Consider the following 71,919-nt stretch of genomic DNA (forward strand, 5'->3'; position numbering starts at 1 on the left):
CAAATAGTCAACTGTTTGCTAACAAGTCCTCCATATCAAGTTAAAAGGTGATAATATCTTAGTGTTGGGTTGAGAGCTTGTTTCTGCTGCCCCCAAGTGGCCAAAAATAGTACTTATTGTAGGTTTAACTAAAGTAAGGAAAACGCATAGATGCCTTTTAATTATTCCGCGTTGTGCTGTATAAACTTTTGTAATTTTATTAAAGAAAAGCTGCTAAGCTAACATGTACAAAGTATTAAACCCTGAAATGCGGAGATAATGTATTTCATAACCTTTGAAAAAAAACTGATAATGTGGCTGGGTTGGCTCAATGGTTAGAGCAGACGCACATATACTGTACTTAATAATAATAATAAATTGAATTTATATAGTGCTTTTCATGGACTCAAAGGTTTATACCTCGACGCAGAGGTCCAGGGTTTGAATCCAACCTGTGACGATTTCCTGCATGTCTTCCCTCCCCTTTCTCACCTAGCTGTCCTGTCAAATGAAGGCGGAAAAGTCCTAAAAATAATCTTAAAAAAAATAAAAATACTGATACTTAATCCCAAAGACCTCCAGTAACTGGGTTATACCTTCGGAATGCCTGCAGAGATAGAAAGGGAAATAGCAATGACTGAACTGTCAACTTCAAGCCATTCTCTGGCATACAGGCTCCTTCCTCTTTCTTTGACTTCTTATCTTACTCTTTCTTCTGCTCTGAGGCTCTTCATCCATTTCCCTGTCACTTTTTGTGTCTTGTCTGTGATGATGCTTGCAGAGGTGTAATTGGAATGTGTGCACGTGTTTGTGTGTGCGTGCATGTGTTAACGCAAGTGTGTGTTTGTAATTGGTGTTAAGGTGATGGACGGCGGGTGGAGGAAGGGGGGGTTGTGCCTCTGCTCCGCGGATGTCATAATTAGGAACTGGAATTCTGGGAATTCCTGCTAAGGTTGGACGGTCCTAGAACTTTTCATCTGCTGCAGCAGCCCAGCCCCCTCTCAGCCGCTGGCCTTACGGAAAAATACAACATGTTCCAACACACACCATCACAGCAATCAATTACCCCTAACTGCAGAACACACATCGTAAACAACAAATAGCCCAAAACATCCTAGAATTGTAACCTCATGGCACTGAGGTTCACAAGCATCTGTGACATGTTGGTTTGATCTGGACCCAACCACTAATTCAAGTGCTGGCTAATTAACCTCAACTATTCTAAATATATCATGTGCTTTATTTATATCGCTATCAAAAAGTAGTCCCTTCCAAACAATGGAAAAAAGCTAAATGCACTCCTCATCAGTACAATAAAACGCTTTATTCTTTACAGACAGTTTACATACTTATATAAGGCTGCTAAATTATCCATTATAACCAATGGTGTTTTCTGTAGACACCGGCGCCAGTATAGAAACTGCTCTCCAATCAAGACATGTCAAATAACACTTTTCTAATGAGCTGCCTTAAAGGGTTATTATTGCTCACTAATGCATAGTCTTACAGGGTCCAACGTGTGTTTGAGGAGTGCTGGATAATCACAGACACAAATAAGAGTTTGGATATTTCCCCTTCAGAATCTGATTTGTTATAACTCCAACATGAAACCAAGTTGGTGAAATGAAAATTTAATATTGTTTTAATGTAGGTATTGGTGCTAAAACATAGTAATTTTACTAATTTCTTTGCAGCTGGTTCACAATTTCAAAGTTCATGATGCTTTTTCAAAGCTTTTTCAATTCCCACTACAGGCCCTCACCTGCAAGGACTGGTTGTATTTTTTTTACAGTCAGTCCTTTGAGTCCTACGTTTTAGGCTTCATCAGGCTGTTAACTTCTTGCTTTGAAAAACTAAAGGGTTGTGTCTGCTTCCAACTTTACTCACGAGGTCTACCTTCTTCAGACCTGGATTCACATAGCGTAGCCGAGACCTCACAGTACCTTATGTGACAGAAATTTGAGAGCACTGCCAAATTCATTGGCAGCCTCAGTGATGTTGGGGGCATGCCACCTTATTAGTTTTTCACAGGTTGGTCTAGCATTAGCTTTTATTGCTTGTGTGGTGGCCAGTGTTGCTTTGTGGAGATAATCGCACAATAAACACACTGAATAGCATAAGCAGATTTGCAAAACCATATTCATACATTCATTAAAAGGCTGCAGCCAATGAACGGTGGGGGGGCTAACTTTTTGTATGATGATAGTGTGTGTGTGTGCATGTGTGTGTGTGTGGTTTACAGAGGCAGTCAGTCACTTGTTTCCGTCATGGTAGGAGTCCTGCCAGGAGAAGTGTTGTACTCACTTGGACAGGTGAAATGGGTGGAGCTGAAGAGCCATGTGGTCCAAAAATGCTTCAGAGGCTATATCGGGTCAAATGAGCTCACCTTGAAGGCATATATACACAGTGAGTTTATTCATTCATTTTCCATATTACCAGCAAAGTGAATAAATGAATGCATAGATGGATGAATAAGGCTGCCATATGCCCTCTCAAACACATTTACACACCAGAGCCCACATTTTGGTCTTACAGTGGAAAGAGGTATTGTTCCACTGCAAGAATACTGTGAGCCAGCTTGTCTTCTAACACAGTCTAATGAGGCAGGAACAAATGACTATCCACTCTAACACTCTTTCTCTACGTGCACTTCCCTGAATATTGTCAATTATCCCCCATGTCTTGGCTGACCTGACTCTGAATGTGGGTCACGGGCTACACAATCACCTGGTAATTACCACAGAGTAAACAAGCCAAGCCAGGGTAGAAGTTTTAATGATTGTCAGGCTGCCACAAAGGACCCTTCATCTCTAATGAGGGGTAAGTGTGTCATATTATGTTGCACAAATCGTTGGACCTGACCATAATGATAAATATAGCCTCCTTGGAGCCAATATTATGGGATAAAGACATTTTGGCAGATCAGTGTGATCAAATAGAAGTGTAACCCAGAAAGGCTCCCTGTCGATGCTGTCTAAACTGACCTTACATAATAAGCCCTTTGCTCAGTTTTTGAATCAGATGATTAATTGCTCACCGGTCTTTTCAGCAGCTATGACACCATGTGCCACCCACGGAGTCCGCTCTGGCCTCATGTCTCACTCTCAATAAATGGGGCCTTTGTGTCCCAGCTGCTCTCTTTTGTCCCAGCATGCCCACCTATCAGAGGGGTCGGCCCCTGTGTCTCTAGCCACGATGACATCACCTCTGCCCTCATCGAGGCTAGAACAGCCAAGGTGAGGGCTCTCATGGGCATCTACGGGCCATCTCTTTCCCCTTATCACTCAATCACTCCTTTGTGCTGGCGAGGACTGCAGGCTTATATGGACAGTAATGAGACGGAGCACTTTGTAATCTGCCAGCGCTCTAGCAGTATAACCCATACAGAGAAAACTCTATAATAGCACATTGTTTGAGGCAAGTTAAGTGAGGGTCTGAGATGTGGCGCTTTCACACCGGTTGGAATCAGAGCCCAGAGTTTGCCTGCTGAGCTGGGCCAATAAAACCTCTCTTTTCACGAGTCAGGTGAGCTAACACACCAAAGAGTGCATTAATGGGGGAGAGAGAGAGAGAGAGAGAGAGAGAAAGATTTAGCAGCTCAATGTTACGAAATTACGTGTTTTTCTGTTGTGGTACGCTCACAGGCAGTGCAAAACTTCAAGTCAACATGCTCCCTAATGACTTAGTTGAGACAGTTTTTCAACTCCTTGGACTCATAAAACTCTGTTGGATGAGGCCAAACATGCACTGTCATCCTGCTAAAAACAAGCATGTTTTTCTTAAATGCGGCTTCCACAAAGTCAACTTTGAGGAGATACAAGGTTTTCAACTGAAACCATCAACATGCACACACACAGACACACACACACACACAAATGCACGCAGTCGTAAACTGAGCCAAATATAGAAAGTAAGATATCATCTTCAGGTTCCTCGAAAACTCTGGTATTTGATATTTCACTGCTTCCTTCTCATGCACACTGCGGGACTGCTCAGCTTTGATTTACTGCTGTTCACATGATGTTTTTATGGCTATGTCCTGTATCAGCTTGAACTAAACCTTGAATGCCAAATAACAATATTAAAATAACAGTCGAGCTCAGTGCAAAACTGGCACATATATTGAAGTTGCATAAATGCTAGTTTTAAAGGAATAATTCAACAGGAAATGAAGAAACAATTGATGCCCCTCTCATGTCTGTACGATAAATATGAAGCTACAGCTAACAGCCGGTTAGCTTAGCACAAGACTGTGGTAAAACCACGACCTGTTGTTTTTAAACTTTTTGTACAAATTAAAATAAAATACAAAATAATTAGTGAGCTTTTAGTAGGCTAGAATGTGGATTCTGTTACCTTTGGACAGAGCCAGGCTAGCTGTTTCTCCGTGTTTTCAGCATGGACATATTTCCTTTGCGCCAAGCTAAGCTAAGCTAAGCTAACCAGCTTCTGGCTTCATTTAACGGCAGACATGAAAGTGGTATCAATCGTCTCATCTTACTCTCAGCAAAAAAAGCAAATAAGCCTTTCTTATTTTTTCCCAAAATATCCAGTTGGTAGAGCGGGCGCCCATATATAGAGGTTTACTCCTCGACGCAGCGGGCCCAGGTTCGACTCTGACCTGTGGCCCTTTGCTGCATGTCATTCCCTCTCTCTCTCTCTCTCTCTCTCTCTCTCTCTCTCTCTCTCTCTCTCTCTCTCTCGCCGCTTTCATGTCTTCATCTGTCCTGTCAACACAGTCTCACAGCAGCTCGTGAAATTGTCACGTTATTTTTAATATATTGATTCGTGTACAACAACACTTTAATCTCGTTTTTTTCGTGGTGGCCAGCACGAAATGGTCTATACGGAGATTAACGGGGAAAGCAAACGTCACTCGCCAGGACATGGCCGCAGGGGAGGACGCCTCACACGCCGGGACATAGCCGCGGGGACACGCGACAATAACGGGACGGTTAATCGGGAAAGAAAACGCCACACGCGGGACGCAATCCCCGGCCTCTGGGGTGAAAGTCCTGAATTTTTTGACCCACCCGGATTTTCGGCATTTCATACTACTCACTATCGTAGTCTTGCTGTGATCACGACATATGCTTCCCATTTAAATACATTAGTTTACATTTTCGTGCTGGCCACCACAAAAAAACCCGAGAAAAACATCCCCGTGAACACGAATCAATAGATTAAATAACGTGACCATTTCACGAACTGCCATGAGACTGGGTTGGTCCTGTCAATAAAGGCCTAAAAATGCCCCCAAAAATAATAATAATTATGCAGTCAAACGCCTCCATTACAGCTCTACCAGAGTCACAATTTCCACCTATAAGGTATGTATCAGATCAAGGACCACAAAGAGAGATGTATGGAAATGTAAAATCAAGTTAGTTTCTGTTCACGCTGAAAGGATTTGAGGGGGAAAACACCAGATTGGGGCTGCTTTTACCTTCAGTGTGAACATTGCCCTATTGTCACTCTTTTGACAACAAAAAAGCCAGAACTATACGTTTTTTATGGAAGTCTCTGTGGGGTCACTCAGGAGCTATTGTCCAGCAGCTTTCCACAACTGAGCCTGAACTTTTAGCCGAATTACACACACATGCTTCCCGTAAAGTACTATAAGGAGTCTGTAAACTAGTACCATTAATTGCTGTTACAGAAGCCTCCCCCCAGTGAAGTGACCCCCCTATTCACACACAAATACACATACTCACACACACACACACACACACACACACACACACACACCCCAGCCTGGCCTCTCTGTTGTGGTTTCATTGGTTGATCACTTGCCAGGGCCCCAGGGGTCCCAACTCAGAACACATGTCTGCTTTCTGTATGTTTACAGTACAGCAGTCAAAGAGAATGAACGTTACTCCTGTCAAAGCATACTTGTCTATTTTCTGGACAGTGTCAGCAAAAGGAGACAAATGTTTTTTATGCAACATAAACATGAAACAGATTCTTAATACCTCTGACACAAGACAGATTAAATATAAAAATATAAATAAACATATCACTGTAACTGTCACGCAACCATCCGAGGCAACCAAACCGCGACAGTCCTCACACTTGAGATGCAACATAGTTGTCATTACAGGCAGTGAAAGCTCTGCGTTGTGTTCAAATTTCCAAGTGTCCTCAACACATGACATGACAAGTGTTTGGAGGCTGAAGGTACGGTGGCAGTGGGGCAAAGCGCAATGGCAAAACAGAAAAACACAACATTTCACAAAACACAACATTTCAGCAAAAGAAAAAAACACGACATTTGGTGAAATTCAAACCGTAAAAGGTAGGTACGTATTGGACAGTAATTCCTCCTTGCTGATTGGATGCACTGTCTATCAGTCTGCGACAAACGAAAGTCCTTCTTCTTCTTTTGGATTTCTGACAGATGCCTTGCAGCACATTGCTGCCTCTCACAGGCTGGGATGATAAGATAAGAAATTGCTGTGCAGCAGTTGCAATACAAAGTGGGACAAGTGTAAATACAAAGAGTGCAAATATAAAAGTATGTATATATATATACATATGTAGACATTTCCTGAGGTAAAGCTTTCCGTTTGCTGAGCTGTCATTATAACGTTTAACTGATTGGCACAGCTGTTTCAGAGCTATGAGACCAGTAATGTGACGGAGAGTATTTAATAATGACCACATTCGACCAGCCCTTTTGCACGTTGCGCTGCTGCACATACATGAACCAAAATAGAATGTATGCATGGAGACGCCCACACAGTCCGTGTGCCTAACCACCTTGTGCTGGCATTTATTATTCAAATTTCAACTGAGGGTGCAAAATATTAAACTGATGGTGCAATGCACTTGTAGGAGCCTGTTCCCACTTTGTATTGCAACTGCTGCACAGCATTTTCTGCTTTCCCTCGGGATAGATAACGTTTTATTTAATCTTACCATCACAACCTGTGCGAGGCAGCAGTGTGCTGCAAGGCTTCCAGTCTGCCGTAAATCCAAAAGAAGATGTACTTTTGTTTGTCGCAGATTGACAGACATCTAGTCAACAAGGAGAAATCATTGTCCAATAGGTACCTATCTTTTCTGGTTAGAGTCTCACCAAATGCCGTTTTGTTTTCTCTTTTGCTGTTATGTTTTGTGAAACGGTGTAGTGCTTTCTGAAATGTGTTTTGCAAATTGCTCTTGTGTTTTCTGTTTTCCGTTGTGCTTTTGCCCTTCAGGGCCACCATATAAAAGGTCTTCATATAAAGTGCAACATCACCCTGACACACTAACAGAACCTAAACTCAACTTTTATTGGATGACATGACTTTGCTTCATCTGCTAATGACAATTATTTGATGTGAGTGAAAGCTCCAGAATAGCCACTAACAGGTTATACTAATACCATAAAATCATCTGTTGAGTGTTTGATGGTACCATATACCATACAGTGATATCCATTATGTGGAGGTTGAGGTAAGATTGTATAAACATACATAAAATATATGTTTATAGATATGTTTCAAAATACACAGCTGGCTGCTGCCTGGTCTCGTTGCAAGCTGTTCTGGAAAACGTGATCATTTTAAAACTTGTGAATTTAGTTTTAAATCACGATGTTCATTCGTTTGGTTAGTCAAACCGCTGAATGTTCTTGTTCCCAGTGGCAATGCTTGGCGTTTTGTGTTGCATTCAAGTGAAGTAGTAAATATACATGGTACCACTTTTCTCCACATTTCGCCAATTCACTTAATTTTTCCTACAGTGGTGCAATGTTTAAAAGTGCCATTCACCTGGTGGTTAACTTACTAGACTCTTCTTGGTCCCCATCCTTAAAGGGGCTGTACTCGATATTTAGAACATTAAAGGAACACGCCGACTTATTGGGACTTTAGCTTATTCACTGTATCCCCCAGTGTTAACAAACTGGGAACTATATTCTCAGAAGGCGAAGCAGTGCTACTTCTACTACTTGGGCGGATTGATTTGCACGCAGCACCTGAGAAGCCCCGTGGTGAGGAGCAGAGAGTAACAACGGTGCTTTTCAGGTGTTGTGCTAATCACTCCGCCCAAGTAGCAGTGCTTCGCCTTCTGAGAATATAGTTCCCAGTTTGTATACAGTTAGAAGATGGCTGCGTCTCACGTGACCTTGTTATTTGTACATGCTGTGACTATACAAATCACAACATGTAAATAGGAAAATGTTGCCGTTATTTTGTCACTTATTGGGAGCAGTAGGCTAGTTGGAGCCGGTTACCTCCAGGATCTGTGCTAAGCTAGGCTAGCGGTGGGTTTACGACATGCACGGAGATGAGAAGGGTATATATGGACTTGTCTAACACTGGGGGATACGGTGAAAAAGCTAAAGTCCCAATAAATCGCCGTGCTCCTTTTAATATAGCAGTAAAAAAATATGTGAAGATATAGTAGAGTAATGGCATCTTGAGCAGAGAATGAAGTGTGTGTTGTAATCCAAGCTTCTCTGTTTCTTTGTTTTGATAGCCGGTCTGGCAGTGCGTGCATGTAAAGGCGCTGACACACCAAGCCGATAATCCGAGGGGCCGTCTGTCTTCATTTTGGCCGATTTGACATGTATAATCGGCTGGGCGGGCAATGCCGGCAGTCGGACTCAAATGACCCATCTGATTGGTAGAGTGCTAACCCGGAAACAGGGAGCAGAATGAGCGTGACTTAGAGTCTCAAAATCTGACGAAAATCTTTTAAACTGATCTTTGTTGATCTGAAATGAAGACAGATTCAGCAACTGCATGGCCTATTTCTCGCTTAAAATGTTTTCAGAAACACGTTTCGGTGAACTATTTTAGTACAATATGAGATTGTATTCTGAACAAGCCGCAATGACAGTCTGTCTTTGAATTTCCGGAGAAACCAGACCAACGTGGCGCATTCGTCCAATCAGCTGTCGGTGTTCATTTTTGAACAATACAGCGCTGCCTGCTGTTATGGAGACGTATTACGTCTCGTTGCTTTGGTGGGTTCCGAGCATACCTGCCAACATTTGGTTTTCAAAATCCGAGAGATTTGTGCGGGCAATGGCGGGCGCCGGGGTTACTGTTAAGTGTACTGTAAGTCTGTGCTACCAACATTGCCATCTTGAGTTCAGTTTGCTTCCCGTTTTCTGCAATGGTGCCGCTGTGTTTTAATGTGCTGGGTAAAAACTGTGGAGGTTGTCGACATGACTAGGTAAGATGCATGGCAATTGTTGCGCCCAACACTGTTGAAATTTACAGCTCTATTTCGATTTCTTTGCGGGAACACAAGGTGGCTGCCATTTTTATCTGCTCGCTAAAGGAGTTTGGACCATGCAAATTACGGGAGTTTCCCGGGAGAAATATCAAACCGGGAGGGGTCCGGGGCATAGGGCTAAAAAACGGGAGAAACCAGGTAAAAACGGGAGTGTTGGCAGCTATGGTTCCGAGGCACTTTTTTGACCAACTCTGGGAGACTGATCAGTCCAACTGCCTTTTCTGCCGAGGGTCGGCCGTCTGGTCAGTGTGTCTGCAGCTTTAGTGCATGTGAGTGCCTTGTGTGTCAGTATCTCACGCAGAGGGCTGTCACAAAGCATCAGGATGAGATGGGTTTGTGAGACCCGTGTGGAGGCAATCCCAGACCACCTTTTTTTTTTTTTTTATCGAGTACAGCACCTTTAAAGATGCCCTGTGGAGTTTTCTTGTGAACAAGTAAGATTTTTTTTAATGATGTGATTGGGCCACCATACTGGGGGAAGAGCAGTATTAAAATGGCTTAATAAGCAAACAGGTATCATGCCTTCATGACACATAATTAATACTGCTCTTCCCCCAATACAACGGTCTCTTGGCACATTGGCGCATTGGCACAAACCCACTCATAGAAAAAAAATGCTCTTTAGCACTAGTGGTCAAAAACTACACAGGTTAACTTGAACTGAATTTAAATGTTGTAACAAAGTAAAATATGCTAACTGTAAAGCATGACTGTTCATTCTAGATTTGGGCAACTGTAGCTTGACAAAATAAAACTCAAGGTCCACTTATCAGCTTTTCCTTGGTGGATTGCTCTGTTGTCATGGAGATATGTTGAGACGTGCCCAAGATAAGCTTTCTCCATCCACTGAAGAAGACTGTGAAATATGAATGTGATTCTGAAAAAGCTAGTAAGTGGACCTTGAGTGATTTATTTATGTCAAAAACGCTAATTGAAGTTTAATACAAACAAAACAACTTCTCAGTCCCTCCCCCCTTTCTGCTAAAGCCCAAAACGGTCTCCTAAGCCCCTCCCCCCACGAGGGAGAATGAATGCCTGTGCATGAGCAGTGATTGACATGCAGTTAGACACCCCCGCCTGGCCCTAATTGGTGCATCTGAATAGAAAGTGGTGGATTTTTGCAAATCACACTACAGGCTGTAGGTGGTGCCAGAGGAGGCAGATTTTTTTTTAATTACCTGTTTCATGTAGTTCTACTTGAACATAGGGTCATATGACAGAGAGTTAGTTTTATAAGTCTTACCTACTGCACCTTTAAGTGAAACTCAGAAGTGAAACACTAATAAGTCACTAATGTCTGCTAAGTGCCTTAAAATGCTAGAACAAAAATACTAATAAGAGGAATATTAGAGTCTTTTAATAACTAACTTATGCTTGAATCCCTTCAGGTCGTTAGTCTCGGTTTGAAGACCTCCAGCAGTTTTTCCCATATGACTTAAATGCAGCACCAGAAGGCAGCAATGACGCACTCTGGTCCACTGTAGCACACTGATTGGGCAAAATCGAGGGTGTGTTCACAGCGTGGGCAGCTTTTAACAGACGTGAATTGAGCAGGAGATTCCAGTTTGTGGTATAGGCACAACTGGAAACGCTCCAAGCCCATCTCCAGACGCGCGCGACGGTGCGCTCCTGTTTGAGCCTGCTGGAAATCCAGTGGACTTTAAAAATACTGCTGTATTGCAATTTCCGTTCTGTGCTCAAGCTTAAGCCAATGTGTGGCACACAGACTGGAACAACTTTTTTTATTGAGGAGATTATTGATGCTATATTATATTAAAGTAAGATCAGACCATACTATGAAAACTAATATTTGTATTAGTGTAATATCATGAGGACAGAATACAAAAGTAAGACAATATCATCATAAATCCATGCAGACAAAGTCCACCAAAAGAATATAATGGGAATATTGAAATGTTGCAGTTTCCTACACTGCACCATCTCCTGGCCAAAATACCTCCCATTTCTCAGTTGTGGTGACTTCTCCAAAATTCATTCCACTGACTAAAAACTCAATTAAACTGATAGAGAGAGACACACACACACACACACACACACACACACACACACACACACACACACACACACACACACACACACACACACACACACACACACACACACACAACACACGCCAATCGTTTCCCCATGTTCATTTATGGGGCGCCTGAGCAGTGGCGTATTTGTGTCAGGGTCACCCCCACCAATCCCACTCAGACACTAAACCACATCATCTTTCCTCATTATTAATGCCACACTATGATGAAAGTTGAAGTCTGTTTCAAACCTGACAATTTTAACAATAAACCACCACAGATAAGGAAGACACTGTCTATGTGGGTTTTTTGGAGTTTGCATGTCATCTATATGTCTCCCTGGGTTTCCTCCAGCTGCTCCAGTTTCCTCCCACAATCCAAGGACATGCAGGTTGCGCTATCACAAATCCCACTTTGGCCACGCCAAGACCCGCCCTTCAATAGCATTTATTGGCCAGGCGTCCATGCTTACGCAAGGTAAGGTAACCCCATTTGTTCAGGTCCTATCCCCTGACCAATCGGCTATCCTAACCTTAACCACTCGAGGTCAAATGCTTAACCCCAACCAATCGAGCTGCTTCGTAGGGCGGGTGGCCATAGTGGGAGTCGTAAATTTGCATGCAGGTTAGGTGAAAATTGGCTGAATTGCCTGGATTTGTCTGTACGTGTTAGGCCTATGAGTGCCTGGAAGTTTATGAGGTTGCTCTCCTGCGATGTTGTAATTAAGAAAAGGAAGGAACAATCAGAAGCACTTGGCCCCCTAGAGGCTTGGGACCCAAGTGCAAATGCCCACCCTGCACCCTGATAGTCGTTTCCTGACATCGGTACCATTTCCTGTCCCCCAGTGGCCCTCTGGCATGATGTGCAACGCAGCGACATGCTGACATGCATCGCACCACTGGCTCCTATAGAAGCCTTTACCTGAGAGTAGTAACAGCTAACAGCAGTTAGCTCACTGGAAACATTTCGAAGACAGAGACTTTATGTTCTTGCTTGCACATGGCATCCTCCATCCAAGTGTTGCTCTTGAAAAAAGATTCCTCTAAGGTCTCCAAATGTGCAACACTGCCAATGGTTGGTCCTCTATTCTTAGATCACTCCCTGTGGTTAGCAGACCTCATTGTCACAGACTAAACTGGGCATTGTGTAACAGACCCCTTCATATTCACTTCCCCATAAAAAAAAAGTTATTAAAGGCATTCTATTTTTAGGCGCTTCAAATTGTAAGTATTGCAAGTTAATCAATATAGATCAATATAGACTATCATATAGAGTTCTGACATCCTGTTGTTTGTGTATAATTATTATTAGAACATTGATTGCACAATGGTATAATCCAGTTTTATTGAGTGTTGCTGTTATAGCAGACTTTTCACCTACTTTCTGTCAAAGCAATGGCTACAGACAGCTTTAAAGCTGTACTGAATTTAATTACTACCTTACAACTATTAATGACTTAGCCACACACACACACACACACACAGCCACAAGCTAAGCCTATTTTATGTAGAGTGCTTGGACATCATATGCTTGCATTTTCGCCAGTTTGCTGGCAAGCTTGGTATTTCTTGATCCTATACTGCTCTACTTAGCCTTGTAGCCAAAAAAAGGCAAAAAACAGACTTTCTATTGACTTTTCCACTGCTGCAACAACAACAACAACAACAACCAGGAATTGTAAGTTATCTTGCAATATATGCAAAGCATAAAAGCTGTTGAAAGATTGCCTATGTTGTGTTATTGGAGGTCCACTAGTCATTATGGACGTTATATGATTGACTTGTGTCGATTTTGGTTTGTGAAACGCTGCTTGATCACCCGAAAACTGTCACAGTCAACTTGCTCGCGAATATTGCTTTATAGCGCCAGTTTTATTGCAAAAAAAAAAAAAAAAAAAAATGGGACTTTCAAAAGACTTCCACTGGACACTCCCCTTAAACCTTGGACGTGGATGTCTGCGTCTCTCATTGGTTGTGAAGCCCCAACCGACAACACCTGCTTAACTCCTTCATCCAAATTGACACCCGGGGCTCTGAGAAATATAGGCAGCATCCCTTCCAGCTCATGCATTCAGTCCCACAGCTGCCCCAAAAGACACCACGCTGCAGCTGCGCTGATCACTGATCCAAGGCGAACCCTCTCTCTCTCTCTCTCTCTCTCTCTCTCTCTCTCTCTCTCTCTCTCTCTCTCTCTCACACACACACACACACTCACACTCTCTCTCGCTCTCTCTCTCACACACACACACACACACGTACTCACACACACGCGCGCGCGCGCGCGCACACACTGCCGGATATTTGCTGGGAATCGGAGCACACTGTCGGAGACGCAATGTTGGTCAAACTGGCCGTGGTGCTGCTGGTTTTGTCAGTGCTGGAGCAAGTGGTGGGATCGGATAATATCGATATCCATGACAGCCTCCCCGAGAAGCCAGCGAGCCAGAAAGGACGCCTCTCCCTGCAGAACACAGGTAGGAACCACAAGTGTCAGGAGAGAATAAGAATGTGCAGGTCCTTGGTTGATGCAACTGCTGGCACGTCTCCGCGGGGTTTGTCCGTACACGTGTTTACTGTGGCTGCAAATGGAACCATACTGGGGGGGGGGACTCGTCCGTGCGGTTTGAGCAATCCGCTGCTTTTGAACTTAAATGCCGGCTATGGTGCACGGGAAAGAGTGACCCTTTTCAATTACTCAGAGAGACGATATCTTGTAAATACTCTGACAGAAATCCGATATGTAAGTAAACTATTAATAGAATGGCACAAGGTAATAGGTAATGAATACGGCAGGGCATCTAGGTGTGCGTGCGCGCTGCATGGTGGAGCCTATATACGCGTGTGCCGCGTAACAGTTTCAGGGTTGGTTTTTTTTGGGGGGGGGGATAAATGTGGGGTTTGCAAATGTTGTCCAGGCTATCTCTTCAAATGTTATTAATTAATTTTATATATTATATTTTATAATTAATTAAATATTGAATGATGTGTTCAAGCAGCTTGGTAGAGCGGTAATGGTTGTAGTAGCGTGGTTGGTTGGTCAGCGCTGAAGGCGAGCAGGAGTGTATTCCTTGAACCAATCCTTTCGGGAAATATTGCTTTTAAATACCATACGAAGACAAACGGGTCTTGCCTCATTAAATCAAAGCACTAACAAACACCACATTGGCCTGCTGCCCCATTCTCTCCGAAGCGTCCTTTATAGGCTACTGGCTGATTTGTTCCTCATACTCGGCGTGACTTGCGACCCACCATGTGAACCTGTGTCAAAAATATTACAGGACAATTGTTGTCTTGCCTCCACACTGTAACATTGGGACGAACTCCAGTGAAGGTTTCACAGCAGAGACGCTGGTAACACCACTGTGTAATTCAATGCACGTTGCGGCCAAGCTCGTACGATCCAAGCACATTCCCGTGATGCCAAAACAAGCACTGCTGACAGCGGCTCACTTTTCCTGCGTACTAAAGTTCAACTCAGTGCATACAAACCCCCGCAGAAGCTCTTCCCTTTCCCCCTAATACTGCCCCCCCCCCCCACACAACAGAGGGTCCTTGTTGACAAAGCGTGATTTCTAATAAGTCTCATTCAATCCTTTTATTTGCTGTCTTTTTTTTATTTATTTTTTTTACGCAACTGGTGCGCACTTCCGACTGAAGAAAAAATGTTCTTAACGCCCATCAGTAATCACCTTCAAGGCAAACCACGCGTGTAATTATGTTTTACTTAAGTCAACAGTTGGGCTCTCATAGCCAAGCTGTGTATGGCCTGTTGGCTGCCAACCTAACCTGCAATTTGCCATATTAACTTAAGAGTAAAACAATGTCACATAGGGTATAAGCAGCAGTTTGTCTGTGACAGGTTTCTGTGACAGGTCTCATAATACATGCTCATGGACAGCAATTTGGGGTTAAAAGAGAGAGACCTTCACTTTCACATGGTCATTTCTGTCTTTCATGGCCACAGTAAAGAGAAAGGGACACTTGAGAGCGAGCGAGTGGTGTGCAGGAGCTGATATTATGTATTCACATGACATATACTTTCATATTTCCCAATTTATTAATTTTTTCTTGCCTGCATTGCTGCTTTTGTACCCTCTCCTGTAGCTATTGATGCACCTTTTAAATATTGCCATTTCAGAGCAATCTCAGTTTATACTTGAATGCAATAACGAGAGACTTGTTGATGCACATTTAGTTGACAGACAATAGAAATGACTGCATTTGTGTTTCACCCACAAGTAGTCAAGGTTGTATCTGCAATGCACCATCCCATCTCAATGCTAGGCAGTGCAGATGAATTGTGGTGCAGAATGACACAGTAATATCTGTCACCAAGTGTTCCTCTGCAGGAACCCCTCAGCTTGGGAAATTAGACTCCCCACCCTCCACCCTCCACCCTCCAGCCGCCCTGCATCCTTTCTCTCTCTCTTGGACTCTTGGTCATGAACACACGAGCGACCGCCTGTGTCTGTGGAAATAGTTATACGCCACATCAGCTTTCGTGATTTGTGTAGCAACCTGATTGGAGTTGTGCCTTCAAGCCGTACGGTCTTTGTTGCCAACGCGCCTGTAACAATCTGCTGCTGTCCTTGCTGTGAACAGATGATAAGGTCCCTCCCCCTAACCTGTTCTCTCTTTCCAGCTGAGATCCAGCACTGCCTGGTGAGTGCAGGGGATGTCGGCTGTGGTGTGTTTGAGTGCTTTGAGAATAACTCCTGCGAGATACGAGGGCTACAGGAAATCTGCATGACGTTCCTGCACAACGCTGGCAAATTTGACTCTCAGGTACTAAACTAGTCTGTCTGTGTGTTTTAAAAAAAATAAAATAAAAAAGGTGTAACCAGAGGCAACATTCCTTTTTCCATTTCCCTGGTTCGCTGCTGCACACTCGTCATCTATGGACAGGTTTGTTAACTTTGTGCTTTTTTTTAATTCCCTCTGCATACCTCGAAACATATTACTTTTCCTAGAAGTGCGATCATACTTACATACACTAATCTCATAATCTCTTTCCTCTCTTGGGAAGTTCACTTCCCTCTGAGTGGACTGGTGCATGTACAGTTATAGGACCGAGGGTCATGAGCCAGTTGGCCAGATGCCTAGTTATCTCCCTTTCCATATATACAGAGGCTGAAGCCCTGCCAAGCCAAGCCAGACTTGGGTTTTAACATACAGGGTCACATTTTAGGAATCGTTGGCATATTTCAGCAGCAGAATAACAGAATTTGCTGCTATTCATTCGGAAGTTCATCACCACTTTCTGTATTCAAAGCGTATAGTTACACTTGTTTCAGCGCAACTGCACATCCACTCCTGAACACTGCTGAAAACAGGTGCACAACATCTTCAAAGTACCAAAACTATTAAGTGTAAGTAATATAGAAGTTAAAGTAACAGTCATAGCCAACAGGGGGTGGTGTTCTTTGGCTGATGAGTGAACTCTCAGGTTTCAACAACTTCAAGGGACTTTGTGTTGAGAACAGTCGTGTCTCTGTGTGTAAATAGGGGAAGTCCTTCATCAAGGATGCTCTGAAATGTATGGCGCATGGGCTACGGCACAAGTTCAGCTGTATCAGCAGGAAGTGTGTGTCCATTAAAGAGATGGTGTTTCAGCTCCAGAGAGAGTGCTATATCAAACACAACCTGTGCTCTGCTGCTAAGGAGAATGTGGCCGTCATGGTGGAGATGATCCATTTCCAAGATCTCTTCCCTAAAGGGTGAGTGGCTGCTCTGGACAGCATGCTTGGATATATTTCCTCTAGCCTGTCCCTTCTCTTTTTTTTTTTTTTTAATCTCTGATTGTTTACCTTCCCTGGACTCTTCTGCCAGTTTAATCCAGTTCTGTTCTTCCATTTATAGTAATAGTACCATCCCATTTATTCCTGTCGTTTCCTAGACCTAGATGTTTTGTGCTTCCAAACATGAAATCACGAGCTTCATGTGAGTTCTCTGCCTCTCTCTGCCCAGCCCGTACGTGGAGCTGGTGAACATTCTTCTGAGCTGCGGAGAGGAGGTGAAGGAGGCGTTGACACGGAGCGTCCGGCTACAGTGCGAGCAGAACTGGGGGGCTCTGTGCGACAGCCTGAGCCTCTGCTCCTCCCTCGCCCCGTCTCCCGCCGGCTCCGCCGCCGAACACCACCGCCGCCCGCCGCCCTCCCACCCTGAGCCGGAGCACCCCCGCCCTCCGCGGCAAGGCGACAAGGACAAACCCGCGAAGGCCGGCTTCAACGCTCACCCACGCAGTCGCAGTCAGGGACCCCGGCGCCAGAGCCCAGAGGCCGGAGTCGTGGCTGAGCAGGAAGACCCCGAGGCCACCGGCATCCGGAGGTGAAAGCACAGGAGACTGCCCCGACCTTTGACCCCCCCCCCCCCACACAACATTAAAGAACCACACTTGCAGACTTATGCACACCTCCACACAAGAACACACACTTGCCCCCTCCCCCCCACTCACACACACACACACACACAAACACATATTCCCAGACGGACTGAGCAGAAGGAAACAAGCCCAACTTTTCCTGTCCTTATTCCACCCTCTCTAGTCATTCCAGCAGTCCCACATGGTAAATTTGCAGGGTAATTGTGGTGTAGCTTGTACTGTTATGCCAGACTGTAGGCCATGATTTAAAAAAAAAAAAATTCTATAATAATTGTTATTTTCATGATTATTTCAGCTGTTAGGACTATTTTGGCTCTAATATAGCATTTCTCAAATCATACTTACTGTACGATTTGATTATATTTGTATTATTTATTTTATTCTGTATGCAATGTTGAAGTATCAAAATGTACATAGAAATATACTTATCTATATTTATATAAACATGTATAAATATAGTTTCAATATGCAATACTGATATGCTATACATGACGTAGTATATGGTGTGCTGTCTGTTCCCTTCACAGTATTGCACCCATCACACATTGGTCTGTAGATATGTAACATACACCATTTTTGTTTCAAAGTGGAGATGTGTATTATAATTATAGATACTTGATCAAATACAAATTGTACAGGTTTCAAGTCCAGTTCTGGCACATATGAATTGTAGTGCATGATGGCCACGAAGCCAACAAACTTGTGCATTCTTAAAGTGAAAATCCACTCTAAAGCGGATGCAAATGTAATACTATGAATATGGACAGTTATTTCACACGTGTATGTATTAATAAGTCTCTCATAAAGCTAGAAATAAGAGAGCCAAGACTGATCTCCGATGTCATCAAGCACTGCTGTCTGGGCAGCAATGAATGGGAGACGAACACGGACTCGTTTTGTTTCACGGGCATGAGTGCAACTCTGACGTGATGCAAAAAGTATCACGTTGCTCTCATTCATTGTTGATCAGAAGCTGTGTCTCAGTGACATTACAGATTCATGTCGCGTTTATAGCTTCAGGAGATGTCATTGTTCTTTTAAGAATCAAACTGGCAAATTGTTATACATTCTCTTTGAGTTGGTTTTCCATCTAACTGTTAGATATCGGTGAACTGCAGCAAAGAGAGGATGTTCAATCGAGACCTTTCACATGTAAAATCACACACATCAAGGTGCCTAAACTTGTAATTGTCCACAGTGACCGCTTCTCTGTGATTTAAGTGAATGGATGATACTGTGTCGTCGGGGGAGATTTAATGTTGAGCTATTTTACGATGATGTTGAGCCACAGAAGTCTTAGATTTTGCACTTTGGATGATTTTCAGTTTGTGTTGGACCGCTGCAGTTAGGGAAAAAAAAAAAACGGGTTACCAGAGTTACCCTCTAATCAGACCTTACTGGGATATTTCAGTTCACCAACGCTGGTATGGTAAAACCAAGCCTTTTGCTCCTTAGGACCAGATTGAGCCCCATCTTCAGATCAATGTTACCCCTTTTGTTGTGTCCCAGTGGGCAATGAAGAGGCATGACAGAAACCCTTGAGATCTCTGGCCCCTCTAAATTAGCCCTTATTCCTCTCTGGTCCCTTACCTAGGTCAGGAGAGACATGAAGGCCTGTTATTCTACCCGTTAGAGCCACAGGCAACGCAGCAAGTAACCAGGAACTGGGTTAAGTCCACACACGGGGGCTCTGGTGCTGTTATTCTAAATGTTATATTTACTGAGGCCACCAGAGAATTCCTCTGGGCCACAGCCAAGAGCCAGCAACACAGAGAGGCAGAGAGGAGTGGAGCAAAATGGAGTGAGAAAACTTTTTTTTTTTATGTGAGGATTCACTCCATCTTAACTTCTCCTAGTACTCTTCTTCTTTCTCTCCTTTAGGTCACAAACACAGGCTTTTGACCATTTCAGGCCAGTCGCTCGCTTTTAGCGGTGGAAGTGCAGTTTGTGAGCACACTACACCACATGCTGGGGAACGATTGGTGCAAAAAGAAAAAAACCTGCTCAGATTTTGAGGCTCAATTAATGTTTGTTTTTTTTGTTTTCACTTTTTATTTTTCCTGTTGTATTCACAGTGTTTTTCTCCCAATACCAATCATTCAAAGACTATTTTAAGCTCCGAGGGTTTGAATCATCAGCGAGGCTTTTCAGGCTTTTTTTTTTTTATTCTGTTGTGGAAGTTGGGATTCCTGTGACATCCCAGCATGAGACATAAGCTAATCCTATTGAGAATGTACTGTATGTGTGTAAAGTGACAATCTGTTCAGCTCTCTTGTCATTAGGTTTGATATGGCTTTTTGTAATAATGTAGTGGCTTGAATGGCTTTTCTTTATGTGTTCAGAGGAAAATAAAACTAACCATGTTTCCGGTACTGTTAGTGCTCCATCACCATGTTACGTGTTTTTCTCCGTTCAGCACAAGGACTCTGCTTTCACTGTTGAAATTACAGAACATGGTCTAGAAGTTTGTAACCCACCTGTAAGACATTGAGCATATGATCCTATAAATATCTTAACGACTCATGAAGTCAGATGTATCTTGTTATCATTAAAATATTTTTGTCTGTATTTTCTACATGTTGCGTCCATCAATATATTTTGTATTTACATTGAAGTAGTATAAAAGTGTGACATGTTCTTGTGGCCCAGCATCAGAGGAAGAATTCATACAAGAGGACGAAACATTCAGTGGTAAAACATTCAACGAGCAGGTTAGCAGAGAAGGCCTCATCGTCTCAGGTATACGCACAAGTTAAAAGACACCCTGTTCTCGTTTGACTTGCCGCGTCATTTCTTGACAGTGAAATATGGGCTGTGTTTAAAGTTTCAAGGACTGGAAATATCCTCCCTATTGCAAAGGGCCTAAACATTTACGTCAGCGGGCCCTGGATTGTATGCAATGCTTGGGGTGGTTCAGGGTGTCAGTTTTTATGAGTTGACCCAACAGTGTACGTTGCCTCACTAAACATTTAGACAGTGCTCTGATTTGAAAGATAGACATCCAGACTGTTGTTTTGGAGCTTTAAGTCATTCAAGGGGAAAGTTTAGTGTCCTGAGGTGCTTTTGTGCTAGCTATGTGTGGGAACTGGACACACAAATCTTGCCCTCGTATTCTTTTTTTTTTTACTTTATTTTATTTGGCTGCAGTGTGGCAGGGAAGAAGAAAGGCTTAACATAACCACATAACATATCATACAGCCTCTGTAATATGCATACCTATGTAGTTCAGTGTATTCTGCCACAGTGTCACAGCTCTAAACAAGTCGTCTCAAGTGTGTAGTGATACCAAATGACCACTGGGTGGTGATATCTATCTTTTTATCATACCCAAATGCAGCTGATGGGAGCAGGTGGTCTACTGTAGTATTTGATTTTGAATAGAGGTGAGTTGAGTTACTTGGTTGAAGCTACACATGTTGTGAAAGATGAAATGAATGGTTAGGTATAAAGCATTTGATGTGTCAGATTTTGATTTGAAATGTGAATCCAAAGTCTCCTAACTTCCTATTATTCTCTTGGATTACAGGAACTACACACTTTGTCTACAAACAATCTCATAAGGAACAACGGGTTGAATAAGTTTTATATTAAAGGAGGACTCCACTGAGGATTAGTCATCACGAGGAGTGCTACTCAGCCTGTGAACACAATAATGTCCTCTGTTGCTGTAGTGGACCTTTCCAAAGTTTGAAAAAAATTAACCAGATGATGTCATAAGTGTCATCTCATTCTGCGTGAAAAACACTATCAAGTTGCATTATTCGAAATCCAGCATTTTTTTTTTTTACCCAGATGAGGGTCTAAAAGTCAGGATGTCATATCCTCTTCGATTTTAACCATTCTTTTTAAAGTCTGTCTCTTGTGACTCCCCCATCTTTATACAGTGCCTTGCGAAAGTATTCGGCCCCCTTGAACTTTTCGACCTTTTGCCACATTTCAGGCCTCAAACATAAAGATATAAAACTGTAATTTTTTGTGAAGAATCAACAACAAGTGGGACACAATCATGAAGTGGAACGAAATTCATTGGATATTTCAAACCTTTTAAACAAATAAAAAACTGAAAGTGGGTTTTTATTAGTATTATAATTTTTTTCCTTTTTTTTTTTTTTTTATTTTGTCCCTTTTTTTTTTTTTTTTATTTGTGTATTTTTTTTGGGGTTTTTTTTTTTTTGCACATCGAGAGACTGACATTTTTGCCCATTCCTCCTTGCAAAACAGCGCTCGAGCTCAGTGAGGTTGGATGGAGAGCGTTTGTGAACAGCAGTTTTCAGTTCTTTCCACAGATTCTCGATTGGATTCAGGTCTGGACTTTGACTTGGCCATTCTAACACCTGGATATGTTTATTTGTGAACCATTCCATTGTAGATTTTGCTTTATGTTTTGGATCATTGTCTTGTTGGAAGACAAATCTCCGTCCCAGTCTCAGGTCTTTTGCAGACTCCATCAGGTTTTCTTCCAGAATGGTCCTGTATTTGGCTCCATCCATCTTCCCATCAATTTTAACCATCTTCCCTGTCCCTGCTGAAGAAAAGCAGGCCCAAACCATGATGCTGCCACCACCATGTTTGACAGTGGGGATGGTGTGTTCAGGGTGATGAGCTGTGTTGCTTTTACGCCAATCATAAAGTTTTGCATTGTTGCCAAAAGTTCGATTTTGGTTTCACCTGACCAGAGCACCTTCTTCCATGTTTGGTGTGTCTCCGCCCTGGTGCTTTTGGCAAACTTTAAACGACACTTTTATGGATATCTTTAAGAAATGACTTTCTTCTTGCCACTCTTCCATAAAGGCCAGATTTGTGCAGTATACGACTGATTGTTGTCCTATGGACAGAGTCTCCCACCTCAGCTGTAGATCTCTGCAGTTCATCCAGAGTGATCATGGGCCTCTTGGCTGCATCTCTGATCAGTCTTCTCATTGTATGAGCTGAAAGTTTAGAGGGACGGCCGGGTCTGCGTAGATTTGTAGTGGTCTGATACTCCTTCCATTTCAATATTATCGCTTGCACAGTGCTCCTTGGGATGTTTAAAGCTTGGGAAATCTTTTTGTATCCAAATCCGGCTTTAAACTTCTCCCACAACAGTAATCTCGGACCTGCCTGGTGTGTTCCTTGTTCTTCATGATGCTCTCTGCGCTTTACACGGACCTCTGAGACTATCACAGAGCAGGTGCATTTATACGGAGACTTGATTACACACAGCTGGATTCTATTTATCATCATTAGTCATTTAGGTCAACATTGGATCATTCAGAGATCCTCACTGAACTTCCGGAAAGAGTTTGCTGCACTGAAAGTAAAGGGGCTGAATAATTTTGCACCCCCTTTTCAGTTTTTATTTGTTAAAAAAGTTTGAATTAGCCAATGAATTTCGTTCCACTTCATAATTGGGACCCACTTGTTGTTGATTCTTCACAAAAAATTACAGTTTTATATCTTTATGTTTGAGGCCTGAAATGTGGCAAAAGGTTGAAATGTTCAAGGGGGCCGAATACTTTCGCAAGGCACTGTAGTAGCCTCTTAGGTATAAACCGACTTGCAGAAAGCAAGGGGGTAAGCGAGCATCCGGAAAGCGTACCTCCTATGGAGAGACTCTGAGGCTAACATGCCATCACCTTCTGCTAGCATTCCATTGACTCATTTTAGCATCACTTTGACAGCAAATAACTTTACATCTGAAGCATTTAAAGACTCTATTTGTCCATTGTTTACTTCAAAAAAAAAACCACAACAATGTATAAATGGCTCCATTACCTTGTATCTCACGTTATGGCCCCGTAGCAGCCGTTTTTGTAAAAATAGGCTAACGATTGCGTCATGACCATGCAACTTTCTGTCGCACAGTAGAGAAATTACCGTATAGTCAGGAGACGCTCGCAGGCAATCGGGGGGACGTGGAGGCATACAGTCAAGGGAGAAGTCCATAGAGAGAGTCCATGAAAGCAACGGAACAAAATATTTCAGCAACGTTTTGATGGATTGGAAATACTTCGGTATGTGGCAAGATTTGAAATGATTGAGATTTCTCTTGGCACAGCTACCAGAAGACTTACAACTTTTAGGTTGCTCACGTCACATCTACGTCGTCAAGCTCAGTTTGAGGCTGCGCAGAACGTTCAGCCATCACCGGTGCTTCTAACTGACTTCACTGGTCTCCGTCGAAGTCTACGGCGTCGCTGTGTCCATTTGTTTAACTGTCTATGGCAGAAAGTCACAGAGGGGAGGTTTGGCGGCAAAACAAGCAGTGGAGTAGTAAATTTACAAGAGAGTCAGCTGCTAAATGAGTCAAATTTAACAAATACCGGTAAATGTTTTGTCACAGCGTAGGAAAGCACATCGCTATCACCAAATGTTGTGCCATGTGGGCATGGAGTTAGCAAGCTATCTTACTAACTAGCCAGCCATCCGCTGGTGTGCTGGCAGGCGGGCAGGCTTGCTGGTTCCACCGTGCTTTCGTGCAGCATTGGTTACAGAAAATGAGCCCAACAGCGTGCTGGGTCTAACAGTCCTCTGAACCACTGATGCTGGGTCTAACAGTCCACTAGTCTTGCATTGCCAGACCTTCCTCCACAGCGCTGCGGAGGAGGGTCTGGCTAGTCCACACAGCATTCCTTGATGGGAGAAAAACGTGCTCTGGTTTATTGGCATTTCTTTAAACCAATCACAATTGTCTTGGGCGCCACTAAGGCCGGTTACACGCTGGCTGCGTCGTGTGAGCGTGGCAGCTGCCGAAAACGCGTGCCTGCTAGAAATAGAAACAACGCCTATTTTTCACGCAACATGCAAGCGTGTTGGAAGCGTTTCTAGGCAAAATAGAATAGGAAAATATGTTTATTTGTCATTTAGACACAAATACATATTAATAAATGACATGTTAATGTTTGAAAGTCTGAACGAAATATTCTGTAGCCTATTTTGTTTTTCGTCAATACTGCCGGTGTTGTCTTTGCTGTAATCAAATCAGTATATATTTATGTTTAACATGGTATTTCATTTTATCAATGGGAAACATACATGTGTCCAGACAAGGCAGCAGCAGCACCGCGTCAGACACGTTTCTGGTGTGTAAAGACAGAAAAATCCATGTAGCTGACACGCAACAGAAACGCCACACTCACGCCACGCAGGCAGTGTGTAACCGGCCTAAGCGAAGGACGGAGGCACGGTGCTGCTGCAAAATAGCCTCGGGAAGGAACTTGTTTTGGTGGAACCTTTGTACGTTCTAAAGTTGTTTTAGTCGTGCAAGAGAAAACTCCAAACATTGGACAGATAGTCTAGCTAGCTGTCTGGATTTACCCTACAGAGATCTGAGGAGCCGTTAACCATAGTCTTCATAAATCGATTGGATGTTCTAACACAAAGAAAGCGGAAGGTAATGGGACATCTAGGCCGAAAAGAGGGACATCCTTCGGAATTTCCGGTGGCACCAGAGCAGTCTCGGAAGTGGAACGTAGTGGATATAGACTAGCGGCCCGTTGACCCGTTGCTGCTGGGTCTAATGGTCCCTCCTTCTCACTCCCCACTGCTCCGGAGAACATCTCCCGAGCTGCGCTGGCCCGCTCTCCTCCCAGTGAGCTGTGACACACTTTACAGTGTGTGTTGTCACCATGGCAACTAACGAAAATCGCCATTTTGTTTTGTACTAGTGAAATGACCAAGTCAAACCCTTCAATGTCCTTTCTATCCATTTTATTTCTATGGGCACTGCTTTAATCTGACTCCCTATTATACACATGATACATAGCAACAACAACAAAAAATCTCAAACTACAACTTTGCTTGTTAAGACAGAAAAGACATTGCTGGGAAGATGACTGTATCTTACTCCATTTGTATATATCTTCACATTCCAAATGAATTTCTTTTCTGAATACGTTGGCATCGTTATCAAACGCCAGTTATACTTACTGCAATAAATCAACCTTCGCAGTGTAAGGAGCGAGTGAAATATTTGAATATATATTTTTTTCCCCCTGCTCACAGATGAAAAGGGCAGTGCGAGCTACGTGCCAACACTTAACAGTATGCTGACATCGTCGCCTGCCCACTGTTGGCGTCACGCTATAGTCAGGCAGCTGATAAGTAAGGCCACAGAGTGCAGATACATTCACACATGTGGGAGAAATGATGCTGTGTCACACTCAGCCTGTTGTAACAATGCATTGAGTCTGAGATGGATGACCTCCTGGCCAAACAATGGGATTAGTAATCTCCCAGTTTGCATGGTTGGTATGGAAACGGAGCTCTATCAATATGGAGGCAGTAGAGATCACATCTGAGAGACGAGGCTGAGCAGTAGAGAGAAACTGTGCCTCTGAGCAGAGAAACCTGAGATAGTAGGCCTTGGGTGCTTTGTGAACATCTACCCTGTGCTCCAGTTTAACTAATAAATAAATGACTGGGTGCCTAGGTTCCATAGATGAATCATTAAAGAACCATTCAGGGTGAAAGGGTGCACCCCACTTCTGTCTCCTGTTGGGCCTCAGAAAGATGAATGTCCTATATTTACCTAAAGTTGGTACAACAATAATATGATATACTGTGTTGAATAATCATGCCTAACTGTTTAGCTGCATAAAATGAGTGGAACCTAATCAGCGAGGCTCAGTTTCACTGGGGAATACAGAGCATGTTGCTCTCAAGGAAGAAAAACGCTGACACAACTCACTGTGCTCAAATTACTGTCAGCCTCGAAAGACCTACAGCAGGCAGCAGCATAAGATGGTGGATCGCAACAACACACTTTCAGACACTCAACCATACGCAAGCACACGCTGTACTAACTGGTAATAATTCAACAGAGTGCCATAGCTACCAATGGTTTACTGGGTTAGTAGATACTGGCCTGGGACTATATCAAACCAGTAACACCTGGACCAACAGTTTTGTTTTTTAAGAAACCAAAAGCTGAAGACACATTGGTGTGTGTGTTGTTAAACCACCCCAACAGGCCCTGCTGCACATAGGAGTGGGGTGGGGTGATGTGGCTGCTACTACTACAGGATACAACTGAAGGGTGGGTCTGCCTTGGGGGACAGGAACACTATGTTAACAAGACTAACTCAACAGGCAAGCAGTAAATACTACTCTGACTGGGGTGGAAAGCTGCTGAAACTGAGCAGCTCTTTGTGGTAGTTCAGTTGTTTTAGTACATTGTAAAACCAATAAGTTTGCCTTTATTTATTTTCATTTTGATGGATTGTACAAAGTACTCAAATTGCGCCTTTCCTTAATAAGGCAACAGTCATATTCAGCATTACTGAACTGCACAGGAATTTGTTGTTCAAGTCTTCACGTTAATATGAGACAGGACCCCATATTATGCCCTTTTATAGTGACCACAATTAGCTGTGTGATGTTCTCTTTAGCTTGAGTAGCTTTGACACAAGTAATTTTACTCCCACTTGAGCAACGTATACTGTAGGTCTAGCAGGAGAACTTCTATTGAAAAGGATACTCTTTCCTCTCCTGGTGAAGGATCATTAACGTTTCAATGAACTGGCTGTAGCAAAGGAGAGAGCACATCTATGTGAGGTTCTAGCATGCAAGGAAACATTGGATCAGGGAGACTATTGTATGCCCTAAAGATGGCATCTGTATTAAACTAAGTGACATAGTATAATTTGATGGTATGATCCGAGCACAGCACCGACCAATGTAAAATAAATCGAGCTCTCAAGCTTGATTATGTGCTGAAAATAGCAGCAGCTTATTTTAATGAGATTGCAGTACTTTGCTATGGACTGGGTTATACCATATCCATCCATATCAAATGAAATGATCTATTTATCTATCTATCTATACAACACACTTATCCCGGACAATTATTGCTGTAGGCTTAGGTGGAGGTAAAAAAAATATTTGCTTAGCCAAATTAACTCATCTGGAATAAATGCAAATACCAATACTAAACCTTGCATTTTAACCCTTGGCATTCCATTGGCCTACAATACTCAAAATAGCTTCTTTTTTTGTCTTGGTTAAGGGTTTAGTTAGAAATTTCGTCTGGATATTTAATGAATTTTCCTTACATTACATCAACTCCTCCCATTATTTTCAAGCCATCCTTATTTGGGAGGAGAACGTCTTGAGTGCATGTGCCATTCATTGAGAAGGAGTACTATGGGCGTGACCTCACGACAATAATCCAATCAAATGTCAGATTTCAGGCAAAGTGGGCGGTGCTTCTGAAGGGAAATCCTGACACAGAGTGGCTGGTAGCTGATGGCGGGGGCGGGGCTTGTAGACGGAAGTGTCTCCCGACTGGTCCAGCTGTCATCTAGAAGAGAGAAGAGACCATTTACACCGGCTGCCTAGGAAATGCAGAAAAAGGGAAAACGCTAAAAATATGTCAACATCTAAACGATAAGGTCATGACGCCGAACTGAAGGTAGCTATGCCCGACATATTAGTGAATACACATGTTTGTCGATACATTAGAACAGCTGTCGAGGTTACGTTACGTTATTTCGAGGTGTAAAAATTATGACAAGGTTTGGTAGGCTGTGTGACATTGAACAAACAGGACACGAAACAGACGAGGTCGTCTAAAGAGCCATACACAATTTCTAAACACTCGTGTCCTGGAAAAATTCCGTCGTCCTGTTGTTGAGAAAGCTGTCGTGGACGTTACTGAAATTTCGAGGGTCGTTGTAGCCGTTGAATTCGTTCATTGCTTCCCAGCTGGTTTGCAAATATGCTAACTGTTACGTCTCTGCGGTATCGGCTATTTTCCTAGCCTAGCGGCTCGGTAAAGGGAACTACCCTAGATTCAGAACAGACAAGAGACGTCATCAACATTTTCCTGCATTTAAATGGTCGCGTATGAGGAGGTCATTGCTGAAAAAGGAAGATTATTCGGTAAGTGTCCATGCTACAAGTCACCACAACGCCTGTGTGTTCACGAATGCATTGTAATGCATAAACGTACTTAAAAAAAAAATTAAAAAAAAAAAAATTGACTGCTGGGATCTGCATGATTAATAGGGCACATGGAAGGTGGCGGAGCAGCTGTTAGCTCACTGCTAGCTAAGCAACGACCTTTAGAGACTTAAGCTTCACCAGCCCAGGCTGTTAGCTGCCTACGCTGGTTAGGCTGGGGTGTTTACCGTGGTTGCCTGCCTGCTATGAAAGTGTTATATTTCACCCAGGCCTCCCATGGCCAAGCGAGTCAATTATTGAATCTCATTGATTGCATCACAAGACCAGACAGGGTGCAGCCCGAGCACATTCATTGGGTATGGCGAGGCTTGTTTTATTTTTATTTATTTTTTAATTTATTGTAGAGGCCAAATCAACTTGAAGTCTAACAGCCTTATGCTTTTTGTCACCCATTCCTCCCCCCTCCCCTGACCCTCCTTAACCCACATATTAGAATAAAGAAGACGGTGAAGGCCAAAAGTGAATTGAAGATTTACTGGGTGTCCTAAATGGGGGACTACGGGTTTGGAGTTCTGGTGAAGAACAGCGGCGGTAACAAATCTGCTTTCCCTGTAAGGATCCCTCCTCACCTTCAACCCCAGCACCCTCACCACCCCTCCAACCCCCCCAGCCCCCCTTCCTTCGTAAACAACACCTGCTCCACCAATGGAGGCAGTTCTTGGCTGTTCCCTGCCGTAGCCCAACACAGTAACATGCAAGATGAGATTCTGGAGTCAGACAAGTCCAAGGCCTTGGACCTCCAAGACATGCAGGAGAAGTCTCAGGTCCAGGCCCAGCCCCAGGCCCTGTCCCCGGGCCAACAAGAGGGTGGGGGAGGCCTAGGAGAGCTCGATGGAGCTCTTCCTGAAGACGGCCCATTGGAGAAGGGTTCTTTGGAGAGCAGTGGGGGAAAGGAGAAGCTGAGGATGGAGTCCCCTGTGCTAAGCGGGTTCGACTACCAGGACAGCCTGGGAATGGGTACAAGCTGTGCACAATCCACCTCCTCCTCATCCTCTCTGACCAGTTTTAACAACTGGTCCCCTGCTGTCCCATCCACTCAGTCTCCAGTGGTCGGGGAAGACGTCGGAGGGTTCTTCGGTCCGGCCGGTTCCAACGCCAACGGACCACCCCTGCTGTTCCAGAACTTCTCCCACCATGCCGGGCCTGGCTTTGGAGCGGGAGGTAGTTTCTCCCCGCAGATTGGACCAGTGTCCCAGCACCACCCACCACCCACTCCTCACCCCCAGCACTACCACCCCCATGGTCAGGGGGTCCCACAGCAGCACCGGCGCTCCCCAGCTAGCCCTCATCCACCCCAGCCCTCCTTTCCTCCGCACCCCCATCGCACCGGACCATTCACCCAGCTGCCCCACCTCGCTCCTGCCCAGAGCAAACCCCCTTCACCCTGGGGAAGCTACCAGGGAACCTCCACTCCCACATCCACCTCCTGGAGCCCCGGTGGGTATGGTGGCTGGGGAGGCACGCAGGGGGTCCGAGAGTACAGGCGGGGGGTAGGTGGAGGGATGACGGGTCTCAACTCAATCTCTCCGCTGAAGAAGTCCTTCCCCAACAATCAGGTAGATGAGATTGTCATGACTCATCTCGAACACTAATACATCTTTTGTTATTTATCATTAATTGATATTATGGCCCACATTGCATTTGGTCAGTAGACTTGGATAAAACTCATCCAACTGTCCCTACAGGTTCCTTCTCAGAAGTTCCCCAGAAATAGCTCTGGTTTCAATCACAAGGGCTGGGTGGAGGACAGCATGAGCCGCAGTGACAGTGTCTACCCTTTCCAGGTGAGCATATCACCGGTAATACTCAGGCTGGTGTTTAGATAATTACCTGATGTGATGCCTAATCGAACTAAATTTAGTGCAAGTGTGTCCTCCCAGAGGCAAATTTATATTAATCCTATTAAACACACTCGTGGGTATCAAATGCAACAAATAAGCCATTGAGCAAAACAGGATGCGTGACAGTTAAGCCAGCTAAACAAATGAATTGAAACTTATTGTGTGTGCTTAGGTCTTGCCTAGATAATTACGTTGAAGGAGAGCAGGGTTGTCATCTGCTCTGATCACATGGCCTTCCTCTTGTCCTGATTTGAGAAGTCTTGTGCTCTACTGCAGCTTTGCGTGCTCTTAGCCCATTTAGATGCACAGTGAAGCACCCTCACTTGTGTTATGTATTACTCCTCATCATAGCTTTTCTTTGTTCTTGGAATTGTTTGAAATGCTAATACATATATCTTTTTACCTTAGGGCTATTCAATTAGAATTTGTATTGATCTGAAATCGGCCAAGTGGAAGGATGCTTAAGTAGCATATCTTCTTTATATCAGATACAGTGGAAAGATGTGATGGGATTGCAAAGATATGCAGGTGATTTTGTGTGACATACTCTGGGCTCCATTCTCTGTTTACAGTGCTTTCAGCTGAAGGTCTCCACGGGAACATTCTCTGCAGTTTTTATTAGCTATTAGCATCATGGCGAACTATGTCAGGGCTCTCGCATCTTGTGCGGCTTTAGATGGTGATGTAAGAAGCGAGGAAGCTTATTGTTTACTTCCTCTCTTTCAGCAGGAGAGAACACGGTCCTTTGATGGTTTCAGTATGCACTCTCTGGAGAACTCTCTGATTGACATTATGAGGGCTGAGCAGGATTCCTTGAAAGGTTGGTTCCCACACTTAACAGTAGAAAAGGAAAGGATACTTTCCCTCACTGCTGGCCGTAGATAAATACAGCCATTTGTTGCTCGTATTTGACAGCAAGTGGAAATTGGGTGTTACTCTCACAATGCTCACAACTGATTGTGTTGACAGCAGGATTTTGAACGTGCATGTTGCTTATTGGGTCACAAAAAAATGGTGTGTGTTTACTTGTGACTACACTTCTTCTTTCTTAATACAGTTGCATATGTTGTTATGATTTCGAGGCTTTTTGTCTTGCAACACCACATAACTAAAACACTAATGGCACAAAAAAAAAATTATATTTAGTGCAGTGTTATGTAGGGTTTGTGTATCATTCAGAATCTGTAAATATGGTTGCCAATATCATACCAGAGTTTTGGTAATGACACCCAAAGGATGCTAAAAGCACAATTTTGTTGCCACTCTAAAAAGTTGAAGTTAGATATCCAGCACTAGGTATACAATGTTGCTTCTGCTAGTTTGCTATTGGACAGTACCAATATATCTCCCTGTATATAATTTTTTCCTCTTAATTTGAATAGAATGTGATTTTTAAATGCAGTATAAGCAGAGATTGAAATCTATTTTCAATACCTCTTAACTCAAGTACCAACAAAATGTGCCCACAGCAGTGAGGATCAAAAAAGTACCAAAAGCCAGCATTGCATGTCTGGGTAGATTCTTTGATCTAATGGTTCCTGATTTCCATCAAAATCAGAAATTACTATTTAGGTGAATTTCTACTTTGATGGCCGCTTTAGTTCAAACAATTCACATTTGAGAAGTACGACTTGTTTTGTCCAGTGACCAAAAAGCAGTTTTGTAGAAAAAGATGCTTATATTTCTCAAAGAAAAGTATCAAAAGTATTTTTTTCGTATCGGTACAGAAACCTTACACGTATGTCGCCATCTAATCCGGTGTATGAACAGATCATTAATGAGACCCACTCAGATCAGTTACAGTTCAGTCTTCCGTTGCAGTACGTTTCTGGGTTTTAGTCTCCCTAACTCCTGAAGATGAAGAATCATCTGCAGTTTTGTTGCTGTGGAGACTCCTTTAATCTCAGCGAACTCTCATTGATAAAACATTTCAGTTCAGTTTTTGTTAGTAAATCTTAAAAGAACCATTTTTCCATCACAGCCAGCTGATGCATGTACCTTCTATTTAGAAACTTATAATTTCAAAGTCAAACACACATTGAACTCGATACTTGAAGAATTCATAGTACAAAGTGCTCGCTGACATTGTGTCTGTTTCCAAAATGAAAATGATTGATACCTGATGATTGAGGTATATGATATAGTCAGGCGTATGCCAGGCGACCAATCTCGATGCCTGTTCTAGATGGATTTTGAATTAAACCAATACCTGTCTTCTGAACATGCGCACTTCATGATTGGTTTTGTTTTGAAGGAGGAAGTTACTTTAGAACAAAAGCATATTAGTCCCTTGTCTCGAGTCAAAACCAACTAGAATATTTGGCGAGTCTGAGACGCGTCCAAATACCAACAAGTCGGAGACAACAGAAAAGCGTTTCGAGTCTGGACTCTAGTCCGGACTTCGAGTACTACAGCCCTGATTTGAGGCACTATATGATTTGTCTGCCGATTTCTTCATACTTCCAAGTGTGTGCTATCATGGTCCTTTTCCTATAGACACAGAATACATTACCCCAAACCATTCCCACATAACATCAATGGGTTGGGGAGAAATGTATACATTAAGGTTAAGGAGTTAAATGTCTTGACATGCTGTTCTGAGGCCTCTTCTGTTTTTTTTTTTTTTTTTTTTTTTTTTTGTCATGTAGGACGCTACAGCTTCTCTCACCAGGGTGGAGATGGGCCTCTACCTATGAATGGTATGTATGCAAATGACATGCATACAAATATGCAATGCTGTACCAGAAGTCGGGGCTTGAAATTGATTTCTGCCTATTGTAGAAACAAATGTTAGTAATTTAAATGCAAGTCAAGAATCGAGATTCAGTCCTTCATAACCATTTCAAAAAAAAAACTCTGGCTATTGCATAACATCACTGAGAGATAAAACAAAATAAAAATGACTTAAGTCACGTTACTTATTTTAGACCCTTCTCGAAACTGCTCTGGTAGACTGCTGTGACACACAAAATGGCTGACTAAAAGCAGACCAGGCCAGACCGGCTTCTTCAAATAGGAAATAAATACTGTTTGTCGGGATGGTTCAGAGACTGCAAAGAGGAAATAAATCGCAGCACAAGTATGCTGTCAGAGGCAGATGATGTTCGTTTTGTAAGTTGCCTTTATGTTTTGTAGTGATAATAAAAATCCAGTCATCCATTTCGTCCATGCATAGTGATGAGCATTTTATTTTCAAATGCAATGATTTGCACCGTTTCCTCAGTCATGTGTGGAGTTACTGACCGTGTTGCACAAGAAATCTTAGTAAAAATGCAGGTCACGCATAAGTGATTAATGAGGCATTTAATGACTGTGGGGTACAATTGCATGCCATGTTGTCTCTCTCTAGTTCATACAAAACCAATTGATACCAATTTGGTATCAACTGCCGTGTATGGATACTGGTGAAAAGGTATTCTGAACACAGCCATACTGAGAAAGACACAGTGTGTGTGTGGAGCTGATACGTTTTAATTAGCTTTGTAGCAACTCATTTGGCGATGGCTTGAATGTAACGGATGTTCATTAATATCAAAAAGTTACGCACTAAAGCTTTGAATGGATCCTTTTGATGAATAGCATTTTTGGCCGGTGAAAATTCAGAGTGGTTGTTAATTTTAAAAAACAAAAAAAATCAGTAGCCATTTCAGCTGGAGGATCTAATAAATTAATTTCAAGCCCTGGCAGTGTTTTCCTTGCCGTTTTTTAATTTGTGCCTTCTTCAAAAAGCCATTTCAAGAGTGTATTTCTTTTTTTTTTTTTTTTTTTTTTTTTTTTTTTTTTTGTGTTTTACATGCAGCGAGAAGTTATGGCAGAAGACGAGGTAACGATGTGAATGTGTCTTGATTTCTTCAGTGTGATTTTTAGAAAAAGCAGTAATGACCCCCTGAAATGATGACTTTGTGGTTTTTGCCTCTGCGTTTGTCTGCTTGGCTGTTCAGTGTCACTGATTGTTCCGCCTTGAATATTGTTATTGGGTTTAAGCCCAGCTTTCTGCAGTACGTGAAAGCCTTCCCATGTTGCCTGCCAAGACCTAGTAGTGTTAATAGTCATGCTGTTTTTGAAATGTTTTTATTGTGTCATCAAAAATAGCACCCATGGCTGCTTTTTGTATGCATTTCTTGACAGTAATTTATTTACGTCTAATCAAATTCCCTTCTCATTTTCAAAACCCTAAGCTGGTGTATATGAGCCAATATGTGTAATCCAGATGGTACTCTCCAATAGGCCATTCGTCCCTGTTCCCTATGGAGGATGAGCGCTCTTTCGGAGAGGACGAGTCTGGTGACCAGGGGCTCGCTGGCATCGGTTCGGCCCACTGTTTCCCCCACCTCAATGGTGAACGCGTGGAGCGATATTCGCGCAAAGTGTTTGTTGGTGGGCTGCCCCCAGACATAGATGAAGGTAAAGACATGTTACGGCTACGGAGGATGCTTAAAAAAAATATATATATAAATAAATAAATAAAAAAGCTATAACAAAGCTACAATATTGAATTTTTTTGGTATTCATAATTTTACATTTTATTATAGTTTTTGAGACTTGATTGTAAATGTCCTAACATCACAAATGTTGTGTTGTTACAACTCCAGTGCTTCATTTCAGCCATACTGCATATGAAACTCAAAATGTAATTTAGTTTTGAGGCAGCACAAAATGCCATTGCTGATTGATTTGAGTTCACTTTTTCAGATGAAATTACTGCCAGTTTCCGCCGTTTTGGTCACTTGTTTGTTGACTGGCCTCACAAGGCGGAGAGCAAGTCCTATTTCCCACCAAAAGGTGAGTCCAACCAGTTGAACACTATGGGCCCTTCTTTAACGATCTAAGCGCACGGCGTGAAGCGCATGGCGCAGGCGCGTTTAGGACGTGTCCAAATCCACTTTTGCTAGTTTGATGGCGGAAAAAACGGTCCGTGCGCCGGTCGCTTGGTTCAAAAGAGTTGTACTTAGTGTCTTCGTTAATTCATAGGTGTGTTTCGGGCGTAACATGCAATAAACCAATCAGAGTGTCATCTCCCCTTCGTGTGTGGGTGTGGGTGTGGGTGTGTGTGTGTGTGTGTGTGTGTGTGTGTGTGTGTGTGTGTGTGTGTGTGTGTGTGTGTGTGTGTGTGTGTGTGTGTGTGTGTGTGTGTGTGTGTGTGTGTGTGTGTGTGTGTGTGTGTGTGTGTGTGTGTGTGGGTGTGGGTGTGGGTGTGTGGGTGTGGCGATCACTTCCCGCTGCCTCAAGATAGCAATACGCCAAGAATTCACCTGAACACACCTCCCTCGAAGACGAGCACGCCCATGGGTGCATTTGCTATTTAACCCTTGTGTTGACTTAGGGTCACATTGACCCGTTTTCAATATATGTTTTAAATCAAAAAATATGGGACATAGGAATAAGCACTGAAAATGTAAAGAACAATTTATTTATTTTTTTTACAATTTTTAAAACCTTTTGGAAAAAGCAAAAACAAACTGCGCCGGGTGCAGGATAGGGCCCTGTATTTCTGCCAGCGTGTTGACTCTACAGCACTGTGGTGGTGCGTTATCTGCTAGTTGTGCGCGCTCATTGTTCGGTTTGTCCAACCCATCCAGGATATGCATTCCTGCTGTTCCAAGACGAGAGCTCTGTTCAGGCCCTGATTGACGCCTGCATTCAGGAGGATGGCAAGCTTTACCTGTGTGTCTCCAGTCCCACCATCAAAGACAAGCCTGTAAGTGGTTCATTCTGTTTAGCTGCTCCATGCTTGCTATCTGTCTTGCCCAGCAAGTACAAAACTAACACAAGTGCTAACATCATAGACTCGCACAAGCGGCCTTTGTTTTAGTGCGTCTTGTCATTGTATGTCAGAAAACTGGAAAGTTCAGTACAGCCTTATTTGTTTTGTCTGTCCAAATCAGAGCTTTGTTGTGGTAATCCATCAGATTGTAAACCGTATGTTTAGTGCACTACTCATGGTCAATGCAATATTTTATTGAAAAATAAACTGGTAAAATTGTGAGGTACTAATAATCACGGACAACTGAAGGCTCATTTCAACTGTGAAGTTTGTTTAGTTAGTTATTTGTTCAGTTATATTATGAACTCTTACGTAGACATGGCAGTTTTGAGCCCCACAGCAAAAAAAAAAAAACGTGACAAAATGGAAATATGGTGACCTCACCAGTATGTTCATCTACAGTATTTCACAGTCATTCAGAGGCTTCTGGTAAAAAAATCCCCTGCCACAGTCCACCACCACCAACAATATCCTGCAATAGCAGTCCGATTGAACCAAAGAAATGTGTTAATCCATATTACATAAACCAGCAAGCCCCTTTTCATTTTCACAATCCAAACTGTATCTTGCTCACAAAGGAGTAGAGCATGACTGAGAGGAAATTAATGGCTTGAAAATCTTATTTTTTGTAGGTCCAGATTCGGCCCTGGAACCTCAACGACAGCGACTTTGTAATGGACGGCTCTCAGCCGTTGGACCCGAGGAAAACCATCTTTGTAGGGGGTGTCCCTCGTCCCCTACGTGCAGGTACGTGTGTGCTGTGTGACCCTGAAATGTATCGCATTCTTAGGAGTTGTTTTGATCCCATGTCTTCTGTATTGCTCTTCCAGTGGAGCTGGCTATGATCATGGACCGTCTGTATGGGGGAGTGTGTTACGCTGGGATTGACACAGACCCTGAACTCAAGTATCCAAAAGGGGCGGGGCGAGTAGCCTTCTCCAATCAGCAAAGCTACATTGCAGCCATTAGTGCCCGATTTGTTCAACTGCAGCACGGCGAGATTGATAAACGGGTGAGTCCATCTGATGTAAGCAGCTTCCTATTCAGGTCTTAAAAAAAAAATGAAGAGTGGATGTTCATAAAATATTAATTGAAAGCTATCTGACATGCGGCTGTGCATGCATTCACTTTTTTTTTTTTTTTTTTTTCGACCTCCATTTTGACACCCTTTTTTTTTTTTTCACGTCTTCCATTTCATCTCAGGTGGAAGTGAAGCCATATGTCCTGGACGACCAGCTGTGTGACGAGTGCCAGGGCACCCGCTGTGGGGGGAAGTTTGCTCCTTTCTTCTGCGCCAACGTGACCTGTCTGCAGTACTACTGCGAGTACTGCTGGGCAGCCATCCACTCCCGGGCTGGCCGCGAGTTCCACAAGCCGCTGGTGAAGGAGGGAGGGGACCGACCGCGACACATCTCCTTCCGCTGGAACTGAGGCGAGAGGGCAAGGGCGGGGGACGATGCAGAATCGGGGAGGGACTGAAAAGAAACGGGGTAGTAAGGGGAAGGGTACGGGCTACGATATGAAAAATAAATGCACTTTTCTTTTAAGTTAAAAAAAACAACAAAAAACAACTTAATTTATTTTTTAGTTTATTTTTTAATTGGGCCTTCTAAAAGAAGTAAATGCTAAGAAGAGAGTGAAATCCCATTTATGTTTTGACTTTAAGTGTGCATGAGCATATGGATGCATTAGATTTGGATTTAGATGTTTTCTGACTTGACTGTACTTTCTTTTTCGTGTTAGCTGGCAAAGCTGCTTACATTTGTTGTCAAGAGTAACATAAAATTTAAGTGAGGTTCATCATACCTAAATCAGTATACGAACTATGGAAGTTGAGTTTAAGAAGGCTGCATTTTCTTACTTTTCGCTTGCAGGATTAGAGAACAACTGTACCATTTACCAAAGGTTGAGTGCAAATGGTTGGGTTGAACAGAGGAGGCAAACGGTTTCAGGCGGTCGGACGATTTGAGTATTTTTTTTTTTTTTTTTTTCAAGAAGCTCAGTGTATAGCATCAGGCCACGTCACATAACAAAATCTCCCCTCAGTCTGGCACACGCGTTTTGATTGCTGGCATGAGTTTATAGGTTTTGGTTTATAAGTCGACACTTTGTAAGCAGAAAGGGCAAACCAAAGATTGGCCTAAAAAAAACACATCATCAAATCCGATGTTGATCGGAGGGTTTTCAGGATAATGTTGTGTCCTCCCGTCATTCGGCGGAGGAAAAGGCTGGAGTTGTCTGGAGTTTCGGTTTGTGGGTGTCGGCTAATAAAGACACAGCCCTCAGGGCTCAGGTATTGACAGTAGTATTTGCTCACTTTATATTGTCAGGGATATTAGCACTGGAAGCTAACATGCTAATGTAGTACAAACTAATGGGAATGCACAGTCCAGTCTCCTGAGCTGTCCTCATGGTGTACCACTGCACGCTCTACCATGACTGGAGCTTCTATCACAAGTGTTGTGGTTGGATATGGTAGTAGCTAGAATTTGCTGTCACAGAGATAAAGATATTATTTTATACATGGCCTGCTGATTTTTGTACAGTGTTTTATAGCTGATTATTTTGTCATGAACATATATACATTTATTATGCACTACTTTTCTAAATATTTTTTTCAATAGTCATTTTAGGCACATTTTTTCACAGATGGGAGAACTCCTTTTGCAATACCTCATTTTTTTCACTTGGTGAAAAATAATTTTGTACCTTTGTTACTAAGAGATCTGCATTTATGGTAAACTTAATTTAAAAAAGAAAATGAATGATATTAATATAATTTTCAATTAGCTTTTATATATTTAAGTGCTGGTAAATCTGAAATTGTCTGGTGCATAGGTGTGATTCTGTAGATAAAAAAAATAAAATAAAAATAAGGCTATCATTAGCCAGTCATATATGGATTCTCCTCTGTCCTAATAAACCTAATTACACTGATCCTAAGGCATGACAAGACCTTTCTAAACTGATTTTGATAGTCTTGAAAATATATTCTGATATTCCGCTCCTAGGTGTAGTCCATAAGATTATCGATAGGGTAAATGTTTTGGCTTTGGTCAATGTGAAATGTTCCCTTCTCTCACCGGAGTGGATATCAGCTGTTTGAATATTTAGATCCTCTTTCTGGGACTGCCTGTAAGTTCTACTTATTCTTGGCATGCATAATGTAATACAGAAATAACATGGCTAGCGTTAATGCAGGACCTAATGTAATGCACTAGATCTCCTTTTTCCTTTTTAACGTTCTTTTCCTTATCTCTTTGAGATCACCTCTCTTGTAGCCTCTCTTTACATGATGGAGTCTGCCTTCCTTACACAGACATGATGTTTATGCAATCTACACAGTGACAACACTTTGGACGTGTTTTGTAACGTAGAGGACACTCAGTAGGACATAGGTGAGGAGACTTGATCACTTGACCCCCTTTGTGATGTGGCATGCTTTGGGACATAACCTGAATGTGATTTAATGTTGCAAGTTAACTTTGAGCCATTATGTGCAATACTTATTCTTTCCAGAAGCGAGTCTCCGCAGTGTAAGTCATTTAATCCATACAAACCATGCAGTCATTTACACATTTGTTTCCTATTGTTCATGCTGATGTCTGCAAGAAAAAAAAACTAATTTATACCTGAATTTATTTTTAAACATTAGTTTTGTGCTTATTTACTTATTTTGCTACTACTATGCTACTGTGATTGAAAACATTGTATATACTAGGTCGATAATGTATTTAGCATTGGCTATATTTTCAATTCAAATGTATAACTATCATTTTGATCAGATTTTTGTTATATTTTTGGGGTGATGTGTTAAACTCGTTGATGTGTCTAGTTTTTCTAATTGCTGTATTGTGCTCCACATTTTCAGATGAAAAGAATAATGATTATGTCTGTTAGTATTGATTGCAAAATTTCAATAGTTTTTAATTGTATGCTGGGAAGGTTATATTTATTAACTTTTTTTTTTTACCTGATATCATTTTGATTTTTATTAAGTCATTTCACATTTATACGTAAGTTCCAATTTTTTTATATTTTCTTCCTGATTAATTTACGCTACAATACAGACGTCAGTTTTTATAGTTGGTTTGTAGTATTGAAGTAAAACAAAGATCTAATGTCATATATTCATTTGCTGCCAACTGTTTGTAACTGTATGCATACATTTGAAGTATTTGTAATGTGAGTTGTTGAACGAATAAAACAGCTGTGAGGAAGAATTAATATGCCTAATGTTGATTCACAAGAATGAAGGCTTTCCCCTTTTTTATTTTAGTATTTCCTGAGTGGCCCTTGTTAACTGGTTTGCCCCCTAAAGGTTTTCTAGTAAATGGTAGTCTCGCACCTGATGCAATTTGTTGTGTGACAGCAATTTTTTCTTCTTTTTTTTGGCACATCTGGTGGGCTATGTTGAATCAGGTCCGAGGTATTTATATGCTGAGGCTTATTTCAGGCCTTGGTGAGTGCTATTTAGCTTGCCTACACCTCCTGTCTTTTGTCCCAACAAACCTTTTCTAGTCTAATGAAAACCCCAGTAACAAAATGTCATGAGATTTTATAACACTAATACATATAAACACAATACCACTTTATGAAATGCTTATTACAACAGTGAGGTCTTCCAAATACATAGTGGTTTAGTCCTCCATCTAAACCTCATGTATTTATTATTATTTTTTTAAATACTCTAGCTATAATTACAGTCCATGCTCTATATACAGAGGGAAACATTGTAGTTTTTACTCCACTACATTTAGTTACTAGTTACATTACAAATTAAAATTTGACATGCAAAACTTCTGATGAGCTATTCAATGGGATGCACTGTTAATAGATTAAGCTACATACAATAAGCACCACCTAGTAACGATGTATTCATTTTTCATGGATGTATAATTAAACATTTTCGACACAAACTGCATGTTGGTTGGGAGCGACGTTACCCGGATAATACTGCCAGTGCCCCCTGCTGGCTGACTCACAAAAAGAAAAACGGTCCAGACTATTGCCTGCAGTACAGTCTCTGATCCAGACAGTTGGCCAAGGCTACAGCAAGTGTGTCTTCTGTCAGTCTCTAGCTAGTTAGTTTAGAGGGGGAAATATGTCGCCAGTTAGGACCGTGTATGTACCTTGTTTTGGCTCACAGTTTGGCTCCAGTCAAAGAGATGAACCACGACAAGACCAGATTATGTACCCGAAAAAGCCCCCCTCTCGGGACAAGGGCGGGAACAGTAGGTGTAAAGTCAAAGTTAGAGGTGAAAAAAGTCGGTTCCATTTAAAAGTCAAATTTCCAAAACTCAACAACAGCGCTTTGTCCAAGAAGGCGACAAAGAAGGACAACACACCGAGATGGATGGTAGAGGGCGCCGCCAATAAAATCAAGACAACTGTGAGCCAAGGAGGTAGCTAGCTAACGTAACGTCAATGTTAGCTAGCTAAAATGGGTCAGCTAACGTTAGCTAATGTTAGCTAGCTAGTTAGGTTAGCTGTAACGCTAGCTAGCTGTCTTGCAGTAACTTAACTAGACTGCAAGACAGTTATGCACAGGATTGAATTCCTTTTCCTTCATAAAACCTCAAGTTAACCACACAGATGCATTATCACAAAAACCTTTTCAAAGGTCAGAATCTTACAACTGGATGACTGTGGTTTAAATGGTCTCGATCATGAGTGTAGCCAACTAGCTAATGTTAGATTAGACAATGACATATCAAACCCATAAGTCGGCCTTAATAAGATAGGAACTAGTACTGCGTAATGTGGACGTTAGCTAGACTTAACTGTCAGCAGAAGCTTTATATTGACATTTATTTGTTGTTTTTAGGTGCTGGCACTGATTCTGACTCTGTTGGTGGAGATGTTTTCTTATTCACCGAAAATCCCACCAGCACTGCAATAAACTCGAACGAAAAGGTAGGCCCCTGAACAGTTCCAACAATTTTGTGCTCAACTTAATAAAAAATAAAAAAAACTCGAAACATGGTAACATGTAAATTCCATAATTCTTTTAGGCCCACTAAAAATATCCAGAATTATGCCATACCATGTATGCATATTTGACTAACTTCATTTCAAGAGAAACAGTTTCCCGTTGAGCTTTCTCTATTAAGTTTCAGTTGTAGTCGAAAACTATGTAGAGCCTACACATCCTCGTCCACCATACAGACACACATGTACATTGTATCCTCTGTACCCAGACTACCAAGACATTTCATAACTCCCTGTTTCTTTTCCTGGGAATGTGTCCCCTGTCCTGGATAGGTCAAGCTTGCAGTTCTTAGGACCATCTCCAAGATGCTGGAGGAGAACCAGCTTATCAGGCAGAGGCTGGTCACCGCCAGCCAGGCCAACTGAGGCAGCAATGGCTGACTGAAATGGCCCACAACCATGGCAGGTCACTTACCTTACCTTACTGTATCTAAAAGACATTATCATTATTTCTCCACATCAAAGTTCTTAGATGTGGATAGTTCCTTAAGCATGGGATTTTGAAAACCAGTGTTACAACAAGGCAAACGTTGGTGGTTCATCTATATGTGTGCTCATTGCTAATGTGCTGTGAGATCATAAAGCAATCTGCTTAACAATGTATTTGCCAGAGAGAGTCTTTTACAGTGTTCAAGTAACAGTGTTGTTTTATTAAAAGAGTCCATATTCAAATCGATGTGCAATTTGTATGCAACGTTGTTTTTTTTTTTTTTACATATATGCAAATTGAGATTTTTCGCTGCTGTTACACAAGTTAGAGGCCTACACCTTAATGCAGTCCAGTATAGAGGCTCTGCAGCACATGCTGCCTCTGTAAAGCTTTTACTGTTCAGCGTAAGAGCAATATAGTATATATAATTATATATTATATAATTTTATTGTGTACATACTGTAAGTAATACTTTGTCCCCTTTAATTACAATTAATGGACAAAATATGTACACATTACCAGTATTCTAACACTACAAACAACTTTGTTAAAGAACGTCATACATTTGTGTTGCATGAGATTGAACAGTTATTTATGTTATTGAGTCCATCCATAGTACACCATGTTGCAGAAATTTGCATTAAATTATCTTAGATAAATGTCTCTTAATTTTCCACCAGAGGGCACCACCTCCTCTAATAACATTGTCTGCTGTGATAGTTTTCTGTCATACTGTAGACTGTCATACTGTAGACTCACTCCTTTTTACACCCCACTCACAGACATTTCATCAGCCAATTTTATACTAACCTCAGGAAACAAATGTCTGTACTTGTGGGTGGTACACCATCCTTGTTGTTGTATATTTTTCACACAAAAAAAGAGTTATATTTTACATTTCAAATAGTGGCTTGTGTTGCGATTCTATGAGTTTAATAATATTTCCATACGACTAATTAATTGAGTGTAGATTGTCCTAAAAGCTGACCTTATTTGGCTGCTTGAATGGTTACAAAAGCTGCTCATTGTCAGCTGCTGTTACCATACAACAAGTTTTAAAAGAGAATAATGTAGATGATTTTCGAAAGACTGTTTCAGAATCATCTGTTATTTGGGCAAATTCTTGATATTAATAAAGTCAACTGGCTTTATTGTCATTGTTCAATCAGTTGTAGTGTTTTTCGTCAGTAAACTGAAAGTGGTGAATAATATTGAATAATTATGACCTGAACTTGTTCACCAAGGGTTTCACCGATGAATGAGTCACCAGAGGTTTACTCCTTTTATCAGAATTCATATTACTAAATCAACTTGAGAGCAGCATATGGCTGTGATCTTTTTTAACAGTAAAATAATTGCTGGTAAGTCACGGACAATTTACCTTAAATTGTTCTGCAGTTTCTTAATGTTTTGATTGATGGGCCTCATTGCCTCTGTGTTTAGAGGCCAGTTGCTTTACCCTTTTCTGCTCTAAACACAACATGGCGGCCTTATCAGAGTTCTCACTAAAGCTCAGAGAAGCGTTGCATCTGCAAGTACAGTATGTGCATTAATATACACCAGAGAAGTCTTTAGTGAAGGAGCCCTATTTACAGCCGCTGTGAATACAGGGTTTTCCCGGGGTTTTAGAGAACTTAGGTATATGTCACGGCATATCAGTGACATCATCGGGCACTTATTTGCATAAAGTTTAGTGGTTGTAGGTTGCCACGAGGGAGAGATCACTAAAGCAAAAGTCACTAAAATGAAAGTAGCTGGTTCACCCATAGGCGCCGATACCGTGGGTGCTCCGGAGCTGAAGCGCCCACGGAAAATACTGAGCACCCACGTGTGCCAGACTGCCAGTAGGCTACATTCATTTAAAATTAAACATTGCAGTTGGTGCTAAGTGGAGCTTGTGAGCGCTGATCGCGGTTACGTGTCAGTTAAACTTCTCATCTCCAGTCCTATCTGTATTTGTGAGAAGTGGCGCTGTCCTGAGTTGAAAGATAGCCTACTTTACTGCTTTATTATCGAGTTAATAGGCGTGTGTGTTCGTGTCGGCCGCTGACCATTTCCTAAGGTTCTGAAATGCAAACATTTTTTGACTATTTTTTTTGTTTTTTTTATGTGAGCACACACAGAGGAAAACATAAATCGGCGCCTGTGGGTCCACCTTAAAGGTCAATCCACCTTAAGTTAGTGAGCCTGTGCTGAAGTCGTCGCTAGCTCCGTGGCTATCCCCCTTCACTTTAACCAGCTAGGCGCAGGAACTTGCCTCGGGTCTTAAGGAGTTGTAGCTTTTATTCTCCAACAGATAAACTGTGCACAGACTGCACTGCTACGTTCACAGCTCTCTCTCTCTCTCTCTCTCTCTCTCTCTCTCTCTCTCTCTCTCTCTCTTTCCTTCTGAAGCTGCCGCCAAAAGTGCAACATGCATGGCGTGTGCGCGTGACGACGCGTTAACCGCTGTATTAAACCGCCATTCATGCGGCGCGATGCAAGATAACGAAGCCAGCCCTGCCCGTCGCCGGCCCGGCGGCCGCGGCTACGCCGCTCTCCTCGCTGTTTTATATGTTCACGTGCGTAGGGTCTTCGAAAATCCCTTAGGTGCCACGCCCGAACGTAGCAATAGCGAAAAGCCTGGAATATTTTCTACACTTTCTCATTTCTTTGTAGCCTTTCAATGTTCATAGGCTCTTCATATACTGTAGATAACTGACACCTTCACTGCATTTGAGACACTGCTGTGTTGTCCTGGCTCCTGTGGTCACTAATGTGATTCTTTTCGTCATTACCTAGCACCTTAGCATGAAATCCTATCATAAAACATGTTCATCAGCAGCTGCACCTGCTACCTTTGATTTAAAACAAGTTTGATGAAAAGTTGTGCTCTCAAACTAATTGCTCAAGGTTCCTGCAGCAAAACCTGCACAGCTGGTTTGAACAAAATATTATTTAAAAACACGATTTTGGCCCATTAGTCCCTTTTTAATATTGTATTTATACAACTACAAGCAGCTTGGATGTACTGAGTAATGTAATCATACCATGCTAGATTTTGAAAATTGAAAATGCCTAACTCTGTTTCAGAAACAAATCTTGAAGATCACAGGCTGGTGTACTCGGCAGCAAATAGAGCTGGTGGTTTTTTTTAATCAGTAAACAGGCGGTTTATTGAGGGTGTTTTCACGGCATTGAGGATAAATGGCTGTTGGGCTGGTGATTAGCAGTTAAACAGGCCTTTTAATCAGAGCTGCGGTCTGAACGGAGACTGGCAGACTGTGGCAGCTTGTACCTCCAGACCACACTGCGAGGCCCGTTGACCGGCGGTTTGCTGCATTGTTTACATGGACAGAGGCCCCAGGATGTTGTGCAGTCGGAAACAAGTTTGGTTGTACACGACCTGTTCAGAAAAGAATGTAGTCAGCAGAAAACAGTGGTGGAGAGAAGACCCGTAAAAGACACTTGAGCTGTAGAATGTAATGTATTAAGTATTGTTTGGGCCTAGCTGTGAATTCATGTTTATGTAAAGATGCCTTCTCCTGCTGTTGCTCTATGATTCAAAGCCTCTATGTGGATTCTAAGCAGCTATCTGAGGTTGGAGTGCATGTTGAGTTTATTCAAATGCTGATAACCTAGATAACAGTATGGTGGTGCTTCTGATACTGAGAATGGTGGATGATTCATTATCTTTTAACACCTACTGTACCACATCCTGACTGAAATGGCTCAACGTGAGAAATAGCCCGAGTAATGTCAGCAGATTTAAGCCTGTGTTGTTACACTGCCGACTCTTGCATATACAGTAACTAGCAGGCGAGCTAGCTCATCTTTTTTTACTCTGTCACATCCTACTTACACCTTCTTTGTTTGGCTGCACTTGTCTTTAACCTCTAGATGAGTTTGATCACAGAACAAAACAGACAGAACAACAATTTCAATCAGGAGAGACAACTGGCAGCAGCAGCAGAGGAGAACGGTTTTAGTTTGACGGCAACAATGTGATTGGCTAAGGTAGATCGTGGCAATATATGGTTGGACTACTTAAGCGTGATTTATGCTTCTGCGTTAAATCTACGCCATGGCTAGGTACGTGGAGGCACGGGCCCTAAGCTGTAGCCGGACGTGCAGCTCTTGAAAATGTAACTACACATCGCGGCGATGCATGTTGCTGGGCCGTGGCTTGGTAGCGTTGCATTTCCCCCTACTTATTTCCTGGTTCGCCTTCTTAATAAACAACATGAAAAGCACAGGGGAGACACCTTTTTTTTCCCTCTCACTATGACTCTAGAGTCGGTACTCGCTCCGTAGCTAATCACCGTCACTCTGTCACTCGCTCTACCACACAGTCTCACACACACACACACACACACATGTCGGCCCTGCTATCTTCTTAAAGAGATTGACGCACACACCAAAGCACAAGTATAAATGTCAGGACACTTACGTAGGCTACGGCAAAAGCTCTATGTGGAGCCTCCGCAGAACCATAAATCACGCTTTCTATTGAAAGCCCCACAGAGTAGAAGCCGCAGAGAGAGACGAGATTGACTGAGGGGGAGTCTTCTTTCACTGAAATAAAAAAAAAAAAATTACCTTTCTTTAATACAGATAAATGAGTTTAATGATTGTCATTATAAATTTAGAGTAAACATTGAACTTAATCTGCCACTTGTTGGCAGTTCATCAAGCTGTTTACACAACACTGGCATATTATCACCTCTAAAACCAAAACAATGATTTAAAAGGTGCTAAAATGCTCCAGAGAGCTGGTGGGGGGAACTACCAAATATGATAATTGTCTGTTTGTCACCATGAGTCACCACTCTCACATTACACATCATTTTCATCCACTGTTGGTATGAAAAGACCAACGCCATGGCTAGGTACGTGGAGGCACGGGCCCTAAGCTGTAGCCGGACGTGCAGCTCTTGTAAAACACGCTTTTTTTTAGTCTACAGCCTCGCTAGCGGCTCTGTGGGGTTGTACTTAGACACAGCACGCTCACAATGACAATGCAAATATGCCAGTGTTAAACTATCTTAGTTTAGCGTGCTGGCATGCTAACATTTGCTAATTAGCACCAAACACTAAGAACAGATGAGGCTGATGGGAATATCATTAGTATTGCAGATATTTGGTGATAAACAAAAATTTAGGAAATTTTCACCCAATGGCAGCGCTATAGGATAAGACAAGGGATCCCCAAAAATTTCACTAAAGACCACACATGTGAACCTCATGATGGCACTAGAGAAAAAGTCAGAGATGCTTTAAATCCAGACGCTGTTGCAAATTCTCATTTTTGCCTGTTCTGTTAACCCTACTCTAACAAGTAAGGAGAAGCAACCACATCATAAATATAAAAAGCATGCATCCCTGAAAGAATTAAAGGCATCTCGAGACAAATTATCACCATGGCATTTCATGTTTAATTTAATGTTAAACCACAATGTGATTATGGTGCCTCCTGTGTTTTATAAAGATACCAACTCCTTAAGAGCATTTATTAATGTTCATGGTGTTAAAATTTGCAGGAAAACAACTCACAGTTTTTTTTTTTTTGGGGCATTTTTAGGCCTTTATTGACAGGACAGCTGAAGAAATGAAAGGGGAGAGAGGAGGGGGGAATGACGTGCAGCAAAGGACCACAGGTTGGAGTCGAACCCGGGCCTGCTGCGTAGAGGAATAAACTATATATATATATATATATATACTATACTATATTTACTATACTATATATGGGCGCCCGCTCTACCAACCCTTGCTATCCGGGCGCCCTGTTTCTTCAGCCTTAATTGAGTCAACAGGCAGCATCCCTTTGCAAGCCAAGAACAAACTACTGTAAAGTGTGAAACTAATGTGACTCTTTTAGGCAACTGCAGAGAAACAGAAGACGCATTAACCGACCAGGCTGTCCTCCACACTTGAGAATATAAACCATGTTAAACAAATACAGCACAATGATGGATCACACAATTAAAACAAAGTAGTTCATGCTTTCTTTAATCTTTTTTCAATCAATGTGAATATGTAGGTGATTAGATGAAGTTGATGTTTTTCTTTTCTTTTATTCTAAACACTATACAGTGCCTTGCCAAAGTATTCGGCCCTCTTGAACTTTTTGACCTTTTGCCACATTTCAGGCTTCAAACATAAAGATATAAAACTGTAATTTTTTGTGAAGAATCAACAACAAGTGGGACACAATCATGAAGTGGAACGAAATTTATTGGATATTTCAAACTTTTTTAACAAATAAAAAACTGAAAAATTGTTCAGCCCCTTTACTTTCAGTGCAGCAAACTCTCCAGAAGTTCAGTGAGGATCTCTGAATGATCCAATGTTGACCTAAATGACTAATGATGATAAATAGAATCCACCTGTGTGTAATCAAGTCTCCGTATAAATGCACCTGCTCTGTGATAGTCTCAGAGGTCCGTTTAAAGCGCAGAGAGCATCATGAAGAACAAGGAACACACCAGGCAGGTCCGAGATACTGTTGTGGAGAAGTGTAAAGCCGGATTTGGATACAAAAAGATTTCCCAAGCTTTAAACATCCCAAGGAGCACTGTGCAAGCGATAATATTGAAATGGAAGGAGTATCAGACCACTACAAATCTACGAAGACCCGGCCGTCCCTCTAAACTTTCATCTCGTACAAGGAGAAGACTGATCAGAGATGCAGCCAAGAGGCCCATGATCACTCTGGATGAACTGCAGAGATCTACAGCTGAGGTGGGAGACTCTGTCCATAGGACAACAATCAGTCGTATACTGCACAAATCTGGCCTTTATGGAAGAGTGGCAAGAAGAAAGCCATTTCTTAAAGATATCCATAAAAAGTGTCGTTTAAAGTTTGCCACAAGCCACCTGGGAGACACACCAAACGTGGAAGAAGGTGCTCTGGTCAGATGAAACCAAAATCAAACTTTTTGGCAACAATGCAAAACGTTATGTTTGGTGTGAAGCAACACAGCTCATCACCCTGAACACATCATCCCCACTGTCAAACATGGTGGTGGCAGCATCATGGTTTGGGCCTGCTTTTCTTCAGCAGGGACAGGGAAGATGGTTAAAATTGATGGGAAGATGGATGAAGCCAAATACAGGACCATTCTGGAAGAAAACCTGATGGAGTCTGCAAAAGACCTGAGACTGGGACGGAGATTTGTCTTCCAACAAGACAATGATCCAAAACATAAAGCAAAATCTACAATGGAATGGTTCACAAATAAACGTATCCAGGTGTTAGAATGGCCAAGTCAAAGTCCAGACCTGAATCCAATCGAGAATCTGTGGAAAGAACTGAAAACTGCTGTTCACAAACGCTCTCCATCCAACCTCACTGAGCTCGAGCTGTTTTGCAAGGAGGAATGGGCAAAAATGTCAGTCTCTCGATGTGCAAAACGTACCCCAAGCGACTTACAGCTGTAATCGCAGCAAAAGGTGGCGCTACAAAGTATTAACTTAAGGGCGCTGAATAATTTTGCACGCCCAATTTTTCAGTTTTTTATTTGTTAAAAAGGTTTGAAATATCCAATACATTTCGTTCCACTTCATGATTGTGTCCCACTTGTTGTTGATTCTTCACAAAAAATTACAGTTTTATATCTTTGTTTGAAGCCTGAAATGTGGCAAAAGGTCGAAAAGTTCAAGGGGGCCGAATACTTTCGCAAGGCACTGTAAATACTTAGGTTCATTTACAAACTGCTCTTTCTTTGAATGGCCATCATCTAAACAAGAGATCTTCAACAGGGGGTCCGGGACCCATTATAGGGGTCCTCAGAGTTACTGCAGGAGGGCCACCAAAAAAAATGTAAACAGGATTTTACATATTTTAATAGCTTAGTATTGTATGCACCATAAAAAGGTATGTGGAAAAAAAGAAATTGGTTGAAATGAAAAATAGCGGCGGAGGAAGGTTGACTATATTGTAATAATTAGCATCTGGTTGTAAATCAAGAAAATGGTTGAAAAGTCTTAGCAGCCAATTGATCATAGGTAATGCTTTTCCTATCAGGGCATAGCACAGATTCACCTTTTATAATCATTATTGGATTGATTTGCTTATGTTAGGTAGCGCTGAGCCTGTGTGTGTAATATTTCTGTAACTTGTGATCTTAATTTCATGACAACTAATATGTCCCAACTGTTGATGTGTTCTGAATATGCACAAGTGTGACTTTATGAAGCTGCAGCTCATTTTCAGGAAGAGGTTTTGAGTGAGACATTTGTGAGATCGTATCACTGAATAGTTGTTTTGTGGTTAGCTTTTTACAGTTAATGCATGTCAACGTTAAAATTGTTTGGCATGCTACCAGACAAGGAGATTCTGTATCACATGTACATTTGCATCAACTGTAATTTGTGGTGAGATGGGGATTTACCGTGGCTGCAGTGCTTTCGTCAGTCAGAGGATTAGTTTAATTTGTGTGGAAACACAATGAAGCACTGAAAGATCCATCAACTAACCATCAAGTAATGATTACCCTGACTGAAGGGCCTGAAGAAGCAATAATGAGAAAACACATCTGACGATTTTCAGCATCCCAGGAGATAATTACCCTCTCAGATTGAAGCTATTTGTCCTTGCAAGTTGCATTAAAATAAATTAAAGACCTAATGTCTTCTGGATTGATTATATTTGCATTCAAGAGCCATGTTTTTTATATATATATATATATAGAGGGTGCGATTTGTGAAAAAAAGCAGAGGGGTGTTTTTTGAGCATGCACAACAAAACATGCAAGAATGAAATCCCCCTTTAAATACCATGAAAATAGTGCCACTCGGCCAGCCATGCCAAAACACTTATTTATGAACTTCAATATTCAATGGAAAATAATCTCAAAATGAAATAGCACAACGTGGTGTCAACATAAAACACAGCGCTTTCAAGCCTAACCACGATCTTTATCCTAAACTTAACTAGTCGATTTGGTGCCTAAACTTCGTCGCATGACGCTCACTTTTTCTGGCTAAACTCAACTACCACGGCCCCTGAAAGGACCGTCATCTGGCAGTGCCTGTACCCGGCTCACAGTCACCTATTGGCGACTAAACAACTGCCGCTGGTAGCCGGCGTCCCGGAGCTCTATAGCGGCTAAATACAGCCAGCAACTGCCAGTAGACTGTTCACATTACAGCGCTTTAATTAGTTTAAAATACTTCTATTTTAGGTATATAATATATATCAAATCACACACACAAACACACACACACACACACACACACACAGTGTGCTCAGTTACTGGGATTTTCATGCACAACCATTTCTAGGGTTTACAAAGAATGGTCTGAAAAAGGAAAAACATCCAGGATGCTGCAGTCCTGGGGGGGTAAAATGCCTTGTTGATGCTAGAGGTCAGAGGAGAATGGGCTGACTGATTCCAGCTGATAGAAGATCAACTTTGACTCAAATAACCACTCGTTACAACCGAGGTATGCAGCAAAGCATTTGTGAAGCCACAACACTCACAACCTTGAGGCGGACGGGCTACACCAGCAGAAGACCCCACCGGGTACCACTCATCTCCACTAAAAATAGGAAAATGAGGCTACAATTTGCACGAGCTCACCAAAATTGGACAGTTGAAGACTGGAAAAATGTTGCCTGGTCTGATGAGACTCGATTTCTGTTGAGACATTCAGATGGTAGAGTCAGAATTTGGCAGAAACAGAATGAGAACATGGATCCATCATGCCTTTTTACCACTGGGCAGGCTGCTGGTGGTGGTGGTGTAATGGTGTTGGGGATCCCTTTTGCCTTCAGAACTGCCTTAATTCTTTGTGTCATTGATTCAACAAGGTGCTGGAAGCATTCTTAGGAAATGTTGGCCCATATTGAGAGGATAGGGTCAAACACGGTATTGGTATGGTGTTCCTAATAATCCTTTAGGTGAGTCTATACTTTTGCTACCTCAGTTTAATTTGCGATAGTTTGCGATAAAGCCCTGTAGCTCCATTTTCCTTTGTACGGCAATGTCTTTAAATGACATTTAAATTGCATTCTGGAGCCATGCTGTTAGGATGTTGAAAATGTGTTGCAAAGTAGAGTCATATACATTAATATGTAGAACAAGACTGCAGTTAAAGAAAGGACACTGTAACCACCATGCTTCAGTAAATAAACAGTTGTGGGAGTGGTGGGCGTCAGCTTTATAACACAGGACTCATCTGAAGCCCTGCAGGCCAAAATCCACCCCAAATAAACTCCTCTCTTTAGATTTAAGAAAACATCTTAAGAGCCCATTTTACTTTAGCTGTACTCCTTCCTACTCTATACTTATAAAGACATTACACATCAGTTATCTCAAAGTTGTCCGTGGTTATGCCTTTCTTTTTTTATGGGTCGTTTATTTTAACTGTCTTCAGATGAAATATTGATTCGGTCTTGATTGGCCCGCAATGGCAACAGTGAAACAGTCTGTGGACTGCTGTGTGGAGCAACAAAAACAACAACTCCGCTTTGAACATGATGAAGCATGTCCTGGAAACGACGACATGACGGAAGTAATCGCAAAACTCTTTCGTAAAATTGCGTGGAAGGTTATATTTCATTAAAGACACTAAGTATTTCGTATTCAGCGCAAGACTTGTGATTGTCTGCATCCTGTAAAATGAATAGCAAACAGATAAAAGGGTTCTAAATAAGCCTTTTCTTTTCCTGATGTAGCCTCTTAGGTGTGCATGGATCCTCGTTAAAAAAAGCATTTCACAATATCAAAGATTTTACAGTTGCAAACTTACACTTATGTGTGAATGTGTGTGTGCGTACTCCACACTGTTGCTAGCAGAACTAATGCAGGTGAAGCGAGGCAGAAGAGAGAGCAGTGCTAATTGGTGTTTGGGGCCGATCGATGTGAGCGGAGGACGTTTGCTCTCCGGTCGGCCCCAGCTGCTCTGCCCCACACGGAGACTCTGACCTTTGCTCGGATGGTCGGGTTGCACCGGCTCTGTCAGTAGCTTCCCTGTGTGTTTTTGTTTGTTTTATTTGGATCCCCATTAGCTTCAGCATCAGCTAAAAAGCTATTCTTCCTGGGGTCCTACAATCTATCATGTGACAATACAATTTACAATATTATATTACACACCATACACACAAGACATTACACAACATTACACAACATTTGAAAATACAAATCATATTTTACAGTCTGTGGAGGCAGACACACAGGGCTAGATTTATCAAGCCGTTTGCGCCTGTTTCCAGGCGCTAATTGGTCGCAAAGACGGACGTAACCGATGCGGGCTATTTACAAACAGGACGCACTTGTGTAAAATCGCAGATTGTCTGCCACATGAGCGAGAAGAGACAAGTTGCGCTTTCAATATGCGTTCGTGGGAGGGTCGTGGGGAAAGTGAGAGTTCCACCCAAAAGGTGGGAGGATAAGCAAAAGTGCACCTAATTATATATTCCGTGGTATTTACAAAGACTGTCAGTAAGAGCGCCTCTATTCTGCGGGGAAATTCTCCGCCTCTTAAAAGCAGGTCTAAACCAGCGCCAATCGAGGTTTCCTCGTAGACCTTTATGCCGCTGGTGAAATGGCAACAGTAATTTGAGCAAGACGAAGACATAGGCGAGACTGAAAATATTTTTAACACAAGAATCACACTTTGTCAGTGAACACAACATCATTTAGCGTTACAGATCAAGCAGCCATGCAATATTAGAGTTACTGGAAGAAATCAAAGATGAAATTGAATCTCCCACTCAGCGTTCACATCCCATTCCAGCAGTTGTTAAACTCCTCGCCACAAATATTGGCATCAGGATCATTTCAAACAGTCATAGCATCAGCAGTGGGAATATCGCAGTCTGCACTCAGCCATATCATAGCACCAGTCCCGCTTTGCTATAGCGCAATTTACGGTCTAGTGGGCGGAGAAAGACACTGATTGCCTGATGGGTGTCAGGGTTGATAAATACTACGTAAAATGTGGAAGCATAGCGTGCGCTATTACCGAACTCGCATAAACAGACGCAGCGCAAACTGTGCTAGTGTTATTAAATTAGGCACACAGACCCAAGCAGGAACATCTCAGTGACCAGTGGACAGCAGCGAGCTATTTGTTCCTGGTTACTGGAGGAAAGACTGAAAGATGAAAGGGGACACTTTATGCACTGCTGGATCACCATCACAATATTTAAAAAAATTTAAATAAATCGGGCTACCAAATGTTTCAACATGCTCCAACATAGAGCTTGACAGTATATCGATATTATATCGATATTGTGATATGAGACTAGGTATCGTCTTAGATTTTGGATATCGTAATATGGCATAAGTATTGTCTTTTCCTGTTTTTAAAGGCTGCATTACAGTAAAGTGATGTCGTTTTCTGAACTTACAAGACTGTTGTAACTGTTCTATTATATGCCTTTACCAACTTAGTCATTAAATCCACATTACTGATGATTATTTATTATTATTATTATTTATTTATAATATTATTTATTATTATTTATTAGCTGTCAAACGATTAAAATATTTAATCATGTCATCATAATGTCATAGTCAACTCGCAATTAATCGCAAATTTTTATCTATTCTAAATGTCCCTTTTTGTCCCATTATTTTTTTTCTCATTTTAATGCTCTTATCAACATGAAAAAGTGGATCGGCTTGCTTTGTGCTTTTGTCGCCTGGCTTTGACGAAGGGGGGCGGAGAATTGGCATCAGCTGTGTGCTTGGCCATCAAGTGGTATTTCAGACTGGACGTGCTGCGACGATAGCTCCGTTCACAACCACAAAACACACAGATGACTTTGGTCTTGTCAATGGAACCATTTGGCAACTTTTTAAAAGTAAACTTTCCATTCTGAATCATATTGGCATCCATTTCGGTGTCTCGCGCTCGCCATCCCCTCAAAACGTAACGTTAGCCTACTACTCTTTGGCCGGCTCGCAAGCCCAAACAAGTGTGTGCGGCGTCCCTGTTTGTTTTGTTTCCGGTCTAGCTAGATCCGGTGTGGTGTTGTCGTTTTTCTAACGTTACTAGTTGTCGCAACAGCATGTGAAAAAAAACTACAAAGTTTGCTAGGCCAAAAAGAACGTTAATCTTGCGCACAAAAAAAATGGACGCCGTTAAAATGGGTTTGCGTTAACGCCGCTAATAACGCGTTTAACTGACAGCACTATTATTTATCAAAAATCTCATTGTGTAAATATTTTGTGAAAGCACCAATAGTCCACACTACAATATCGTTGCAGTATTGATTATCGAGGTATTTGGTCAAAAATATCGTGATATTTGATTTTCTCCATATCGCCCAGCCCAAACTCTGACAATTCAGTGCTCCTATTCTACGGATCATACTCCAATAAATCAAAACACAGCTTCCCCTAATGGACCACTTTGCTGAAAATTCAACCAAGCTCACCTTGCTTCTGTTATGCATCAACCTGCTTCTCGACGGAGAAATTGGATCAACCGGTCATCCCTCTGACAGCCTTCTCTGCGTAGATCCGCAGAGCGTTTACAGGAGGGTACGTTCTGCTTAGACTGCTTTTACTCGATGAGATGGCGTTTGAATCATACTCATTCCCTCAAGCTAAGGACGTTTTTAGTTTTTATTGTATTATTTCCCCCCTGTCGTGTCCCAGGAATGATTGAGAGGTGAAATGCAATGACACAATATTTTGGAAATTTGTGCTAATTACTGATTTAAAACTATATTTTTTTTTTGTGTTTATTTTTTTTAAGATTATCTTTTTTTTTTTTTTTCGCCTTTAATGGATAGGACAGCTAGGTGAGAAAGGGGGGAGAGAGAGAGAGAGAGGGGGAAGACATGCAGGAAATCGTCACGGGTCCAACTCGAACCCTGGACCTCTGCTGTCGAGGCATAAACTTCTCAGTATACGTGTGCCTGCTCTACCCGCTGAGCCAACCCGGGCCACGATTTAAAACAATTTTAAACAGCACATGATTAGCAAGTGAAAATGTTTTTTTATTTTTTTACAGGAAGCACACTGAAATGACACATGTATTGATTTGCATGTGTACTTACAGCAGAGCGATCTGCTGCTGTGTGAGCACTCTGCCTCCTATGGAGACTAATGATGTTGGCGGCGCCGGGGGAGTGGAGCCCCTGATGCCACTGTAATCCTGCTGATTACAGAGGGGCACACAGCCTCTGTGATCACAGAGCTCTGGACAGCACACCCCGGTCACCTCACAGGTGGCCTTTGGACGCGTGGGCATCTGTGTGTATATATAAGAGAGACTCGTATTGTAGACACGGAGACAGACGTGAGGGTAAAGATAGAATCTGGCAGACTATAGGACACAACATGCAATAAGCACTTTTTGTTTTTGCATCGGCTGCTGTGCACGTTTTTCCTTGGCTGCATGAACACTAAATCGTACTCAGAACGGCAATGAACCTTCTGCTGTTCATGCCGGTTTAAACATCCATGCCCCTTTTTTGGCTGGTTTTCCGAACGCTGCATCATCGTTATGCCATCAGTGAGTGGTTCGAGGGCCATGTTCAGAGCTGCTGTTGTACTTCTCATGATATTTCCTAATACTCTGGAGCCCTACAGGTATGAGCTTCAAACAGGCACGAGACGCCTCTGTCAGAGCAGAGACTGGGACTAATCGCAGCGGGCGCCACACACCTCAGGAAGGTAGCAATTTTCCATCATTACCGTTAAATCCTGCTCAAAAGAACCGGATTCCAGAGGCCTAATTACAAGGTGTTAATAATAACAATGTAATGACAGTCATTTTAAGGCCTGCCCAAAACCATAATCCATCTCCCAACTGACTCTCACATTTAAGTGTGTGGTTTCGGCAAAGTGCTATTTGAAATTTAAAAGCGCCGTGATTCTTATCGCTTAACATTGCGATTACTCTCACAATTGCGTGTCAGGTCCCGTATGTTAGGGCTCGAGTTAGGAGCTCTGTCAGCTTTTGTTCGGTGGAAACACAGCTCTTCAGATGTCACCCTGATGCTTTTCATCCCGGTTGCCGCTAATGCTCGGAGAGACAGCCAGGACAATCCGCCAGCCTAATTGCAGGATGTTAGACAGGGGATTGATTTACTTATGTCAGCAATGGTTTCCTCCACAAAATACCAGGCCTCAGTCTCGTGCAAAAATCCACGTGCATTAATTCAGGACACGGAGCGGGACTATTTTCTCGCGCTTTCGTTTGTCAGCTGAGCGTTTGCAGAGTGACTAAAATACGGCCTGACGCGGTCAGTAACTGTGATTAAAGCCGTGTGAGCTGTTGTGGAACTGGGAAACAATCTTCTCCCTGCATAATTACTGCTAGATGAGGCTGATGTGCAGCTGACCTGCTGTCTAGTAGGGGTGTGGCACCACAGGGATCCCGTCCAAGAGACCCAAGCGCGCCGTCCAATCACAAGTCTCCCACCCACCTCCAGCCCCGGGCTCTGAGTGAAATTCCCGAGAACCTCCCAACGTTTTTCCCCCAGCACAACTTTTGTCAACTTTGTGTAACCACTTAACTCCGAATTTCCCATCGTGTGGACGCTGTAGGCGATTTCTGGATTGGAATTAGATATCGATCACGGCCCTAAAAAAATAAATAAAAAAAATGGAAAGAAAGAAAGAAAGCATGCATTCCCCTGGAGACTGTAGAGACGAGTTTTCAACAGACGAGGATGTAGAAGCACCGCGGCCGGAGAAGCGCGCGGCGCAGGTGTCCCGCCTGCCCTTCAGCGTGGACGCGCTGATGTCGGACAGGAGGCCGCTGAACGCGACGGACACAGGCGTGGACGCGCCGATGTCGGACAGGAGGCCGCTGACAGCAGATGGGAAATCCTCTTTGCACGATGAACGGCCGCACAGGCCGGATGTGTTTTCCAGACAATTGGTATCTATCAAATCCGAGCCTTTGGAACGAGGCGGCCGTGCGTCCTGGATGTCCAGCCCCATTGAGATGTCAACACCACCCCGTAAGTGACCCGGGGTAATGTCTGGAAAGATTTATGAATATGGATTTACTGTTAAGTAATGGCTTAGCCTATATAATGGTTTAACGTTTAATCGTCTTTTGGTGCCTTAAATAACCCCAAGGAAAGATCCAATCTTGTATGTTTTAGATGAAAACTTCATAACTGCTACATTTATGGAGAGATAAGTCTACTAAATAGATTAATATTCAGAATCAGTCTGTAAGTAAAGGAATAGCTTAGGAAAGACAGAACAATAAACATTTTCTTTTATAAATTCTAGTATTTATGAATAAGTGTAATTCTAAATATTTAAATATTTTCTCTCACTTTTGGTTTTTGGTTTAGGGCTGCACTTGACAATCATTTAATTTAAGTAATTCATTTATCAGTGAGTCTAAATAATTCATAAAATAATGACAAATGGCCATCACAATTCCCCAGAGGTTAATGAGGTGAGTTTATAATCAACTGTCCAAAGGGTAATCAGTTTGCAGTGACATCAAATGGAAAATAGCATCAAACAGAAAGGTTTTGCACTGCTCCTTGATAAATCAGTCGGCCCATAATCAAAAAATCTAAATTGTCAAGTCATTTTCGGTCAATCAACTCATATTTTCAGCCCTTATTCAGTTATTTGGATATTAAATCAACGAAATAGTATACTATAGTTTCATCTAAGTCCGCCAAATGTTGGCCTCACATCTTCCCCATGTCCTCTAGGGCAGCTCAGTCCAGCAGTGTGCTCCTTGAGGAAGCACAAAACCAACCGCAAGCCTCGCACTCCCTTCACCAGCACGCAGCTCCTGGCCCTGGAGAGAAGGTTCCGTCAGAAGCAGTACTTGTCCATCTCCGAGCGGGCCGAGTTCTCCTCCTCCCTGTCGCTGTCCGAGACCCAGGTCAAGATCTGGTTCCAGAACCGGCGAGCTAAAGCCAAGAGGCTTCAGGAGGCCGAGGTGGAGAAACTCAAAATAGCGGCTGGCATTGGGCCAAAAGCTGTATTCCACCCTGGCTTCCCGTCCTTAGGTTTTCCCCTTAGTGTTAACCTGCAGGCTGGATCAGCAGCACTTTACGGACTGGGCTGCTCATATGGCCGCAGCCCCATTTCCCCCGCTGCACATCTGGTCATGTACGCCTCACAGGTCGGCCATAGCCTGTTCCACCTCTCCTGAGGGGAAGCAGCATTATACAGACAACGCGACATGGATGTGTGTAGAAAAAGAGGACAAGAGTGTATTGTGAAGTCATGCACCTTTTTATAAAAGACTTTATTAAGGTCCTGAAGTGGAGCTGAAGCTTGGTGATGTTCACTGGTTTTGAGTTACACGGAGAATTTATAAATGTCCTTTTACAAGGATATGGCATCAAGATCAGCAGGGTTCACTGATAATGAATGGAATATTGATACCAGATTGTATTTATTGTAGCCTTTTTGATTGTTTTTTTTTTTTTCTACTCTTCCTGTATTCCCTGGATTAATCCAGCATTGGCGGTCAAATGTTCACTTGTTAGCCTTGAATATGCAGGGATATTGTATGAAATACTGCTCTCAGAATAATAAGAAGTGACAAATGGAGAAGGAAATTGTCGGCCTGGTGAAGTGCAGGCTTGCTTTAAAGCCAAAGCATCCCCAATTTGGGCTGCGCGATATGAGAAAAATATCAAATTGCGATTATTTTCACTGATATTGCGATATGATTCACGATATTGGAGGGAATGGTCATTTTTGTATCATTATTCTTATTTTCATTGAAAAATATATTTAAAAAAAAATAATGATTGAAGTGTGACTTTTTTTTTATTTTATTTTTTTTGCGAGGATCTGTACCAAACAACATTTTTTTCTTTAGTCTGTAGGGTACGATTTGTAGGCCGGGACGTCTCTGCAGCACCACAATACTTTATTTTAGAATGGTTTTGACACACATTTTGCCTTTAACAAATATTGCGCCCCTCTGCGATTTGGATATTGCACTAGTCCATATTGCGATTTCGATAAAATTGCGATTAATTGGGGCGTCCTCTAGCTCACCCAGTAAGAGCGTTCGCCCCATGCAGGCTGAGTCCTGCAGCGGCGCGGGTTTGAATCCGACCTGCCGCCCTTTGCTGCGTGTCATCCCCAATCTCTCTCCCCTTTTCCTATCTATCCACTGTCACTATATAATAAAGGGAAAAGCCCCCCAAAAATAATCTTAAAAATTAAAAAAATTGACAGCCCTTCATTTATATCATGGTGCATATCTACATATTTAAAAGTATATATTGAATTTGTTTAACATGACATTAAAACTTGTAGTTAACCCTGGGTTGTGTTCTCTTGTTGATCTCCTTGTTCACCCGCTGAGCGACCTCTAACCTTGCTCAAAAGCAGCTGTCTAGTGATACACAACCTTTAATGGTTGTTTCAGCTCTCCAGTTGAATCTGCTGGCCCTTCTGCTTCTCACTTCCAGCTGCCTCCTCATGTGTGTACATCTAGCACAATGCTCTCTGGTTCTTGGGAGCTATGTTTCTTCCACAAATCGCCACGCTGACGATGCCAGGAATCCTCGTGAGCGGATCTCTGTGGCGATCAGATCTCCGTGGCGATCAGGCATGCTTGATATCTGATGATGTATTTTTGAGGACGGACTGATATTCTGAGGTCTCTCATCCTCTCACATTACTGCAATTACTACTTTTTTTTTTTTTTGTGGATATTTAGTGTTATGAATAACCTTTGGAAGGGCATCCCAACATCAACCGTCATTTCCAATCTTCCGATCTTACATTTTTTACAGCAGACATTTTGACTTAAACAGTCTGACAGTCTGACGTTCATTTTATTATTTACACGTTTTCTTCTCCTTTTTGTGACATGACAAAATTTATTCTGTAAAATAAGATCAATACAGCCCACTGGATTTTTAGGGTTTAGTTCCACCCTGGACAGAAGCAACGGCTCGGATCATTGCTGTGTGCAGATTGGTGTTTTTGTCTGCCTCTCCTACCCTAGTTCGCATATATTGCTTTAGAAAGTATGAAAAACAGACCATTTTTGAGTTTAGAGCCTCTTAAGTCATAAAAAAAATGTATGTAAGCTGATAAGTTGTCCATACTATGACAGTAAATCATGTGGGCCTAATAACAGTGCATCAGTCTTAAACACACTTAACACGCTGACTGACTTTGAAAAAATGAGATAACAGTTGTGGAACAACCTAAACTTTGCAGCTTAAACAAAGGAGCTTAAACAACATCTGGACGAGCTTAACATCTGGACGTTGAAGTCAAAGTGCGTTGGTATCCTTTTGAAACTTTATGTCGAATTTCCGTATACTTTATATAGTACTGTATGGTCTGTCACATGTATGAATACGTTGGGATGCACTGGGTGGATGTTCAAGTGGGTGGCCCACGTGAGGTGTTTCCATGTGAAATTAGGTCTACAAAAATATGTTTTCTGCAAATAGCACATCTCACATGGTCTTAATTGCAAACGTGTTTTCATATTTGCTCTTGGACATCACAGAGGTTGAGATGTATTCCTTCGATGTGAGCTGTATTTTTGAACTGTATACTTTAGATTAACTTTGTTACACATTATACCAGGCTGTCGCTTTGCAGTCGGCGGTTAAATTGTCCTTGTCCCTGAGTTCTGACTCTTGAAATTATAAGACTCAGTGATAACAGCACAATGCATTGTTAGGTTGCACTCTCTCTCTCTCTCTCTCTCTCTCTCTCTCTCTCTCTCTCTCCCTCTCTCTGTAATGCTTGTTACCATTAGCACATATTTCACAGTCCATTTGCTCCCCTCCATTTTGAAATTAAACCCGGCATTAAGCTGATAGTAAGGTCTTAATGGCTTTGATTGCCCAATAACCCCGGCCTCCAGTTTCACATGTTTACAATGTGAAACCTTAGTGGAAGAAATGATCACAGCCACTGACCTCGGATAAAGAAAGAGTGGTTGGGTCTTTTAATGAGTAAAAACATAAAAGGAATCAAAATAGAAATGCCAATCTGACAAAGCATTATATTAGTTTTTTGAAAATATGCTTTGAGAAGTTAAGTATAATGACAGATAATCCTCAGTCAAGAGAGCAAGGAGTCCAGAGGAGCTTATATATATGTGTGTGTGTGTGTGTGTGTGTATATATGCTTTAAGGATAGGTTACAATTGTTCAAGTCTATCTTAATACAATACGTACATGCCCATATGTAATTTGAAACATTTTTGTTGGTCACTGTCATCATTTCTCCTCTCCATACTGGCTGTGAAGAGATTCCTTCCTAACTTGATTCCCTTGTTAGAGATGGGGAACAAAATCCACAGTCCTCAGTCTGTGCAAAAAATGCTTTTCTAAAATTCAGCCGATGATATGAGTCATTCCATTAGACAAATCAAGTGCGTGTGTATTCTCCCAAATGTACAGTCATTTTAGTACGAAATTCTCTCTTTTTGTCTGCCTGGAAAGTGTTTTCTTGCTCCTTAACTAACTAAAGAGGAGATTTTGTACTAAAATAGAGAATGAGGACTGTGTTTTTCCCCCTCCATTTCTTACACTGTAACCAGGCGATCCCATCAGACAGACATTTTCTATTCATAACTTATAGATATATTTTAAAGAGCTATTATTAGTCATACGCCTTGTTTCCAACCTAAAGGTCTTGCAGTTCTGTCTTAAATCCACTAGGTGTAGCAGCTTCCCATCTGTTGCCTCTCACTGTTTTCAACAATTAAGGCCACTCAGTCCTGGCCACCACATATTAACAGACTTATTCTCAGCAATTACAAGATAGTTCCCGAACACTTAAGGTAACAACGTATCGTCTTAGATACAGATTTACATGTTACAGGCTCTAAGATAATGTCTGTTTAATTCATCATGAGTGCCCGAGTGAATAAAAGATAAAACTTGTATGCGTTGTTCCATTGTGCCGGTGGTAAATGGCACCAGTATGGGGATTACTAGAGTCGAGTGTTGCGGGGACAGAAGCATTTGGGTCCTTATATATGCATCGTTGCAAAGCAGTGTTGCATCAGTTCTGCTCAGATTGAGAATGGGATTGGATGTGATTGAGAATGGGATTGGATGTGATTGAGAATGGGATTGGATGTGATTGAGAATGGGATTGGATGTGATTGAGAATAAGTGCAGTGCAATATTGTGTTCTCTCTGTTCTCTCTTCATTGTGATGAATGCAGATATTCACAATAATATGCAGCCTTCTGATCACACTGGCATCTGATCAAACATGGCCTCACACAATTTCTGAATGCGTTTAATCGAAAATAAAAAAAAAAGGGTTTAGGGGGAAAACATAGCAGTCAGAGCCATTGTGTTAAAAGAAGGGGAAGAGCCAGTTTGGGGTTTTTCGCTGCCCCTCTCCTCCCCTGTCCCAGCCTGTTAGACAAAACTGAGATTTGGAGGAAGATTTCACCATCTCCCCGCACGCAGGAACAACGCTGAGATAGAGTAGGCGCTTCATCGCACAGCGGAAAACACACACACACACACACACACACATTTGAGGATCCCTTCGCACAAGGGAGGCAGTAATGTGAGACATGACAAACAAAAAATAAATAAAGCGGTAGGGGGCACACCTCTTAGGCCAGAGGAGCGAAGCATTGGCGTTTGTGTTGTTCGGAGTGCTGTAATTAGAGGGCACGCTTTCATCTCGTCTTCAAAGCTGCGGAGCAGGTGTGTTTCCCCCAACAACCCCTGCTCTTTTCTCCACATTTGCTGTGGATTTTCAGGCTGTGCATCTCTGAACACATTTCTCAATTTGTTGCATACCAGGTAGACTATTAATAAACATAATATAGAATATAGATAGATAGATAGATAGATAGATAGATAGATAGATAGATAGATAGATAGATAGATTTAGTTTATTTCAATCACCTTAGTTCATGCAGTGTCATCTTAACTCGTTTCTAATCAATACTGATCGAAAAGGTGTAGGTTGAGGCATTTGCTTTTTACACCTACCCTTTTTACATTCTATTTTATCCTTTTTTTTTTTATTCTTAGGTCCCTCAGGATATTATGAATTTATATAAAATGTATTATTAATTTCTGTATTTATATACATATTATCACACATATGTGCAAACAAAACCAAATGCACTCCCATTCATATACACATTGCCATTCATGCCTCACTTTTATATTTGTTAATCATCCTACTTTTTAGTATTTTTTTTTTTTAATCTTTGTAGCGTAATCTAGTAAAACATTTTTACTTCCTCATCTGAAAGATTCCACAAGTTTACTCCTTTTGCTGATGTACATCTTTGGTTTACATTTGTTCTAATCTTTATCTTTGTGAACATGTACATTCCCCTCAGCTCATAGATAGATACATATATATATATATATATATAGATAGATAGATAGATAGATAGATAGATAGATAGATAGATAGATAGATAGATATAATTTATTGTCATTGTACAAATCATACAATGAAATTTGGAGAGCTTTTCTGTTCAGTCTATAGTTAGGCACCCAGTCAACCTTCATGACTTTGCTGTGAACCATGTGGAGACAAGCCTAGATACAGTAACAAGTTGACAGATTCCTTACAGGGAGAATATCTCAACTGAAACATGTATGCTTAAAAAAAAACAAAAACACACACACACACACACAGAGGCAGACATCGTTCTCAAAGTAATCCCACCTCAAGCAGTTTCTGTCTTTTGTTTAGTTCTTTCAACCGGTTTTCAAGAAATGTTTCCGTCAGTCGGGTCGGCCAAACGACATGACCTATTTAAACATAAAGGCGCACACCTAAAAAGCTTTAGCTTTGAGGTTATAAGACAGCAAGCTTTCTCTGGGGTTATGGCTGTTTGTTTTTTTTTAAGATTGGGAGCACCGATGGCAACAAGGGGTAGAAGACATCACAGAAATGAGGACAACACACTCCAGGATGGTATTATTATTATTATTATTATTTATTTTTTTGTATTACTTCTGTTTAAGGCTTGAAATACTTCCCCCTCTCTCACCCTTTGTGTTTTTCTGTCTCTTTCTCTAACTCAACACCTGTGGATTTTTCTTTAATTCCCAGTTATTGTAGGAAACCTGTTCTCACCCCTTACAAAGCAGCAGCCTGGTATTGTATGCGCTGACTTGATTGTATTTCTGCTTCTGTGGAGCTCTGATGCTCTTTTGAAGGCCTGAGATGAACACTTCCGGGCTCAGCACTGCTGTTGACCTCTGAGGCTAAAGAACAGCATGACATAATCATTCATAGTCCTGTACATCCGGTACATACTGTCCTCTTGTCTCCAGATTTTTTTTAGCCTACGTTTAAGATTAGACCTTTTTTTTTATGTTCTAAAGGTGACTCTTCCAGAGAGGACACTCATCCAGAGAGGATGCTGTGACATCCATACATCGCCCCTTGGGAGGTTTATGCCCCCCTGTTCGAGCCTTTTCAGAGCAGTGCCATCTGTTGCCGTCGTCGTTGTTGTCCGTGGCTCTTTACAGATCTGTGCGTCCGCTCCCGTCTCCTGAGATCCTGTGAGTCATCAATCTCCCCCCCCTCCCCCGGTGGCCTCTATTGTAGAAGGAGATCTAGCCCTCCAGCACGTTCTGGTAACTTCATAACCACACTCACCGACATGAGATATTCACTCAGATACACCCAAAGACCGATTCGCACAGAAGCATGCGATGGGGGATTAAATTCCACAGATGTTCTAAACAATGAAATCTGAGTTATGGTAAATATGGCAAAGAGCGACTGTGTTGTCACTCTCCGCAGAGGCTCCGCTTAAAGGACAATTCCGGCGCAAAACGAACCTAGGGGTTAATAACATATGTGTACCCACTCTGTCGTTCTCTGGGACATGTTTTCATGCTAATGTGTTTGTAGCTTGGAACATGCTAGCGCGGACCGCTGATTAGCTTACAAGGCTAGTATATGGGGCACAAGGACACTCAAATTAAATCGCTGTTTAATACATCTAAAAAGGCTCAAAATATCACCACACCTTAACGTTAGCATAATGAGGGTCCCTAAATGTTAACCGAAGCAGTGAGAATGTTGTAAGTGTACAGATAGTGTATTGAAAAGATAGATTATAAAAACAGTCGCGTTCTTGTTACATGTGGGCGCACAGACACTCCTGTTCGGTGGCCATAGCTTCACAATGTCCGCAGGTACACCACCAGTTTCCCAAAGTACGAGGCTGTGTTGCTGCATTGACTAGCGGTAGCTCTCTCTCTCTCTCGTAGCCCTTTCACGGAGCTCCTGTAGCTCTTCGTCAGTATATTCCGGCTCGAAAAGATAAGGACGTCCATCAAACTGAAAGGGTTCGTGGTCGATGTTTTGAAATTCGGTTGAATAATCCGCCATCTCTTTAGTGTACATATCCTGTGGAAGCACTAGCTAGTCTGTTGTTGCGTTGAGTGCTTCTCTTATGTACTCAGTGCTTTCTTCCGGGCAACATCGGACCACGGGAGATTCCACGTTGCACGGCGTTCGGCTAGTCATGACTGGTCTTCAAGATGGCGCCCGCCAGGGTAACCATGAACGCGACTGTCTTTATAATCTATCTTTTCAATAAACTATCCGTACACTTACAACATTCTCAATGCTTCGGTTAACATTTAGGGACCCTCATTATGCTAACGTTAAGGTGTGGTGATATTTTGAGCCTTTTTAGTGGTATTAAATAGCGATTTAATTTGAGTGTCCCTGTGCCCCATATACTAGCGTTGTAAGCTAATCAGCGGTCCGCACTAGCATGTTCCAAGCTACAAACACATTCGATTAGCATGAAAACATGTCCCAGAGAACGACAGAGTGGGTACACATCTGTTATTAACCCCTATGTTCGTTTCGCGCCGGAATTGTCCATTAAGCTGTCCGCATGTTCCCGTTTTTGTTAGAGAAAATGGAGGAAATTGTATCGTCTCTCTGAAATTTGAAGTTGTATAGTTCACCATCATTGAAGATGTTCATCTTTTCTTTTCTTTTTTTTTATAGATTCTTTTTTGGGGCTTTTCTGCCTTTAATATTCGACATGACAGCTAGGTGAGAAAGGCATGCAGGAAATTGTCACAGGTCGGATTCGAACCCTGGACCACTGCGTCGAGGCATAAACCTCTCAGTATATGTGCGCCTGCTCTAAAAGCTGTAAAGATAAGCCTTGTTGGTTTTATTTGAAGTTAACAGACTTTAGACTCCAGCTTGATGCTTTGACAAAACATCCTGATACGACTGTGAGAGATGTGTGCTCATAGTTTCCATTTCCATTTACACATGCAACTACATACATGCAAATATGCCTTTTTATAGCTGGTCTTGTAAAGCATGTAATTCAGCAAAGCAGGCTTGACCCCCTGTCTGGTCACATATTGAATAACTGATAAACAGAAGGTGGGCTAAGCAGGGAAGCAGACTTCCAGATGGGATTAAATGCAATTAAAGAAGATTAACATTTTCCTCAGAAAAAAAACATCCATCTCCACTTCCTGTCCAGCACTCTACTGGTCTCCCCAGTGTTGACGTAAACCCTACAGTATTCCCACACCCCCAACTTGTTGTTGATATGTCTAAGGGCCATGAGTGTATTTGCTTATAAAGTCACAGATAATCAAAGCAGTTCGTCATTGTAATGTGCTGCAACACTATGAGGTGTAAATAGAAGCAAAATAACCCGAGGTGAAGCTCGTAAGGACCTCTTTAGATGAGTGGAGCTTGTCGTTTTAATCACAGGATGAATGGCGTAATCCTGCAATCAGACACTGATGAGTAAGACAGCTATAGATCTGTCCACTGATAAGAAGACTCTGCTGCTGAATAAACTTTCCTAGAAAGTCCTTCCAGCCATGCACTGGAGCTGTCACACAGAGTAATATGGCATGAGGGGGGTGTAGTGAGCGCACAGAGAACTGGATTCAAGCCCCCAAGCATCCACCTCGCTGTGGTGTCCTTGACACACACGCACACACACACACACACACACACACACACACACACACACACACACACACACACACACACACACACCGAATCCCGGCCAGCCGCAAGGAGGCTGTTCTGTAACTGAACCTGACCTTTGGCCTCAGTGTGGAGGAGCAGCAGGAAAAAAAGAGATGTTTCCTATGGGAGTCATATTACATCGTTACATATACAGTTAGCCCTAACGTGGCTTACAGCAGGTTATACAGGTCACAGCAGCATTTGGTCAGCTGTGGAACTGTGAGGACAGATGGTTGTTATAAGTAGTGGGCTCTTCTGGTTGTTAGTAACCCAACAGCTTTTAATTAAAATCAAATAAAGTAGCACTCAGTCAGGTGGAGGCCACATATAAGCTGTCCTCTCCTGTCTTAAGTTTCTCTCTTAATGTTGTCACCGAAGGTGAGAGGAAAGGCCTGTTTTAAAAAAAAAAAATGTATCCCCCCCCCAATGGTTGGAGTGTGACATGCAATTAATCCGTTATGTGGCAGAAACAGAGGTGTTTTTTGTTCTCTGGCTACAGCCAAATTAAGGATAAAAAATGCTTGTTCCCACAGTCTCCCAGCTGTGTCTCTGGTGTGTGTGTGTGTGTGTGTGTGTGTGTGTGTGTGTGTGTGCGCCTGTGAGCATGTTTGCGTCTGCTCGGGCTCGTGTGGTCCCATCTGAACTTTCCAGAGGGTAAAAGAGGCTCCTGCTGTGCTGCCGTTTGACAAGTCCCTTCCTAAAATAGACCAGATTGTGTCTGCCGACTGCTTCCCTCCTATGGAATTGAATAAACAGGAGAAAAATGTACAGCCACAGCACCACCCTGCTGCTGCTACTGCTGCTGCTGCGATAATGAATGTTTGAGGTGTTTCTATTTCTGGATCATCTGAGTGAAGCTGTGTTGTCCTGACTCTCCTCTTTGGCCATGTCTTGTTCTTTGTTCACTATTTTGTTACTGGGGTAATGAGTCATTCAGTGCACCACACGTCAATTCTGCCTGCATCAAGACTAATAGAAAGAGTCACTTTGGCTCCAGCAACAGTCTGTTTGAAAAGGCTTTAAAATATTAAAGCGCCTCACACTGGTGTACATATTTCTTTGTGTAATGGGGCTCTGTACTCACATCATCTCCAAGCACTTTGAGTTTGTTCTTCAATAAGACCCTCTCGGTCAGCACACTGAGAAGTTCAAATGCCGCATTTTAAAGTGTCCCGCATTGCAGACAAGGAAAGCAATCTGGAGATATGATGTTAATGCTTTGCTAAACCTATAAAGTCCAAACTATGGCAGCATCTTGGCCTTCTAAGAAACAGTCAACTTTGTAAATCTGCTGTTTTAGATGGTTTTTTTAAACTGCCAAAAGTACTTTTTCAAGCTATTCAGTGAAGTGTTTTTTTTGTTTCTTTTTCGTGGCAGCACGATATATTTTCACCTTTGAAAAGAATGAGCATTGCAATTATGTATCAATGTGACTGATGTGTATTTTTGCCAAAAGAAAATGAATCAAATTGGATTTTACAAATTCCAACCAAATGGTAAACAATCACTCTGCAGTCAACTATTAGAACTACTGAGACATGAAGCCATAGATTCACAGCCCTAATAATTGTTATTTAAATTGAAATTTTCAATGTTAAGCTTGACTGAAGAAAGATTAGAATTTTAGCATAATCTCTCCCCTCTATCTATCTCTCGTACTTCTCTCATACGGACACAGTGTTAGGAAAGATCATGAGAAATATAGCATGGTTGTAGTCTTTCTAAACATCGCCTCTGAACACCTTTTAATGGTACAAACATTGTTAAGCCCTAAGAACTAGCCACTAAACAACAGCACACGTGTCTCTGTCTTTCTGAGACATCGTTCCTTCAAGGAGAGAGTGGACTGTATCTGCTTTGAAGCAGTTTTCTTATCGTACCTCTCTCACAGTCTGCTCCCAGTTTCTTCCTCAACTCTCAAGCAGTTTTTCTACCCCTCCATTCTTGCATTACATCCCTCCCCTCTCCTCCCTCCTGCTCTTTCTGTCTCTCTGTTGGGGATGTTTGTGCAGCTTGTCACCGTATCATCACTCGAGTGGGATCATGTCTGTCCCTGAGTGGTCTTCTGTACTACCCTCCCGCTCTGTTAATCCCCTTTTCAGATGCACAGAGCAGAACCTGAAATATGCCTGGCTTTTATATTCTCCTGGGCTATAATTCCAGATGTTTAAACCAGCATGCCCTCACTTTTAATCAGTGATTTACCATATCATTACATATTTTATTTTGTTACCACCTGTCTAGGGCTGCAACTAGCGATTATTTTCATTATGTATTAATCTGCCAATTATTTTCTCGATTAATCCTTGTAAAATGTCAGAAAATAAAATAGTAAAAAATGCCCATCCCAGTTTCTTAAAGTCCAAGGTGGTGTCTTGTCTCGTTTTGTCGTATCTAAAACCAAAGATATTCAGTTTAATATCATATAAAAGAGAGAAAAGCGGGAAAACTCCATAGTTGAGAGGCTGAAAACAGCCTTTTTCTGCCATTTTTGATTTTTTTTTTTTCTGCCATTTTTTTTATTGATTGAACAGTCAGTCCATTATCAAAATAGTTGCCGATTCTTTTTTTTCCATCGACTGACTAATCGTTGCAATCGTTAAAATAGCCTAAAGCCTCTTTCCCCCTGGCTGCGTGGCGTCAGCGTGGCGTTTCTGTTACGTGTCAGTTGTCGCAGCTGTGTGGATTTTTGCGTCTTGTCTTTGCACACCAGAAACGTGTCTGACGTGGCGCTGCTGCTGCTAGCCTTGTCTGGACACATGTATGTTTCCCATTGATAAGCAGTAGTATACTTCATGTTAAATATAAATATATACTGATTTGATTACAGCAAAGACAACGTCGGCAGTATTGACGGCTAAATAGGCTACAGAATATTTCGTTCTGTATTGACAGGTGCAATATTTGTATATTTGAGACTTTCAAACATCAAAATGTCATTTATTAATATGTATTTGTGTCTAAATGACATATAAACATCTTTTCGTATTCTATTTTGCCTGGAAACGCTTCCACCGTGCTTGCGTGTCGCGTGAAAAATAGGCGTCAGTTCAATTTCTAGCATGCACACGTTTTCGGCGCGCCTGAGACGTGCGTGTCACGCAGGCAGTGTGCAAGCTCTAACCTGTTAACATGGGAGCCGAAATAAAAACGGACACGCCACGCAGCCATTGTGAAAGAGGCCTAATGTTTGTATACATTTAATGAAAGCTGAGAAAGGCCAATTCCATTTGTGCAATGCATTGTGGGAGTGTAGTGTCTACCAGCAGCACACTTAAAAAAAAACAAGCATATTTAGAATGCATATTGACATCTTTGAATTGACATAATTTTGTTACTTTTCCAGTGTGAATGCACAACGTTGTCTAAATGAATATGTAGTTTAGAATTAAGCCACAACTCTCTGGAGAAATCTACACGTTTGTTTCAAAGAGGC

At 42.1% G+C, this 71,919-nt stretch overlaps 3 protein-coding genes and 1 long non-coding RNA gene across 11 annotated transcripts in view; 3 read left to right on the forward strand and 1 right to left on the reverse strand.

Annotated features, from left to right (window-relative positions):
• The window catches only part of LOC120567075, a 4,663-nt gene extending 1,524 nt beyond the window's left edge, over positions 1-3,139 (reverse strand). The window contains exons 1-2 of the long non-coding RNA XR_005640515.1: positions 3,017-3,139; positions 2,284-2,365 (exon numbers count right to left, since the gene is read on the reverse strand). This is a non-coding gene — a long non-coding RNA (uncharacterized LOC120567075). The remainder of the gene's footprint in view (positions 1-2,283; positions 2,366-3,016) is intronic.
• Positions 3,140-13,182: 10,043 nt separating this feature from the next.
• Positions 13,183-20,192, forward strand: stc2a (stanniocalcin 2a). Its single transcript, XM_039813866.1, has 4 exons — positions 13,183-13,716; positions 15,885-16,027; positions 16,748-16,959; positions 17,210-20,192. Exons 1-4 carry the CDS (start codon positions 13,578-13,580, stop codon positions 17,571-17,573), a joined length of 858 nt encoding a protein of 285 aa, XP_039669800.1. The 5' UTR covers positions 13,183-13,577; the 3' UTR covers positions 17,574-20,192.
• Positions 20,193-27,883: 7,691 nt separating this feature from the next.
• On the forward strand, positions 27,884-40,397 carry LOC120566895 (cytoplasmic polyadenylation element-binding protein 4-like). Of its 8 annotated transcripts, XM_039813579.1 has the most exons (13): positions 27,884-28,014; positions 28,363-28,484; positions 28,999-30,121; positions 30,251-30,349; positions 31,133-31,226; positions 33,055-33,105; positions 34,206-34,229; positions 34,634-34,810; positions 35,099-35,188; positions 35,986-36,104; positions 36,803-36,917; positions 37,001-37,182; positions 37,374-40,397. In XM_039813579.1, exons 3-13 carry the CDS (start codon positions 29,054-29,056, stop codon positions 37,599-37,601), a joined length of 2,247 nt encoding a protein of 748 aa, XP_039669513.1. In that variant the 5' UTR covers positions 27,884-28,014; positions 28,363-28,484; positions 28,999-29,053; the 3' UTR covers positions 37,602-40,397. The 8 variants fall into 8 exon arrangements, with proteins under 8 accessions (XP_039669513.1, XP_039669512.1, XP_039669511.1 ...); XM_039813578.1 differs by having other exon boundaries at positions 27,884-28,484; XM_039813577.1 differs by lacking the exon at positions 28,363-28,484.
• A 17,641-nt stretch (positions 40,398-58,038) lies between these two features.
• Positions 58,039-60,174, forward strand: LOC120567085 (homeobox protein MSX-2-like). The gene is made up of 2 exons (XM_039813888.1): positions 58,039-58,501; positions 59,222-60,174. The coding sequence occupies exons 1-2, from the start codon at positions 58,141-58,143 to the stop codon at positions 59,668-59,670; spliced, it is 810 nt and encodes a 269-aa protein (XP_039669822.1). The 5' UTR covers positions 58,039-58,140; the 3' UTR covers positions 59,671-60,174.
• The last annotated feature ends 11,745 nt before the right edge of the window (positions 60,175-71,919 follow it).

The sequence above is a fragment of the Perca fluviatilis genome, chromosome 10 (assembly GCF_010015445.1).
Source record: "Perca fluviatilis chromosome 10, GENO_Pfluv_1.0, whole genome shotgun sequence".
NCBI lineage: Eukaryota > Metazoa > Chordata > Actinopteri > Perciformes > Percidae > Perca > Perca fluviatilis.

Bases quoted from the DNA above. Each gene is read 5' to 3' on its own strand.
- LOC120566895 (XM_039813578.1), top strand. From the start codon at position 29,054: ATGGGGGACTACGGGTTTGGAGTTCTGGTGAAGAACAGCGGCGGTAAC. The intron at 30,122-30,250 runs GTAGATGAGATT...CTGTCCCTACAG, and splicing joins AGTCCTTCCCCAACAATCAG to GTTCCTTCTCAGAAGTTCCC. The intron at 35,189-35,985 runs GTGAGTCCAACC...CAACCCATCCAG, and splicing joins GTCCTATTTCCCACCAAAAG to GATATGCATTCCTGCTGTTC.
- stc2a (XM_039813866.1), top strand. From the start codon at position 13,578: ATGTTGGTCAAACTGGCCGTGGTGCTGCTGGTTTTGTCAGTGCTGGAG. The intron at 16,028-16,747 runs GTACTAAACTAG...GTGTGTAAATAG, and splicing joins CTGGCAAATTTGACTCTCAG to GGGAAGTCCTTCATCAAGGA. The intron at 16,960-17,209 runs GTGAGTGGCTGC...CTCTCTGCCCAG, and splicing joins CAAGATCTCTTCCCTAAAGG to CCCGTACGTGGAGCTGGTGA.
- LOC120567085 (XM_039813888.1), top strand. From the start codon at position 58,141: ATGGAAAGAAAGAAAGAAAGCATGCATTCCCCTGGAGACTGTAGAGAC. The intron at 58,502-59,221 runs GTAAGTGACCCG...CATGTCCTCTAG, and splicing joins TGAGATGTCAACACCACCCC to GGCAGCTCAGTCCAGCAGTG.